At 44.3% G+C, this 72,089-nt stretch overlaps 2 protein-coding genes and 2 long non-coding RNA genes across 5 annotated transcripts in view; 3 read left to right on the plus strand and 1 right to left on the minus strand.

The window, feature by feature from the left end:
- Nucleotides 1-22,207: 22,207 nt before the first annotated feature.
- On the plus strand, nucleotides 22,208-25,463 carry LOC123111081 (uncharacterized). Its single transcript, XR_006454081.1, has 3 exons — nucleotides 22,208-22,428; nucleotides 22,514-22,724; nucleotides 24,096-25,463. It is a non-coding gene; the product is annotated as an uncharacterized lncRNA (long non-coding RNA).
- A 5,048-nt stretch (nucleotides 25,464-30,511) lies between these two features.
- LOC123111082 (uncharacterized) lies at nucleotides 30,512-37,772 on the plus strand. Its single transcript, XR_006454082.1, has 4 exons — nucleotides 30,512-30,959; nucleotides 31,133-31,208; nucleotides 32,326-32,452; nucleotides 36,251-37,772. It is a non-coding gene; the product is annotated as an uncharacterized lncRNA (long non-coding RNA).
- A 29,651-nt stretch (nucleotides 37,773-67,423) lies between these two features.
- Nucleotides 67,424-70,743, plus strand: LOC123111084 (2-oxoisovalerate dehydrogenase subunit alpha 2, mitochondrial). 2 transcript variants are annotated; one of them, XM_044531763.1, is made up of 10 exons: nucleotides 67,426-67,945; nucleotides 68,460-68,522; nucleotides 68,650-68,787; nucleotides 68,867-69,049; nucleotides 69,148-69,305; nucleotides 69,453-69,552; nucleotides 69,627-69,738; nucleotides 69,815-69,954; nucleotides 70,023-70,208; nucleotides 70,311-70,743. In XM_044531763.1, the coding sequence occupies exons 3-10, from the start codon at nucleotides 68,692-68,694 to the stop codon at nucleotides 70,476-70,478; spliced, it is 1,143 nt and encodes a 380-aa protein (XP_044387698.1). In that variant the 5' UTR covers nucleotides 67,426-67,945; nucleotides 68,460-68,522; nucleotides 68,650-68,691; the 3' UTR covers nucleotides 70,479-70,743. The 2 variants fall into 2 exon arrangements, with proteins under 2 accessions (XP_044387697.1, XP_044387698.1); XM_044531762.1 differs by lacking the exon at nucleotides 68,460-68,522 and having other exon boundaries at nucleotides 67,424-67,945.
- Nucleotides 70,708-72,089, minus strand: part of LOC123111085 (3'(2'),5'-bisphosphate nucleotidase) — a 6,284-nt gene continuing 4,902 nt past the window's right edge. Inside the window, exons 5-8 of the mRNA XM_044531764.1 lie at nucleotides 71,641-71,851; nucleotides 71,427-71,525; nucleotides 71,198-71,351; nucleotides 70,708-71,085 (exon numbers count right to left, since the gene is read on the minus strand). Coding sequence (XP_044387699.1) covers nucleotides 70,913-71,085; nucleotides 71,198-71,351; nucleotides 71,427-71,525; nucleotides 71,641-71,851 — 637 coding nt within the window. The 3' untranslated portion in view covers nucleotides 70,708-70,912. The remainder of the gene's footprint in view (nucleotides 71,086-71,197; nucleotides 71,352-71,426; nucleotides 71,526-71,640; nucleotides 71,852-72,089) is intronic.

Genomic DNA, 72,089 nt, shown 5'->3' on the forward strand with positions numbered 1-72,089 from the left:
TGCTTATGTATCTGGTGACGAACTGAACCGTGGTGCTCACATAGGAATCCACACTGGAGGACTTACCACTCCATACAACCAGGTACCAACATATTTTGTAGCCGTCACCAGGGTTCTCTCTTTGCATCTTTCCTCCGCAAGTTCTTTTTAATGCGAGATTTCCTTAACAATGTTTGTTCTCACTTCTTACAGATTGGCCAATCTCACAATGAAAAACATACCAGGACTCTTTGAACCACAGATCGTGAAGCTTATACAGAACTAACTACAAAAGGTAGAAGGGTACGTCCACATCCAATTCCGTTGATAATGATCACAAAATCTTCACTCCGAAAAGAAAAGAAGCCACTTCCTTCAACCAAATTACAACTGGTGTAAGCTGCCCTTCAAGTCCACAATTACCACATCGTGATTGCGTACTGACTAGAAATAACTTCTCATCTGCTTTTTAGGAGGCAAATAAGTAGAGATTCTATGGGGACACTGTACCCACCAGATACTACTTTTAAGTATCTTGACCTTTTGTTGATTAGTGGCTGCTTATATGAGTAGGCCGAAGTTGTTGATTTTAGCAGGTAAGGCCAAAACCAAAGTTGTTCCTGAAACTTACATCGGAGGGCTTTGGCTTTCTAGAGGAGAAAAAATGGCAGAGTTATAACTTTTCGTAATGTGCATGTTCTGAAACAAGAAGTGAGTGCTCCTGTGCAGGTTATTTTCTATGTTATTGCACAAAAGTTGGATGATGGAGACGAATCAGGCGGGTCTGTGCTTGTGCTTTAATGTACTTACTTATTTCCTCCACCAATATCTATTTCTAACCAATGCATCATGTACTGCAGATGGATTGGTGACTAAGGTGGCTAGAAAAAAGGGCTCACCATTGACAATATTCACCCAAGGAAAGAATCAAAATGGAGTCTAATTGACAATATAGGATTAGGACTCACGTGTACCTTCCCCAACACACTAAAAAACAATGCGTCACACGCACACCTAATTGTAACTATTTTGGAGATGGTGAAAATTTCTACACCCAATGAGGATATATATTTTCTTGGTAAAGAGTTAATGGTGGGTTTTCTAGACTGGGTATGGAATAGTCTATGTTAAGCATTAAATTTCTACACCCAACGAGGATATATATTTTCTTGGTAAAGAGTTAATGGTTATTTTCTAGACTGCGTATGGAACAGTCTTCGTTAAGCATTATTGTTTTTGTAAGAGTCCTACTTTGAATCTTGCTTTGCTTGGTGCTCTGAGTTGAGCACTTATCTTCTAATACATCTTCCAATCTTGAAAACTAAAACCTGTGTCAGTCCTGGCCCGCAAATCTATAACAGGTACCACTCTACTTTGCATACCAAATAAATCTCACCTTTTCTTTATTGATCAATATTGTGCTCCATTTTTGCATACTGATGAAAACGGGAATTGTTTCCTACTTTAATGACAAAATATTGCTATGTTTACACACTTACAAACAGTATTTACATGTGGTAATACCTATCATTCCATCGTAAAAATGGACGGGCGCGGCAACGCGTGCCATCAGTGATCTAGTTCCTATGATAATACTATGATCTTGCCTTGTGTTCGTGCTTGCAATATGTCATGGGCATTGTTTATGCCTATTATTTGTTCACATGACATGATTGCCATGATTTCCTCTAGTGTGTTGCATCTTCGCTCCACTAGTTTGCACGATATGATTGATCTGCTTGCTTATGTTGCATCACCCATGATTCATACTTGCTCATTTCATGCGGTTGATGACAACCATCTACATGCTTTGCACATGATTGTAATTGCTTCTTGTCATATCTCTCCATATGTTGCCTCTCTCATGATAGATTTGCTATGTCTTGAGTGCAACAATGATTCTAGTATTGCTAATGAGATTGCCCCCATAGCATTCTCACATATCTTTGGAGCTTTTGACATATTTCTTGTGAAGCATGCTTTTCTTATTTCTTTGCACCATATACCTAGTGCCATGAATATTGCCATTGTTGCATCATATTATTCGTGCACTTATGATTCTAGTGGTTATGTGCAAAAGATGAGAACGTGTTTATCTACCATGCGCATTGATAATCCCCAAGTGCAAGGAATCATCATAGCAATTTCTAAAAGTGGAAGTGATAAGTATGGCGGGTCGAACCCACAAGGAGCTAAAGGTAAGATCAATATTCTCGCAAGTCATATCTACCACTGATACGACTCTACGTACATCGAGCGTTTGCTTCCAACTAGAAACGAGAAATAAAACTATGTTGTGGGTATGAAGAGGATAATTTTGCAGGGTATCGGAGAGCTAAAATATAAAAGTAGGTTCTATTATCATAAAGTTAGAATATATTACTTAAGTATTATAAATAGCGAGTGTGGAATAATGATGGGTCGGTGTGCGGAATTGTCCTAGGCAATTATTAACAAGATCGGTAATCATCATTGCAATTTCATATGAGGGAGAGGCATAAGCCAACATACTTCCTATTCTTGGATCATATGCACTTATGATTGGAACTCTAGCAAGCATCCGCAACTAGTAAAGATCATTAAGGTAAAACCCAACCATAACATTAAAGTATCAAGTCCTCTTTCTTCCCATACGCCATGACCCACTTATCAGTGTTTGTGTTTCAGTCACTCACGCAACACAGACAATAAGCAAACCATGAACATATTGCAAACCCTACAGCAGGGATCCCTCATGCTTGCGTGTGGACAACACCAATAATAAAACATACAACTCAAACAAATCTAGATCATCAATCAACCCAAGGAAATCTACTCAAAACATCATCGGATGGCAACACATCATTGGATCATAATATGTGGCATAAAGCACCATGTTCAAGTAGGTGATTACAGTGTGGTGTGGGAGAGTGGACCGCGTAAAAGAGATGAGGATGGTGATGTTGATGAAGATGATCACCGCGGCGATGATTTCCCTCCCGATGGCACTCTGGCGCCACCGAGAGAGAGGAGGAGAGGTTCTCCCCCCTTGTGCTTCCTCCTCCATGGCCTCCCCCTGGATGGGGAGAGGTTCTCCCTTTGGTCCTTGGCCTTCATGGACATGATGGCCCCTCCAATCAGATCCTCCCCCATGGCCTCCGGTGATGATGGCCCCCTCCGGCAGGGTGCCGGAGAGGGCCTAGATTGATTTCTCGTGGTTCTGGAGGCTTGCGGCGGCGGAACTTCCGATCTCCCCTCTGTTCTGGGGTTTTTAGAATTTATAGGAGGGGTTGGCGTCGGTTTCACGTTAAGGGGGCCCACGGGGAGTCCACGAGGTAGGAGCACCCTACCGGGGGGTAGGGCGCGCCCTCCACCCTCGTGGTGGCCTTGGGACTCCCCTCCAGTAGCTTTTTGTTCTAGTATTTTTTATGTTTTCCAAAAATATTCTCCGTCGATTTTCAACGCATTCCGAGAACTTTTATTTCTGCACAAAAACAACACCACGGTAGTTCTGTTGAAAACAGCGTCAGTCCGGGTTAGTTCTAATCAAATGATACCAAAATCATGTAAAAATATTACAAACATGGCATGAATACTTCATAAATTATAGATACGTTGGAGACGTATCAGCATCCCCAAGCTTAATTCCTGCTCCTCCTCGAGTAGGTAAATGATAAAAGAAATAATTTATGAAGTGTAAATGCTAGCAAGTGCACAGGTTTGATCAATGATAATTTCAGTCACCTTTTCTAGCATCATTATATATCATAACAGTAGCTCAACTCATAGAACTTCTCATGATCAAGTAACAAGCACTTCACATGTTAACGTATAGATCATGAACTTTCTTGAAAACTAAAAAACTATGTTCTCGGTCATCAAACAATTTCAATTCATCTTATTTTCAAGAAGGGTCTATGTAAGAGCTTTGATTCAGCAAATTCCACATACTCAACTATCATTTAATATTTCACAATTGCTAACACTCACGTGATATTTATGGCTTCAAAGTTTTAATCGGACACAGAGAAAGATAGGGGCTTATAGTTTCGCCTCCCAACCTTTTACCTCAAGGGTAATGTCAACAATAATACTTTATGAAAACCTATATCCAAGTGGATATATATATCTGGATCGCTCCAACACAAAGTGCTTGCCAAAGGAAAAAGTGTAAAAAGGAAAGCTGATGATCACTGATACGTCTCCAACGTATCTATAATTTTTTATTGTTCCATGCTATTATATTACCCCTTTTGGATGTTTATGGGCTTTATTTTACACATTTATATCATTTTTGGGACTAACCTACTAACCGGAGGCCCAACCCGTATTGCTGTTTTTTTGCCTATTTCAGTATTTCGAAGAAAAGGAATATCAAACGGAGTCCAAACGGAATGAAACCTTCGGGAGCGTGATTTTTGGAAAGAACGTGATCCACAGGACTTGGAGTGCAAGTCAAGAAGCAGCCGAGGACTCCACGAGATAGGAGGGCGCCCCCCCCCTATAGGGCACGCCCCCCGTCTCGTGGACCCCTCAGGCGTCCACCGACGTACTTCTTCCTCCTATATAAGCCTACGTACCCCGAAAACATCCAGGGAGCCAATGAAACACAATTTCCACCACCGTAACCTTCTGTATCCGCGAGATCCAATCTTGGAGCCTTCGACGGCGCTCTGCCGGAGGGGGAATCGACCACGGAGGGCTTCTACATCAACACCATAGCCCCTCCGATGAGTTGTGAGTAGTTTACCACAGACCTACGGGTCCATAGTTATTAGCTAGCTGGCTTCTTCTCTCTTTTTGGATCTCAATACAATGTTCTCCCCCTCTCATGTGGAGATCTATTCGATGTAAACTCTTTCTGCGGTGTGTTTGTCGAGATCCGTTGAATTGTGGGGTTATGATCGAGTTTATCTATGAATAATATTTGAATCTTCTCTGAATTCTTTTATGTATGATTGAGTTATCTTTGCAAGTCTCTTCGAATTATCAATTTGGTTTGGCCTACTAGATTGATCTTTCTTGCCATGGGAGAAGTGCTTAGCTTTGGGTTCAATCTTGCGGTGTCCTTACCCAGTGACAGAAAGGATTGCAAGGCATGTATTGTATTGTTGCCATCGAGGATAACAAGATGGGGTTTTATATCATATTACTTGAGTTTATCCCCCAACATCATGTCATCTTGCTTAATGTGTTACTCTGTTCTTATGAACTTAATACTCTAGATGCATGCAGGAGTCGGTCGATGTGTGGAGTAATAGTAGTAGATGCAGGCAGGAGTCGGTCTACTTGTTGCGGACGTGATGCCTATATACATGATCATGCCTAGATAATCTCATAATTATTCGCTTTTCTATCAATTGCTCGACAGTAATTTGTTCACCCACCGTAATACTTATGCTATCTTGAGAGAAGCCTCTAGTGAAACCTATGGCCCCCGGGTCTATCTCTTATCATATTTGCTTCCAATCTACTTTTATTTGCATCTTTACTTTTTGCATCTATATTATAAAATACCAAAAATATATTTATCTTATCATACTATCTTTATTAGATCTCACTTTCGCAAGTGGTCGTGAAGGGATTGACAACCCCTTTATTGCGTTGGTTGTGAGTTCTTTGTTTGTTTGTGTAGGTGCGTGGGACTTTTGAGGAGCCTCCTACTGGATTGATACCTTGGATCTCAAAAACTGAGGGAAATACTTACGCTACTATTGCTGCATCACCCTTTCCTCTTCAAGGAAAACCAACGCAAGCTCAAGACGTAGCAAGAAGGATTTCTGGCGCCATTGCCGGGGAGGTCTTCGCTCAAGTCAAGACGTACCAAGTACCCATCACAAACTCATCTCCCTCACATTTACATTATTTGCCATTTGCCTCTTATTTTCCTCTCCCCACTTCACCCTTTCCTCTTCAAGGAAAACCAACGCAAGCTCAAGACGTAGCATTCACCAAGACTCTTGTATAAGGGTAGAAGATAAAAGTAAAAGATAGGCCCTCCGCAGAGGGAAGCAGAGGTTTTCATGCGCTTTTATGGTTGGATGTACAAAATCTTAATGCAAAAGAACGTCACTTTATATCGCCGCTTGTGATAAAGACCTTTATTATGTAGTCTATCGCTTTTATTTCCTCCATATCACAAGTTCATATAAAGCTTATTTGTTGGAAATATGCCCTAGAGGCAATAATAAAAGTATTATTATATTTCATTGTTCATGATAATTGTCTTTTATTCATGCTATAACTGTATTATCCGGAAATCGTAATACACGTGTGAATACATAGACCTCAATATGTCCCTAGTGAGCCTCTAGTTGACTAGCTCGTTGTGATCAACAGATAGTCATGATTTCCTGGCTATGGACATTGGATGTCGTTGATAACGGGATCACATCATTAGGAGAATGATGTGATGGACAAGACCCAATCCTAAGCATAGCACAAAGGTCGTTTAGTTCGTTTGCTAGAGCTTTGCCAATGTCAAGTATCTCTTCCTTAGACCATGAGATCGTGTAACTCCCGGATACCGTAGGAGTGCCTTGGGTGTATCGAACGTCACAACGTAACTGGGTGACTATAAAGGTGCATTACAGGTATCTCCGAAAGTAGCTGTTGGGTTGACACGGATCGAGACTGGGATTTGTCACTCCGTATGACGGAGAGGTATCTCTGGGCCCACTCGGTAATGCATCATCATAATGAGCTCAAGGTGACCAAAGTGTTGGCCACGAGATCATGCATTATGGTACGAGTAAAGTGACTGGCCGGTAACGAGACTGAACAAGGTATTGGGATACCGACGATCGAGTCTCGGGCAAGTAACGTACCGATTGACAAAGGGAATTGTATACAGGGTTTGATCGAATCCTCGACATCGTGGTTCATCCGATGACAACATCGAGAAGCATGTGGGAGACAACATGGGTATCCAAATCCCGCTGTTGGTTATTGACCGGAGAACGTCTCAGTCATGTCTACATGTCTCCCGAACCCGTAGGGTCTACACACTTAAGGTTCGATGACGCTAGGGTTATAAAGGAAGTTTGTATGTGGTTACCGAATGTTGTTCGGAGTCCCGGATGAGATCCCGGACGTCACGAGGAGTTCCGGAATGGTCCGGAGGTAAAGGTTTATATATGGGAAGTCCTATTTTGGCCACCGGAAAATGTTCGGGATTTTTCGGTATTGTACCGGGAAGGTTCTAGAAGGTTCCGGAGTGGGGCCCACCTGCATGGGGGGACCCACATGAACGTGAGTAGTGGGGGAAAGGCCCCACACCCCTGGTCAAGGCGCACCAAGATCCCCCCTTAGAAGGAATAAGATCATATCCCGAAGGGATAAGATCAAGATCCCTAAAAAGGGGGGATAACAATCGGTGGGGAAGGAAATGATGGGATTTCTTTCCTCCCACCTTGGCCAACGCCCCAATGGACTTGGAGGGCAAGAAACCAGCCCCTCCACCCCTATATATAGTGGGGAGGCGCATGGGAGCTTAACACAAGCCAAGGCGCAGCCCCTCCCCTCCCCAACACCTCTCCTCCTCCGCATATGCTTGGCGAAGCCCTGTCGGAGTACTGCTGCACCAACTACACCACGCCGTCGTGCTGCCGTTGGAGCAATCTTCCTCAACCTCTCCTTCCCCCTTGCTGGATCAAGAAGGAGGAGACGTCTCCCGTCCCGTACGTGTGTTGAACGCGGAGGTGCTGTCCGTTCAGCACTTGGACATCGGTGATCCGAATCACGTTCGAGTACGACTCCATCATCACCATCCCCTTGGCTAGCTTCCGCTCGTGATCTACAAGTGGTATGTAGATGCAAACTCTCTCCCTTGACTCGTTGCTTAGATGAACTCATAGATGGATCTTGGTGAAACCGTAGGAAAAATTTTAATTTTCTGCAATGTTCCCCAACAGTGGCATCATGAGCTAGGTCTATGCGTAGTTCTCTTTGCACGAGTAGAACACAATTTTGTTGTGGGCGTGGATTTTGTCATCTTACTTGCCTCTACTAGTCTTTTCTTGCTTCGGCGGTATTGTGGGATGAAGCGGTCCGGACCAACCTTACACGTACGCTTACGTGAGACCGGTTCCACCGACTGACATGCACTAGTTGCATAAGGTGGCTGGCGGGTGTCTGTCTCTCCTACTTTAGTTGGAGCGGATTCGATGAAAAGGGCCCTTATGAAGGGTAAATAGAAGTTGACAAAATCACGTTGTGGTTATTCGTAGGTAAGAAAACGTTCTTGCTAGAACCCAATTGCAGCCACGTAAAAGATGCAACAACAATTAGAGGACGTCTAACTTGTTTTTGCAGCGATTGATCATGTGATGTGATATGGCCAGAAGTTGTGATGAATGATGAATTGTGATGTATGAGATCATGTTCTTTGTAATAGGATTCACGACTTGCATGTCGATGAGTATGACAACCGGCAGGATCCATAGGAGTTGTCTTTATTTTTTGTATGACCTGCGTGTCATTGAAGAATGCCATGTAACTCACTTTACTTTATTGCTAAACGCGTTAGCCATAGAAGTAGAAGTAGTCGTTGGCGTGACAACTTCATGAAGACACGATGATGGAGATCATGATGATGGAGATCATGGTGTCAAGCCGGTGACAAGATGATCATGGAGCCCCGAAGATGAAGATCAATGGAGCTATATGATATTGGCCATATCATGTCACAACTATATAATTGCATGTGATGCTTATTATGTTTATGCATCTTGTTTACTTAGGACGACGGTAGTAAATAAGATGATCCCTTACAAAAATTTCAAGAAGTGTTCTCCCCTAACTGTGCACCGTTGCTACAGTTCGTCGCTTCTAAGCACCACGTGATGATCGGGTGTGATGGATTCTTACGTTCACATACAACGGATGTAAGACAGTTTTACACAGCGAAAACACTTAGGGTTAACTTGACGAGCCTAGCATGTGCAGACATGGCCTCGGAACACGGAGACCGAAAGGTCGAACACGAGTCGTATGAAAGATACGATCAACATGAGAATGTTCACCGACGATGACTAGTCCGTCTCACGTGATGATCGGACACGGCCTAGTCGACTCGGATCGTGTAACACTTAGATGACTAAAGGGATGTCTAATCTGAGTGGGAGTTTATAATTTGATTAGAACTTAATTATCATGAACTTAGTCTAAAACCTTTGCAAATATGTCTTGTAGATCAAATGGCCAACGCTCATGTCAACATGAACTTCAACGCGTTCCTAGAGAAAACCAAGCTGAAAGATGATGGCAGCAACTATACGGACTGGGTCCGGAACCTGAGGATCATCCTCATAGCTGCCAGGAAACAATATGTCCTAGAAGGACCGCTAGGTGACGCTCCCGTCCCAGAGAACCAAGACATTATGAATGCTTGGCAAACTCGCGCTGATGATTACTCCCTCGTTCAGTGCGGCATGCTTTACAGCTTAGAACCGGGGCTCCAAAAGCGTTTTGAGCATCACGGAGCATATGAGATGTTCGAAGAGCTGAAACTAGTTTTCCAAGCTCATGCCCGGGTCGAGAGATATGATGTCTCCGACAAGTTCTACAGTTGTAAGATGGAGGAAAACAGTTCTGTCAGTGAGCACATCCTAAAGATGTCTGGGTTGCACAACCGTATGACCCAGCTGAACATTAACCTCCCAGATGAGGCGGTCATTGACAGAATCCTCCAGTCGCTCCCACCAAGCTACAAGAGCTTTGTGATGAACTACAACATGCAGGGGATGGAAAAGACCATTCCTGAAGTGTTCTCGATGCTGAAGTCAGCAGAGGCTAAAATCAAGAAAGAACATCAAGTGTTGATGGTCAATAAGACCACTAAGTTCAAGAAGGGCAAGGGTAAGAAGAACTTCAAGAAGGACGGCAAGGAGGTTGCCGCGCCTGGTAAGCCAGTTACCGGGAAGAAGTCAAAGAATGGACCTAAGCCTGAGACTGAGTGCTTTTATTGCAAGGGGAAGGGTCACTGGAAGCGGAACTGCCCCAAATACTTAGCAGATAAGAAGGCCGGCAAAACCAAAGGTATATTTGATATACATGTAATTGATGTGTACCTTACCAGTACTCGTAGTAACTCCTGGGTATTTGATACCGGTGCCGTTGCTCATATTTGTAACTCACAGCAGGAGCTGCGGAATAAACGGAGACTGGCGAAGGACGAGGTGACGATGCGCGTCGGGAATGGTTCCAGAGTCGATGTGATCGCCGTCGGCACGCTGCCTCTACATTTACCTACGGGATTAGTTTTGAACCTTAATAATTGTTATTTAGTGCCAAGTTTGAGCATGAACATTGTATCTGGATCTCGTTTAATACGAGATGGCTACTCATTTAAGTCTGAGAATAATGGTTGTTCGATTTATATGAGAGATATGTTTTATGGTCATGCTCCGATGGTCAATGGTTTATTCTTAATGAATCTCGAGCGTAATATTACACATGTTCATAGTGTAGATGCCAAAAGATGTAAAGTTGATAACGATAGTCCCACATACTTGTGGCACTGCCGCCTTGGTCACATTGGTGTCAAGCGCATGAAGAAGCTCCATGCCGATGGACTTTTAGAGTCTCTTGATTATGAATCGTTTGACACGTGCGAACCATGCCTCATGGGCAAGATGACCAAGACTCCGTTCTCCGGAACAATGGAGCGAGCAACCAACTTATTGGAAATCATACATACCGATGTGTGCGGTCCAATGAGCGTTGAGGCTCGCGGAGGATATTGTTATGTTCTCACTCTCACTGATGACTTAAGTAGATATGGGTATGTCTACTTAATGAAACACAAGTCTGAGACCTTTGAAAAGTTCAAGGAATTTCAGAATGAGGTGGAGAGTCAACGTGACCGAAAGATAAAGTGCCTACGATCAGATCGTGGAGGAGAATATTTAAGTCACGAATTTGGCACACACTTAAGGAAATGTGGAATCGTTTCACAACTCACGCCGCCTGGAACACCTCAGCGAAACGGTGTGTCCGAACATCGTAATCGCACTCTATTGGATATGGTGCGGTCTATGATGTCTCTTACTGATTTACTGCTATCATTTTGGGGATACGCTCTAGAGATAGCTACATTCACTTTAAATAGGGCACCGTCTAAATCCGTTGAGACGACACCGTATGAATTATGGTTTGGGAAGAAACCTAAGCTGTCGTTTCTAAAAGTTTGGGGATGCGATGCTTGTGTCAAGAAACTTCAACCTGAAAAGCTCGAACCCAAGTCGGAAAAATGCGTCTTCATAGGATACCCTAAGAAAACTGTCGGGTATACCTTCTACTTAAGATTCGAGGGCAAACTCTTTGTTGCCAAGAACGGATGCTTTCTGGAAAAAGAGTTTCTCTCGAAAGAAGTAAGTGGGAGGAAAGTAGAACTCGATGAAGTACTACCTCTCGAACGGGAAAGTGGTGCAGCTCAGGAAAATGTTCCTGTGATGCCCACACCAACTGAAGAGGAAACCAATGATGATGATCAAGGTACTTCGGATCAAGTTGCTACTGAACTTCGTAGGTCCACAAGGACACGTTCCGCACCAGAGTGGTACGGCAACCCCGTCCTGGAAATCATGTTGTTAGACAACGGTGAACCTTCGAACTATGAAGAAGCGATGGCGGGCCCAGATTCCAACAAATGGCTTGAAGCCATGAAATCCGAGATAGAATCCATGTATGAAAACAAAGTATGGACTTTGACAGACTTGCCCGATGATCGGCGAGCGATAGAAAACAAATGGATCTTTAAGAAGAAGACAGACGCGGATGGTAATGTCACCATCTATAAAGCTCGACTTGTCGCTAAGGGTTATCGACAGGTTCAAGGGATTGACTACGACGAGACATTCTCTCCCGTAGCGAAGCTAAAGTCCGTCCGAATCATGTTAGCAATTGCCGCATACTATGATTATGAGATATGGCAGATGGACGTCAAAACAGCATTCTTTAACGGGCATCTTAAGGAAGAACTGTATATGATGCAGCCGGAAGGTTTTGTCGATCCTAAGAACGCTAACAAAGTATGCAAGCTCCAGCGATCCATTTATGGGCTGGTGCAAGCATCTCGGAGTTGGAATATTCGCTTTGATGAGATGATCAAAGCGTTTGGGTTTATGCAGACTTATGGAGAAGCCTGCGTTTACAAGAAAGTGAGTGGGAGCTCTGTAGCATTTCTCATATTATATGTAGATGACATACTCTTGATGGGAAATAATATATAATTTCTGGACAGCATTAAGGCCTACTTGAATAAGTGTTTTTCAATGAAGGACCTTGGAGAAGCTGCTTACATATTAGGCATCAAGATCTATAGAGATAGATCGAGACGCCTCATAGGTCTTTCACAAAGCACATACCTTGATAAGATTTTGAAGAGGTTCAAAATGGATCAGTCCAAGAAGGGGTTCTTGCCTATGTTACAAGGTGTGAGATTGAGCTCGGCTCAGTCACCGACCACGGCAAAAGATAAAGAAGAGATGAGTGTCATCCCCTATGCTTCAGCCATAGGATCTATTATGTATGCCATGCTGTGTATCAGACCTGATGTAAACCTTGCCGTGAGTTTGGTAGCTAGATACCAAAGTAATCCCGGCAAGGAACACTAGACAGCAGTCAAGAATATCCTGAAGTACCTGAAAAGGACAAAGGACATGTTTCTCGTTTATGGAGGAGACGAAGAGCTTGTCGTAAAGGGTTACGTCGACGCTAGCTTCGACTCAGATCCTGATGACTCTAAGTCACAAACTGGATACGTGTATATGTTGAATGGTGGAGCAGTAAGCTGGTGCAGCTGCAAGCAGAGCGTCGTGGCGGGATCTACGTGTGAAGCGGAGTACATGGCAGCCTCGGAGGCAGCGCATGAAGCGATTTGGGTGAAGGAGTTCATCACCGACCTAGGAGTCATACCCAATGCGTCGGGGCCAATCAAACTCTTCTGTGACAACACTGGAGCTATTGCCCTTGCGAAGGAGCCCAGGTTTCACAAGAAGACCAGGCACATCAAGCGTCGTTTCAACTCCATCCGTGAAAATGTTCAAGATGGAGACATAGAAATTTGCAAAGTACATACGGATCTGAATGTCGCAGATCCGTTGACTAAACCTCTCTCGCGAGCTAAACATGATCAACACCAGAACTCTATGGGTGTTCGATTCATCACAATGTAACTAGATTGGTGACTCTAGTGCAAGTGGGAGACTGTTGGAAATATGCCCTAGAGGCAATAATAAAAGTATTATTATATTTCATTGTTCATGATAATTGTCTTTTATTCATCCTATAACTGTATTATCCAGAAATCGTAATACACGTGTGAATACATAGACCTCAATATGTCCCTAGTGAGCCTCTAGTTGACTAGCTCGTTGTGATCAACAGATAGTCATGATTCCTGGCTATGGACATTGGATGTCGTTGATAACGGGATCACATCATTAGGAGAATGATGTGATGGACAAGACCCAATCCTAAGCATAGCACAAAGGTCGTTTAGTTCGTTTGCTAGAGCTTTGCCAATGTCAAGTATCTCTTCCTTAGACCATGAGATCGTGTAACTCCCGGATACCGTAGGAGTGCCTTTGGTGTATCAAACGTCACAACGTAACTGGGTGACTATAAAGGTGCATTACAGGTATCTCCGAAAGTAGCTGTTGGGTTGACACGGATCGAGACTGGGATTTGTCACTCCGTATGACGGAGAGGTATCTCTGGGCCCACTCGGTAATGCATCATCATAATGAGCTCAAGGTGACCAAAGTGTTGGCCACGAGATCATGCATTACGGTACGAGTAAAGTGACTAGCCGGTAACGAGACTGAACAAGGTATTGGGATACCGACGATCGAGTCTCGGGCAAGTAACGTACCGATTGACAAAGGGAATTGTATACAGGGTTTGATCGAATCCTCGACATCGTGGTTCATCCGATGACAACATCGAGAAGCATGTGGGAGCCAACATGGGTATCCAGATCCCGCTGTTGGTTATTGACCGGAGAACGTCTCGGTCATGTCTACATGTCTCCCGAACCCGTAGGGTCTACACACTTAAGGTTCGATGACGCTAGGGTTATAAAGGAAGTTTGTATGTGGTTACCGAATGTTGTTCGGAGTCCCGGATGAGATCCCGGACGTCACGAGGAGTTCCGGAATGGTCCGGAGGTAAAGATTTATATATGGGAAGTCCTATTTTGGCCACCGGAAAATGTTCGGGATTTTTCGGTATTGTACCGGGAAGGTTCTAGAAGGTTCCGGAGTGGGGCCCACCTGCATGGGGGGACCCACATGAACGTGAGTAGTGGGGGAAAGGCCCCACACCCCTGATCAAGGCGCACCAAGATCCTCCCTTAGAAGGAATAAGATCATATCCCGAAGGGATAAGATCAAGATCCCTAAAAAGGGGGGATAACAATCGGCGGGGAAGGAAATGATGGGATTTCTTTCCTCCCACCTTGGCCAACGCCCCAATGGACTTGGAGGGCAAGAAACCAGCCCCTCCACCCCTATATATAGTGGGGAGGCGCATGGGAGCTTAACACAAGCCAAGGCGCAGCCCCTCCCCTCCCCAACACCTCTCCTCCTCCGTATATGCTTGGCGAAGCCCTGTCGGAGTACTGCTACACCAACTACACCACGCCGTCGTGCTGCCGTTGGAGCAATCTTCCTCAACCTCTCCTTCCCCCTTGCTGGATCAAGAAGGAGGAGACGTCTCCCGTCCCGTACGTGTGTTGAACGCGGAGGTGCTGTCCGTTCAACACTTGGACATCGGTGATCCGAATCACGTTCGAGTACGACTCCATCATCACCATCCCCTTGGCTAGCTTCCGCTCGTGATCTACAAGTGGTATGTAGATGCAAACTCTCTCCCTTGACTCGTTGCTTAGATGAACTCATAGATGGATCTTGGTAAAACCGTAGGAAAATTTTTAATTTTCTGCAATGTTCCCCAACATTATTTTCTTCACACTAATAGATCATACATATTTAGAGAGCAACTTTTATTGCTTGCACCGATGACAACTTACTTGAAGGATCTTACTCAATCCATAGGTAGGTATGGTGGACTCTCATGGCAAAACTGGTTTAAGGGATGTTTGGAAGCACAAGTAGTATTTCTACTTGGTGCAAAGAATTTGGCTAGCATGAGACGGAAAGGCAAGCTCAACATGTTGGATGATCCAAGACAATATAACTTCTATTCGGATATAAGAAAACATAAACCATTAAGTTGTCTTCCTTGTCCAACATCAACTTTTTAGCATGTCATATTTTAAAATGAGTGCTCACAATTACAAAAGATATCCAAGATAGTATATTTATATTTGAAATCTCTCTTCCTTCAATATTCTTTCATGAATTGTTCAAGTGACCAATACTACGTTTGCTAAATTTCTATAAAATTTACCACCTACACTTATTATGTGTGGAGTCATTACTCCCCATGGTATAAGCATATGAAACATATATAAATTCAGATTTATAATATTTAATTCATTCAACCATTTACTCATAGGATATCAGTGAAGCACGCGAGTAAATGACAAACTACTCCAAAAAGATATAAGTGAAGGACAATGAGTAGTCAAATAATTAATTAGCCATGGTAGGACCCTCTCTCATTCAAGATTTCAGATACAATGATTTTATTCAAACAGCAAGTAAAATGAAAATACGCTCCAAGCAAAACACATATCATGTGACGAATAAAAATATAGCTCCGAGCAAGGTATACCGATGGTTTTGAAGACGAAAGAGAGGATGCCTTCTGGGGCATCGCCAAGCCTAGGCGCTTGAGTCTTCCTTGAATATTACCTTGGGGTGCCTTGGGCATCCCCAAGATTAGTGTCTTTCCACTCCTTATTCTCCTCATATCGATATCTCACCCAAAACTTGAAAACTTCAATCACACAAAACTTAATGGAACTTCGTGAGATGGGTTAGTATGATAAAGAGTAAATCATTCACTTTGGTAATGTCAAAGACAAGATTCATAATTGTTCTCACACAATTCCTACTGTACATATCATTTCTACAATTTATATTGAGCAATATAAGCCATAGAAACTAGAAAACAAGCCAACTATGCATTGAAAACAGAATCTGCTAGAAACAGAACAGTCTGTAATGATACCATACTTCTGCTACTCCAAAAATTCTGAAAAATTAGGACAACCTAAGCAATTTGTATATCAATCTTGTGTAAAAATTTCAGATCAAAAGCACGCTTCTGTGATTTTCTAAAATTCTAGCAATGAGTGCAAAAGTTTCTGTTTTTAGCAAGGTCAAATCAACTATCACCATAAGCCATCCCAAAGGTCTTACTTGGCACTTAATTGAAACAAAACCTATAAACATGATTACTGCAGTAGCTTAATCATGTGAATGCACAAAAACAGTAAGGGTAAATATTGGGTTGTCTCCCAACAAGCACTTTTCTTTAATGCCTTTCTAGCTAGGCATGATTATGTCAATGATGCTCACATGAAAGATAGGAATGAAAACATAACGGGAGCATCATGAAGCATATGACTAGCACATTTAAGTCTAACCCACTTCCTATGCATAGGGACTTTGTGAGCAAACAATTTATGGGAAAAAGAATCAACTAGAATAGGAAGGCAAAACAAGCATAACTTCAAAACTTTAAGCACATAGAGGGGAAACTTGATATTATTGCAATTCCAACAAGCATATATTCCTCCCCCATAATAATTTTCAGTAGCATCATGAATGAATTCAATAATATAATCATCACATAAAGCATTCTTTCCATGATATATAAGCATAGAAATTTTACTACTCCCCACATGAGCAAAATTCTTCTCATTCGGAATACTGGGAGCAAACTCAAAAAAATAAATATCATGTGATGCATAATCCAATTGAAAATTAAAATCATGATGACAAGTTTCATGGTTAACATTATCCTTTATAGCATACATGTCATCACAATAATCATCATAGATAGCAAATTTGTTCTCATAATCAATTGGAACCTCTTCCGAAATAGTGGAATCATTACTAACTAAAGTCAAGACCTCTCCAAATCCACTTTCATAAATATCACAATAAGTTTCAACACCCTCCAAAATAATGGGATCATTACTTCCTAAAGTTGACACTCTTCCAAACCCACTTTCGATGATAGTCTTATTCATACTACAAAAGATATAAGTGAAGTTCATGGAGAATTCTACAATTAATATAGATTAATCAATATCCTAGCTCAAAATATATAAGTGAAGCACATGAAGCATTCTATAAAACCATACTCAAAAGATTTAAGTGATGCACATGAAGCATTCTACAAGTCAATGAAGGTCTATCTCATACTCGCATGGTGCATAAAGAAAAAGAAAAACACAAAGGACACATATCATGTGAACAAAACAAAAACCGAGGTATACCGATAATTGATGAAGAAGAAAGATGGGATGCCAACTGGGGCATCCCCAAGCTTAGATGCTTGAGTATCCTTGAAATATTTACTTGGGGTGCCTTGGGCATCCCCAAGCTTGAACTCTTGCCTCTCTTTATTCTTCTCATATTGATAGCTCCTCGATCTTTGAACACTTCATCCACATAAAACTTAACAAAAACTTTGTGAGATCCGTTAGTATAATAAAGCAAATCACTACCTTTAGGTACTGGTGTAAACTCATTCCAATTTCATATTAGCATTATTTCTACTGTATTTCAACTTCACCATGGTTCATACCCCCCGATACAACCCATAGATTCATCGAAATAAGCGAACAACACACATGGAAAACAGAATCTGTCAAAAACCGGACAATTTGTAGTAATCTGGAAACTTCATATACTTCTGTAACTCCAAAAATTCTTTAAAATTAGGAAAAACTAAACAAATTGTATAGAATATTGTGCAAAAAGTTTCATAACCTTTTGACTTTCCAGTAAAAAATGTAAATTCACGCGCTACAGCTAAAGTTTCTGTTTTTGCACTGCACATAGTAAACAAGCAATCTAATCATCCTAAATGAAAACTTGGCACATTATTTTTATTATACAATGGATATATACAGGAGAATAATCATTTTTGAGAAACTTCCATGAAAAATTCTACATTTTTTTCTCATGTCTGCTAGAACTACGTCGGTATTTCCCCAAAGAGGAAGGGATGATGTTGTATAGCGACAATAGGTATTTCCCTCAGTGATGAGACCAAGGTTATCAAACCAGTAGGAGAACCTCCTAACACCATGTAAACATCCCCTGCACACTAATAACAAATACTCGCAACCCGACCTGTTAAAGGGGTTGTCAATCCCTTTTGGGTACGGCGCCTCAAGATAGGCAAATAACGTGAGATAAAAGTGGTAGATAGGATAAATAGATCGCGGAATAAATAAATTGCAGCAAGGTATTTTTGTATTTTTGGTTTAATAGATCTTACAATAAATGCAAAGGAAAATAGATCGCAACGACAAATATGATGAAAAGAGACCCGGGGGTCATAGGTTTCACTAGTGGCTTCTCTCGAGAAAAATAGCAAACGGTGGGAAAACAATTACTGTTGGGTAATTGATAGAACTTCGAGTAATCATGACGATATCCAGGCAATGATCATTATATAGGCATGACGTCCAAGATTAGTAGACCGACACTTGCCTTCATCTACTACTATTACTCCACACATCAACCGCTATCCAGCATGCATCTAGTGTATTAAGTTCATGGAGAAACGGAGCAATGCAATAAGAACGATGACATGATGTAGACAAGATCTATTTATGTAGAAATAGACCCCATCTTGTTATCCTTAATAGCAACGATACATACGTGTCATTTCCCTTTCTGTCACTGGGATCAAGCACCGTAATATTGAACCCATCACAAAGCACCTTTTCCCATTGCAAGATAAATAGATCGAGTTGGCCAAACAAAACCCAAATATCAGAGAAGAAATACGAGGCTATAATCAATCACGCATATAAGAGATCAAAGAAGACTCAAATAACTTTCATGGATAAAATACATAGATCTGATCATAAACTCAAAGTTCACCGGATCCCAACAAACACACTGCAAAAAGACTTACATCATATGGATCTCCAAGAGACCATTGTATTGATAATCAAGAGAGAGAGAGAGAGGGAGAGAGAGAGAGAGGAAACCATCTAGCTACTAACTATGGGCCCGTAGGTCTAGAAAAAACTACGCACGCATAATCGGAGAGGCACCAATGGACATGATGAACCCCTCCGAGATGGTGTCTAGATTGAATCTGGTGTTTCTGGACTTTGCAGTGGCTGGAATTGATTTTTGTTGACTCCCCTAGGGTTTCTGGAATATTGGGGTATTTATAGAGCAAAGAGGTTGTGCGGGAGGCCAACGAGGAGGGCACAACCCATAGGGGCGTGCCTGGGTCCCAGGCACGCCCTGGTGGGTTGTGCTCCCCTAGGAGCTCCTCTTAGGTGCTTTCCTGGCCATCTGGATGTCTACTGGCCCAAAAAAATCCATAAAAAGTTACGTTGCGTTTGGACTCCGTTTGGTATTGATTTCCTGCGATGTACAAAAATATAGAAAACAACAACTGACACTGGGCACTATGTCAATAGGTTAGTACCAAAAAATGATATAAAATGACTATAAAATGATTGTAAAACATCCAAAAATAATAATATAACAGCATGGAACAATTAAAAATTATAGATACGTTGGAGACGTATCAGCATCCCCAAGCTTAATTCCTGCTCGTCCTCGAGTAGGTAAATGATAAAAACAGAATTTTTGATGTGGAATGCTGCCTAACATGTTCATCACATTTTTTTCTTTATAACATGGACATTTGGACTTTATATGGTTCAAAGCTAGTCTAGTTTTGACATGAAGACTTTAATACTCAAGCATAGCAACAAGCAACCATGTCTTTCAAAATATCAACACTAAAGCAAGTTATATCTACCCCATTATGCTCAACCATTGATCCATTCATGAAACACACTCGAATATTAGCTACACCCAATGCTCAAATACGATCATAGTGCCCCTTAGTTGGTGCTTTATAAGAGAAGATGGAGACTCAAATTCTAAATAAAAATTGCATAAGTAAAAGAAAGGCCTGTGACATCCCAAAAATTTCCAAACTTTGGAATGTTAATAATAAGATATTATTGAGTGAATTGCTATGATTTTCATGGGAAATTAAAACCTTTTAATTCTTGTTTCAAATATTTCATCCAATTGCTTTTCTTTTGGACACCTATGAAATATTTTGAAACCACAAATATAAATGGAGGGGAATAAAATGACTTTCTCAAAATGTGGCGAATAAATATGTCATTTGAAGTTCTTTTGAATTTGGATTTCTATTTGAAGATGGATCTTATTTGGAGTTATAGTGTCATATAAATATTTCCAAATTACTAAATAAATATAAAAAGAGAGAGGAGATAATATGACTTCTCCAGAACTATGATTGGAAGTATTTAATATTTCTTTTTTGGAATTTTTGGCATTCATAAGATACTAAGAACTATGTTGGTAAAATTATGAAGCCCATAGTGCATTATCGAAACATGTACATACACAAAATTATTGCTTATTATTTATGAAACCACTTTTCCTAGGCTAGAAATAATCAATCAGAATATGTGAACATTTTTCTCAGATCTAAATAATAATTCTGAGAGAGCGAGCAATTTATTCATTGATTATCTAGCCTAATATTGTTATTAGTTATGCTTTCTCTCTATCAGCCCATCTAGCCCATCCATCTCTTCTATTGTTTTTTTTCTCTTTGCCTTGGGCCACCTTTCCCACTAAGGCCCATTTCTCTTTCACTTAGCGCAGGCCCATGCGCTGGTCTTCCTCTACCTTTCTGTTCGTTCAATCTTGAGGAACACAGAGACAGAGAACATGCATGGCACCTCCACCTTTTCCTCTCCTAACCACAGACATCCTTTCGACTTTCCACCAACACGAAAATTAAAGAGGAATGGAAGGAGAACCCATTCCGGGAAGGGCGCTGATAGGCGCCGGTGCGCCGGCCGAAACGTTTCGGCCGGTCCAGCGCCAGCCGTTCGATCTGACTAACACGGAGGCTGCGTAATCGCTCCATCTGGACTGGGTCATCGTCTTCCTCGCCCCTTGCGAATCCCCCACTCCTCCTCCCCCGCCCGACTCACTACCCACCCCCCCTGCGCGCCGCCGAACCTCCTCCCCTGCTGCCGGCTCGCTGCCTCGCCGTCGTCGCCGCCGGTCGCCGCCCTCGCCGTTGGTCGCCGCCCTCACCTATGCCGCCTTCGTGCGTTTCTCCCCTCTGTGGATGCAGCAGCGTGCGCCCATGGTTGCACCACCGTGGTTGCAGGCTTGCAGCTCCCGGGGAGATGGCCGCATCTCCGGTGGCGCCGGCCGCCGGCCGCAGCACTTGTCGTTGTGCTCGCTTGTACCTCGCCGTGTGCCCACTCGAGGCTCTTGCTAGTTCCAACAAAAAACGACACCGGTTTGTAGCAAAAAAGTTTATCGCTTCCAGCAAAAAAAAGCTTACCGCTGCAGCCCGCCGTCGTCATTGTAGCAAAATTGTTAACTGGATGTAGCTTCTGTGGTTGCCGATTGCAGCAAAAAAATGACGTGGTTGTAGCAAACACAAAAGAACGAAAAAAGTTTTTATCGTTTTCAAAAAAGCTTCCACTGTGGTTTGGAAAAGCTTCAATCGTGTATAAAAAGCTTCATCCGTTAAGAAAAAAAAAGCTTCAACCAGACCTGCGACCAGAGAAAAAGTTGCAAAACATGGACAAAAAAGCTTCAACCGTATATAGAAAAAGCTTCAACCGGCTACCGGCGGTAGAAAAGCTGTGGTTGCAGCCCACGGTCACCTCGGTCATCGCCGTCACACACCCCGGTCTCCCGCGGGGTTGCATCAGCGTCGCCGTGGTAGCACCCCGTCGCCCTGGTTGCAGCATCTCCCGTGGTCACCCCCTCCTCGGTCGCCGGCGAGATGGGATGGTCACCGCGCAGAGCCATGGACAAGCTTCGAGCGGGGAGAGGGGAGGCGTGGTGCGGCGACCGGGGGGCGGGCAGGGGGGAGGGAGGGGGAAGGGATGGGGAAGGGGTGGGGAGGAGGGGGCAGAAGAAGAGGGGCGGCGCGCGCCCGGGAAGCTGCGCGAGGAAGAGGGAGACCGGCCCAATCTTCAGTCGGTGCGCCGGTCCCAACCGTTTCCCTTCCGGGAATTAAAACCCAACATTGTTGCGTTATTTGGACGCACGGAGCCGTGAAACGTACACGTACAAAACAGCCATTAATGGCCACGTTGAACCCCTTGATCTACCTGTACCGACCTCCCCTGACCCTCTATAAAAGCTTAGGGCGTCGCCCATAATCTCCTCATTCGAAGCCCTCTCTTTCAGGAGCATATACCCCTGCCCATCGTCGTAAATTGCTCGCCGGAGTTGCTTGACACCGCGGCTGTTCGTGGAAGTTTCCGGCGAGTTCCAGGTGAAGCAGACATTCTAACTCTTCCATCCTTCATATCTCGATATTGCGCATCTTATGGACCCTGTTTTCTTTTGAAAACTCGCAGTCGGAGCACAAGTTCTTCGTTGTCCGCTTTCGGTCGGAGTTGCGCCCAACTCCGGCGACATCTAGCAGCCACCTGAAGGCGAACCAGGAGCCGACGTCGTGTCCTGGAGACTCACCCCGACTTCCTCTCCCTTGTCCACTTCTCTTACGTTGCCGGAGATCACCGCATCACCTCGCATCCGAGCCGCCGCTGCCGGCCATCTCCATCTCCGGTGAGGCCAGCCCTCTTTCTCTGTTAAAAAAACGAAACAATATTAGCCTATAGAATTCTGCCACGTGGCAACTCTTTTTCTTACCTTGTTTCTTTCCAGAAAATTAGCCCAACTTAGAAAAATCACATCTTTTAAACCGTTTATCCAAATTTGACAAATAAGATATCCCTGGATAGATGCAGACCTCTAGTTTATTATAAAAACTAGTAGAATGCTCGTGCGTTGCCACGGGCTTTTAAAGTATTTTGCTGAAATTAGTATAAACATGTATAGAAAAGATAAACTGTAATAATTGAAATTCATTTCCCGGTGCAATGTAAGTTGATTAAAAAGATAATTTAAGGGCATCTTCGATGCTGACCCGCAAACCGGACACCACATTCGTCCATGGATCGGGAACCAGTCCGTAGACAATGATGCGAGAGCCGGTCATCCAACCGTAGCCGCAAATGTCCGTAACAGTCTAACTTTAAACATGCTAAAAGAACGGTCAATTAAGAAAAGAAACAAAACGACACCTTCCGCCAACACAAAGCTAACATGTTACATGCACCTTCGGCCAACCAATGCAATGCATTGCAATCAGCTTCCGCCACACACTTCAGCAAAATCATTGCCTTTGGAGAGAAAACATAGATTAACATCAGTGCTTTTAGCGGAAGGTGTTCCAATATTTCGGACAAACCATGTATTTAATAATAATTAGAGCTTTGTACTAAGTAAATCATATTTGGCTAGCTGTGTCCCTTCCGCCAAATCAAGCTAGCTAGCTTGAAGTCTTCCGCCAAACATCATGCTAATCAGTTATTGATCACGTTCTTCTTTCGTCGAATAAGATCGGTCTTACGCCATCCTGCACGGACAAGGGCGCGTGGTGGCTTTTTGTCGGCCAGTCGGATGTCTGGGCTACGGCAAGCTCTCTTTGTTTGTCTCGAATTTGTGAGAAAAGTGTGTTCGGACCCGTCGGCGGACCGATGCAGGGTCGCGTTGGACGACAAACAGCGTTCGAACGGCGCGATCCGGATGCTTGCGGGATATTTGAGGGTCCGCTTTTGAAGATGCCCTAATGATGTATACAAAGAGAGCAGCGATCCGACTAAGAATATAAATTATAATTTTAAAGGCAATCCATAATTTTAATCCACTTCATGGCCCTCATTTCGTGGTGTTTCAGTCCAGTCTCTCGTCATTATGCCAGTGTTTATGTCAGTTGATATTTTCAAAGTATCACCCAAATCTATCAGCTGTTATCTCTGATGTACAAAAGTGAAACTTATAAAAATATAAATGATATTTTATATTACGGATCCTCTATATTAGAGTACATGCATATAAACAGAATTAACTAACAAAACTGTTTTTATTTGCCAGAAAAACCTTCATGGGACGCGAAGGTGGAGCCCACAGTGGAATTTACATGGAAATCCAAGGCCCCACTTCGATGCAGGTTCTTTCTGTGGCTCGCGATGCACAATAGGTGTTGGATCTCGGACAGGCTTGCTAGGCGTGGATTGGACCATCAGGACGGGTACCCTTCTACACTCAGCATGAGGAGACCATTGATCACCTTCTCATCGGTTGCGTATTCGCGAGATAGATTTGGTCTGTCATCTGTCGAACCTTAGATAGACCACAGTGGACGCCGAGTCACGACTCGAGACTGCGGGTTGGTGCGCCGTCACAAGTACAATAGGTTCCAGAGCAAAGGATACACGAGCAATCTTACTACTCGTATTGTGGAAGATATGGAAGCACCGGAACATGATGGTCTTTGACGGCGCCCCCTATCTTCACGGGCGCTCGTGAGTAGAATTGAAGCTGAGGGGCGCGCATGTAAACATGCCTGAATCCTAAAAGGTAATGTAGAGTCTCTCTTTGGAGGGCAAGCTAGGTGGGCAGATGCGAGAAGTTAGGCTAGAGTAGTTTGTTCCGGCTTGATCGGTGGAGTTGGTCCATATGTAACATGTACTTGTCAACGTGGAGGGGTTCCTTTTCCCATCCTCTTCTTGAATATATAGTACGCACATTCGAGAAAAAAAAAAGAAAAACCTACTCAGACAGTAATTGGTTTTTTGGCAAGGTGAGGCAAGTAGTAAAACTTCTTTTTTTTTCACCTACACAGACCGCACAGCGGGGCCTCTCACTTTCTTCCCTCACAGCCAGTGTGTTCCTCTAACTCATATAGATTTATCCTGTCACCGGTGCCTCCCTTTCCTCAACGGCGTAGCCCGTATTCTTCTCCCCTCCACGGTGGTGGCCGGTTCCCACCTCTCCCCGCCATCTCTCCTCCACGCCACTGGCGGAGCCCGTCCCCTTCTGTCCCCATAGCCTTCCTTGCCTCGACGGTGTCGCCCGCATCCTCCTCTCCCCGGTACGGTGTCGCTGTCCTCCTTCTCTGGCCGACAAACTCTGGCGCCGCCGCATCGAGACCGAGCCAGCGCGCCCGCCGGCTCTGGCATCTTGGTCAACCAAATCGGGGTGGTCGGTGCAGAGGGACTCGCTGGTCTACATCTGGCACAACGGTGTGGCGCGGCGAGGCGACGCCCTCGTCGTCGGGCAAAGTCTTCTACCGCAGCCGAGCCATGCCAAGGAGTACACACCGTCGCGCTGAGGGCGCCCACTATTAGACTATGTATAGCTTCTGTACCTATGTACGTATATGATACATATTGTAACACAACCATTATATATAATGAGATAAGCCACCCCTAGAGGGTTGTGCTGGTTCCCCAAAACTTATTGTCTTACATGGTATCACGCTAGGTTACGATCGCTTCCGCTTCTAAACCCTAATACCCGCACCGCCGCCGCAGCCGCCGCCGCCGCGCCACCGATCGCGCCGCCACCACCGGTTCCACTGCTGCGGGCTTCCTCCTGGCCTCTCTTGCGGCTCTGCTCAACCTCCCGCTCGATGCCGTCTCTGTTCCGGCTCCGATCGGAACAAGGAGCATCGGCTCCGTCTTCTCCACGCCGTCGGCGCCCTCGCTTGGGCGTGACCTCGTGGTCCACACCGCGGCGCCGCCGTCCGCTGCGGACTCCGCAGGCGTCGTCCCGCCGCTCCTGCCGCAAGCGGATCACACTGCCCCCGCTGGCGGGGTTGGCGGCGTCCGCCCCGGCCGCGGGCCTTGCGGCGTCCGCACCGGCCGCGAGCTTTGCGGCGCCCGCCCTGGCTGCGGTCCTGCCTCCTCCCGCATCGGCTTCGGTGCCTCCGGCTGCCTCCATGGTGTTTGCACCCCAGGCAGCCTCCTCGATGGGATTGTCTTCGCCGCCGCCGTTTCACTTCGGTCATCTCATCACCATCAAGCTCTCCGCCGACAACTACATCTTCTGGCGTGCGCAGGTTCTCCCGCTCTTGGGGAGTCACTACCTGCTAGGCTACGTCGACGGATCGCTTCCCTGCCCACCCGCGCTGGTAGACAGCGTGCACGGTCCGGTCTACAATCCGGCCCATCGCATTTGGACGGGGCAGGACCAGGCGAACCTCTCCTCCATCCAAGGGTCGCTCTCGCCGGCAGTTGCCGGCCTTGTTGTCTTCGCGAAGACGTCTCATGAGGCCTGGACCATCCTTGAGCGCACCTTTGCAGCGCAGTCCCAGGCTCGTGTCTCTGCACTCCGTCGTCAGCTTGGAGAGTGTCAGAAGCTTGACTCCACTGCCACTGAGTTCTACAACAAGGTCAAGGGCCTCGCCGACACATTGGCCTCCATTGGACAGCCCCTCACCGACTCCGAGTTCAACTTGTTTATTGTCAATGGTCTTGATGAGGAGTATGATGCTTTAGTCGAGATCATCAACGAGCGGGGCAACTCAACACCCATGCTGGCACACGAGGTTTTCTCTCGGCTCCTTCTCACTGAGCAACGGGTCGAGACTCGCCGCACCAGGGGCACTGGCTCCCTCTCGGCCAACGCCGCCACCAAGGGTGGCCGCTCTTCTTCATCACCCCGGTCTCCCTTGGGGCTGCCACCGTCGCCCGCCTCGGCCCCCCCACCTACTGCGACCTTACCGGGGGCTGGCGGTCCACGTGTGTGTCAGCTTTGTGGCCGCGATGGGCACTGGGCCTCCAAGTGTCATAAGCGCTTCCAGCGAAGCTTCCTTGGTCTTGGCAATGACGGCAAAGATACACACAACAATGCCCGTCAGGTCGCCATGGCTGATCGTCCCGCGCCGCAAAAGCAACAGGGACACACTCAGTCCTACTCCATCGATCCACACTGGTACATGGACTCTGGAGCGACAGAGCATCTAACCAGCGAGATGGGGAAGCTTCACACTCGTGAACCCTATCATGGCTCCAACAAGATCCACACCGCCAATGGAGCAGGTATGCACATCTCTCATATTGGTTAAGCATCTCTTCTCACTAGACATGCCAATAGGAGTCTTCAGCTTCGCAATGTTCTTCGAGTTCCATCTGTGACCCGTAATCTTCTTTCAGTTCCTAAACTCACACGTGATAATAATGTGCTTTGTGAATTTCACCCTTTTGATCTTTTTATTAAGGATCGGGGCACGAGGGACATTCTTCTTAGTGGGCGGTTGTGCCAGGGCCTCTACCGTCTGGAGCATCCCGGTGTCGCTCGTGTTTTCAGTGGAGTTCAGGTCTCTCCGTCATAGTGGCATGCTCGTCTTGGTCACCCGGCCACACCTATTGTCCGTCATATTTTGCGTCGTCATGAGCTTCCTAGTTTGTCTAGTCATAAAGATGTAGCAGTGTGTGATGCTTGTCAGCAGGGGAAGAGTCATCAACTTCCTTTTTCGGAGTCCAGTCGTGAGGTGAAACATCCTTTAGAACTTGTGTTTTCAGATGTATGGGGTCCTGCTCAGACTTCTGTCAGTGGTCATAATTACTATATCAGTTTCGTTGATGCTTATAGTCGCTTTACCTGGCTTTACCTTATTAAACGCAAATCTGATGTGTTTGATATTTTTGTTCAGTTTCAAAAACATGTTGAACGTCTTCTTAAGCACAAAATTGTTCATGTCCAGTCAGACTGGGGGGCGAGTATCGCAACCTCAACTCTTTCTTTCAGTCGCTTGGGATAGCTCATCGTTTAGCATGTCCACATACACATCAGCAGAATGGTTCAGTCGAACGTAAGCATCGTCATATTGTTGAAGCTGGTCTTACTCTTTTGGCCCATGCATCTGTTCCGTTTCGGTTTTGGAGTGATGCTTTCACCACTGCATGCTTTCTCATCAACCGTACTCCTACTCGTGTTTTAAACATGAAGACTCCCATTGAGGTTCTCCTTAATGAACAACCTGATTATACCTTTCTCAAGGTATTTGGGTGTGCTTGCTGGCCGCATCTTCGTCCATATAACAAGCGCAAGCTTGAGTTTCGTTCTAAGAAGTGTGTTTTTCTTGGCTATAACTCTCTTCATAAAGGTTACAAATGTCTTCATGTTCCCACTAATCGTGTCTATATATCTCGAGACGTCGTGTTTGATGAGCATGTTTTTCCCTTTGCCAACCTTCCTGTGTCCACTGTCGAACCACCATCCCTGCATTCATCCTCTGTTGCTTCTGACCAATTTGATGATGTTGCATACTCTCCTTTGCTGTTACCTAACCATGGTGCAGGAACCGGACGTGGAGCTCGTTTGGAGCTGTTGGAGGATTCACCATCATCATCGTCGTCTTCTGGTGGGCACGTCGATCGCCCTATGTTGCATGGCATCGATTCGCGTGCCCATGCATGGTCACCCGACGAGCCCGTCGCGCCGAGCATCTCCACTGCTCGGTCCGTTTCGCCAGCAGCCGCCGAGTCGCCCGCGGCTCGGCCCGTCACGCCGTCTTCGCCTGCGGCTCGGCCCGTCACGCCGTCTTCGCCCGCGGCTCGGGTCCTCACGTCGCCTTCATCAGCGGATCGGCCCGCGACACCGGCCGCGCCACGGCCCACTATGCCGAGCTCGCCATCGGCCCGGTCTGTGATGCCAGAGTCGCCAGCTGCTTCGTCTGCTCTGCCGGTTTCGCCGGTGGGTCGGCCTTCTTCGCCAACCGAGTCCGAGGCTACCGTGACTGGCTCCTCGTCACCGGCTGACTCGTCAACGTCGCCGTCCTCCAGCCCGTTGCAGGCTGCTCCGTCGACCTCGGTGGTTCCTGTGTCCCGACCACATACACGCAATCGCAGTGGCATTTCCAAACCTAAGGAACGTAAGGATGGTACGGTTGCTTGGTTGGCTGCTTGTTTGGCTGCTGCTGTTGCGGATCCATCTTCTGAGCCTCGCTCATATCAGGCTGCCCTGCGCATTCCACATTGGCGAGAGGCTATGGAGCAGGAGTTTCATGCTCTTCTTTGTAACAAGACATGGACTCTCGTTCCTCCACCACCACGGGTAAATGTTATTGACTCAAAATGGGTATTCAAAGTGAAGAAGCATTTGGATGGATCTATTGAGCGTTACAAAGCGCGACTTGTTGCTCGCGGTTTTCGGCAGTGTCATGGTCTTGACTATGAGGACACCTTCAGTCCTGTCGTCAAGCCTACCACTATTCGGCTTCTTCTCTCCATTGCTGTTTCTCGTGGTTGGTCACTTCGTCAACTTGATGTGCAGAATGCTTTTCTACATGGATTTTTGGAGGAAGAGGTTTATATGAAACAGCCGCCTGGTTTCTCTGATCCTGATCGTCCTGACTATATCTGTCGTCTTTCCAAAGCACTATATGGTTTGAAGCAAGCTCCTCGTGCCTGGCATGCCCGCCTTGCCTCTGCCCTTCGTGCTCATGGGTTTGTGCCGTCTACTGCTGACACTTTGTTATTTCTTCTACAGCCAGAAGTCACTATGTATCTTTTGGTATATGTCGATGATATTATCCTTGTCAGCTCTTCTCAGTATGCTGCTGATGCTCTTGTCTGCTCTCTTGGTGCTGATTTTGCGGTCAAAGATCTTGGGAAGCTTCACTACTTTCTTGGAGTTGAGGTCACTTCTCGTGCTACTGGTCTTGTCCTTACGCAGAAGAAGTACTCCTTGGAGTTGTTACAGAGAGCTGGCATGCTGAAGTGCAAACCGACCACCACACCCATGTCGTCTACCGACAAGATAACAGCTGTTGATGGTGAGCTTTTGTCTCCTGCGGATGCCACAGAGTACAGGAGCATTGTTGGTGGACTTCAGTACTTGACGATCACGAGACCAGATATCTCTTATGCTGTTAACAGGGTTTGTCAGTATCTTCAGGCTCCCAGAGATACTCATTGGGCTGCTGTTAAACGCATTCTTCGTTATGTTCAGTTCACCCTGACATTTGGTATGCATATTCGGCCGACTTCCTCTCGGGTCCTTTCGGCCTTCTCTGATGCAGATTGGGCTGGTAGCCCAGATGACAGGCGATCCACGGGGGGTTATGCAGTATTCTTTGGCTCTAATTTGATCGCCTGGAGTGCTCGGAAACAGGCTACTGTGTCACGTAGCAGTACTGAAGCTGAGTACAAGGTTGTGGCTAATGCTACTGCAGAGATTATTTGGGTGCAGTCTTTGCTTCAGGAGTTGGGTTTGTCTCAACCACAGCCTCCTATTCTTTGGTGTGATAACATCGGTGCTACATACCTTTCTGCAAATCCAGTATTTCATGCCCGAATGAAACACATTGAAGTTGACTATCACTTTGTATGGGAACGTGTATCACAGAAGCAACTCCAGATCAAGTTTATCTCATCTAAGGATCAACTTGCAGACATCTTCACTAAGCCTTTACCGCTGCCACAGTTTGAGGCTTGTAGGCGCAATCTTACCCTTCTCAGTTCTTTAGAAAGTGGCTAAGATTGAGGGAGGGTGTTAGACTATGTATAGCTTCTGTACCTATGTACGTATATGGTACATATTGTAACACAACCATTATATATAATGAGATAAGCCACCCCTAGAGGGTTGTGCTGGTTCCCCAAAACTTATTGTCTTACACCCACAAGGCCACAACGGCAATATGGGTTGCTGCTCACCGTCGCGCCGCCACCTTCTCTGACTGTGATGGCCACCAAAGGATTGACGCCAATGATCCTCAACAGCCACCTTCTACCCATTTGCCGCTGATATAGATGTTTTTTAATTGCTTGAAAAACTGCAACATAACCCACTATACATCAGTGTTTGCTTGCTCTAAACTTTTAGTTCTCCATCTGGTTCTTCAGTTATGTTGATTGCAGACAAACAGCTGTCAATTTCATGTGGCCCAAAAGGGCCCCTTCTCGTGCGGTTACATCACACGCAAGGAGGAGTAGAGGAAGTATGTAGGTATGTACGAGTAAGAATCTTTTCCCATGCATAATTAGTACTCCAAAGGTTATGGATATTTTCAGTGTACGCCATGTGCGATTTTATCAGTACACACCCTTAAAAAATTCATGTTGTGTATGTTTGTTCTTTTCAGTGTATTTGCAAGATAGTAAAAATAATTTATTGTGCAGGTTGCACTTCTATTAAGAAACTATCAGCGTGAACCGCTGGACTTAAACTGCCAAATATGTTCTTGATCACCAACAGGTATATTGCTCTCCTTATACACACATATGTTGCTGTTTTTTATTAAAAATAAAATCCATCGTCCTGATAGCAAACGGTATTTAGTTTTCTAGACACTTTATGTGTAATTTGTCCTAGGTATTTGATAGTTGTGATCTTCAAGCCATTTCAACAAAATCTAAAAAGTGGGAACTGGTGTTTTGGAAGCAAAATACAAAGCAACTAAGACGAAACAAAAGACTTAGCAACAAAATCTATAGTGGAAACTGATATTCAAGCCATTTCATCTGTTATTGGTTATTGATTGTTCAGTGACCAAACTGCCGTTAGTTAATTCTGATTTTGATTATAGCTCATAACAACTTAAAGACGTCGTAATATAAATATAGCAAATATTATGGTATATTTCCTACAGAGGTTAAGCAGAGCTGATCTAAAGAATTCAGATAACTCTGTGCAACAGTGTGAAACTATTTGAAGTACATTTTTCTCTTATATAAAACCAACCAAAGGAGGAGTGAGTCCATTAGGTTTTTCTGTGATAAAAAGACTGTAGACAACTTCATGAGAAAAAAATGGCAGCTTTATCTTGACGATTACAGTTTCCAGTCTAGCTCAGGTGTTTCATGGATTCTGAAATATCTATTCTTGAACCCTACTGAAGTGGCCTTCTTTCTGAGGAAAATAGTTCACGAATGGATTACTTGGAAGGCAAAACTTTACAGTTCCTTCCAAGTGAAATTACTTGCAAAATACAGAATTCAGGAGATATTATTCCAGATTCTGAAAACCATGCTTCAATCATGTAACCACTATCTATTTCCACCATTGAAACTTCTCTGCTATTTTCTTTAGAGGCATATGGGACCTCTGAAATCAATGAAACTTGACTATCATGATATATTTCTTCACTGATTCTTTTTTATCATGGAACTTAACTATCCAGTGTGTGTAGTGGCAAATAGATGCTTAATGGTACTGCTACATGATTAGGATAGCAACATAATTAGGCTTCTTACCTGCAGTAGATACATCCAAGAGTATACAACAACCAGGAGTACTTCAGACTCCTTTTCAGAACCATCTAATGCTTTTTGCTTGGTTGTAATGGATCGTCGTTTAACAAAAACACGTGCAGAAAATCTCTTGTCAACTGATAGATCCCTGAACTTGAGATATTGGGAAAACACTTGTAGAAACTCTTTAGATCTGGAGAAGAGAAATGAAGAGCTCTATAGCTGAACAAGGATCATCGTTTGGCACAGGTGAATAACTCTTACGCTGGGTCGTGTCCCTTCATATTTTGTTTCTTTTGGTGATCATGTTCCCCCTCCAGTACACACATTGTTTCATCTGTACATAACCATTGATCTTGTACTCATATGAACAAGGCAATGGTGCTGACCTGTGGCTTCAACCAAATGAAAGAATTAGTGGCAAAAGTACTCCAAAGTGCATATACTTATTACGGTGAAAATAACAAGTTTTACCAATTTTAATCCACCATATTAAACCACCATCAACATGGCACAGGTAAATTAAAACAATTAATAAGTAAACTGGCAAATTTCAAAGATATACTCCAAGTTAACAATGTCATAGCTTGCAATAGCTGCTTCTAAGAACTACAGTAGTTGCAATTTTAATCCACAGGAAAAAAGAGCCATCACTTATTATAATAACAAATGGATCTCTAGCATAACCATAAAGAACTTCACATTTTAAAGTTTAACCTATTCTAGAAAAATATACCTATTCAAACTGTTCACTGGAGAATAAGCAGATGATCTCCCATACTTAGAAGCAGCTAAAGCAGCATCGAGATCATCTGGTGTAGCCCATACTTTAATGTTGGTGTCATCTCAAAATTATATATGAAATAGTGTCAGTTTTTAAAACACTAAATCTTGTTCGATGATTCAGATTTTTTTTTGAAATGGAGGCAAAAGATTTGCCTCATCTATTAAATAAGGAGAGAATAGAGCTTAGAGTTTTACAACACACCCACAGGTACGGCATGACAATTACTCGCCCGCAAAAATATACCCTAATTTCTTTGCACCGGCGGTCACCCAAAGCTTGGCCTCGTCGACGATGGCGGCGAGTAGGATGGTCGGTGGCGCACTCTTATGACGAAACACCCAAGCGTTTCTTTCTTTCTAAGATGATTCAGATATCAATAATTCTGTTTTCGATCAACAAATTAAATATTTTTCCAAAAAAAAGAACTAAATAATAATAGAAAAGAGGTTACCCTTGATTATAGACCATCAATCCGAAATTAGTTGATCAATTCCGATCCAACCTAGGCAATTCCTTGTCTGCTATTGTCAGTATTCCCAGCGGCCGCTTGTGTGTGGCCGGAGGCGCTCGGCGAAGTCCATGTTCTTGTGTGCATCGAGCGCCTGGAGACGGGAGCGAAGCAGCATCGCATCTGTGGCTCGTAATCAGGGCCCGGGATTAACAAACTCAGAATTGAAATTAGGAAAAAGAAAAGGAGTACAAGGACGTGGGCTACATGCATGACGAACATGATCAACCCGATTAGGTATGCAGATTAGGCTGGTCATAGTGGGGAGTAACTTAGACTAGTAACATACATATGTTACTAGTCCATGTTACTACCTTCATCAGGCTAGCCATAGTGGGAGTAACTTAGGTAGTAACATAACACATCTCAAGAAACAATTGCTTATGTGGCATGGAGTTAATGAGGAAAGAGATGCTTGTGGTAACATAATATGTTACTGTAACATAACACACTTCAAGACAAAATGAGTCTATATCTCAATTAATGAAGGCTTGCATGTTATCATCCATATGTTACTACCCACTATGAAGGTAGTAACATAGACTAATAACATATGCATGTTTTTGGAGGGAGGGAAAAAATCGGTGGGAGGAAGATCGCCTGGTGGGGGGTAGATCGATGGAAGAGAAACGCACGATGCGAACGAACCACTTACGTATTGAGACATTAGGAGTAGGGATTTGAAATCTCACTTTTGCGCAAATTAAAATTTAGTTTTAATTTAAATACGAATTTGAGTAATTTTGCTATGTCTTTTATTCTGTAAATCATATAAAAATGTTTTATATATGGAAGTTGGACCTTAGCCGAAAAAGGCTTTCGCCCCGCTATATTGATATAGCAACCGCCCAATACAACAAAGAGTCCAATGCTGGGGCAAACAGCACAAGCATGCCCAAAAGAAACAAAAGAGAAAGAAGAGAGAAAATAATGTCCACAGCGTCGGATCGACGAAAACGATGATAACCCAAAACCGTTGCGCCCACCGGAGATGTACCACCTCGCTCCAGGCACCTCGAACCTCCGCATACCAAGCAGCACCTTCAGGAAGGAACACGACGACGACGACGACGCTGCTGCCCGGACAGGTCCTAGGGTTTCCCCCGGTACGCGGAGAGGCGTGGGGAAGGGGAAGACCCGACGCCCTTCAGGAAGGAACGATGGCGCCCACGGGCGTCACCGCGTCGGGGCCGGCAAGCCGGCCCGGATTTCTCCCATCCGCCAAACACCCACAACCCCGAACGGTCCGACGCGCACCACCAGACAAGCCACCCACGAACGTGCGCCACCACGGACTTGCCATCATCACCGCCGCTTCACCGTGGTCATCGAAGCGAGACCGACAAGGACGAAAGGGAGCAGCCGGGAACGAGGAACGGCAGCGAGAGCAGCCACGCCGGGGGACACAACCTCCACCGCCATCGGCGGTCACCGACCGGACGCGGCAAGGGGAGCGTACCAGGCCCTCGAGGCCCGGCCAAGCCCAAAAGGGGCTCGTGAAGCACCCGTCGCCGAGCTGCAGTAGACGTGCCGCCGTGTCCACCACCCCCTCGCACGAGCCGCACCACCACCGCCCCGGCCGGAGCCGCCGCAGGCGAGACCGAGTCAGGCCCGCCCAGATCCAGATGAGGCCCAAAAGGGCCCAGATCTGGGCCGGGCGGGCGCCGCCACCATCCACCGCGCCAGCGCGCCGCCAAGGGGCTGCGCCGCCGCCTCTAGGCCATCCGGAGCTGCGCCGCCTGGAGCAGCCGCCGCTGCCGGAATCACCATGGACCGAGGAGCACCGCCGCGGGACGCCACCACCCGAGCCGTGGCACCGCGCGCGGGGAAGGGACGGCCGCCGCCGCCGCCAACACCACGCGGGCAGGGCCCGGTGGCGCAGGCCGGCGGCGGCGGGAGGAGGGGAACGGGAGGGGGAGGCGCTCGAGGGCGGGGAGATGGGCCCCCGGTCGCCTCGCTCGGGGAGGCGACGCGGGGGGCGGGCCGGGAGGGAGAGGGAGGCGGGGCGCGGCGCGGCGCACGCGGCCGAAGGCGCGGGAGGGTGGGGGGAGGGGGCCGGCGGCGGCGGCGGAGCGGGGGGAACCCTAGGAGGAGCGGAGCGAGTTCCTCTGTTCACACCTCCTCCCACTTGTAATCGTACTCTGGCAGGGAGATTTGGATTGAAACCCAAGTTGGACCTTAGGACCTAACCTTTCTGTTGGAACTGATGGATTAGTTCTCCAACATAGTTTAGATGTTGTTTTATCATCAACATCTTAATTTGACCTTCTTTGGTCATCGTTTAAAAACTTCGTTGAACTAAAAATTTAATCTTAGGATAAATCTCTTAGATTGATCCCTAGAAAACCTCTCTGGTCATTTGAACCACGACAAAAATCTGGAGTTACAAGATTATGGATTTAATTCTTTTATCTCGAAACCTATGCCATACCATTGCCGTTTACCCAAGTCAAATATTCCGAATAGTCTTGTGATAAATTTGTTGTATGAACTTGGTCTCACAACCCTTCAGACCATAATCCTCACTTAGTATCAATATTATCCAACCCTAGAATATGACTATGTCATATTTTCTTCCAAGACCACACCTAATCCTATATCAACCCTAACAATGCCATAGAAATTATGATAGTGGCAACCGAATAATTTGTGTTGTTATTTGTATTTTTATTGTATGTTGAATGCTTGCTTGAACCATTGTTATGTAATGTGGATATGCCGAGTGTCTTACTTGAGTTATTTATCGCGTTAGATTACGACGAGTGCGAAGGTGAATTCTACGAGGAGGTAGAACCTTGTGACTGCAAAATCGAAGGCAAGTTGCAAATTGATCATGCTTTGACCTATGTTTTCATATTATGCATAATCTTTTGTATTTTAATGCTATGCATGTTTTACAAAAGTTTTACAAAGTATTATTACTAACTAGAGCCATAGGTTCAAGACTTGCAACAATGCTTGGCCACGCTTGCACAAAATGGGTGGGATGAAAACCAAAATTGTTTTGAACCTTTAAACTTGCCTATTTTGGGGCAACGTTTTGTGAAAACTATTGAGAAACAAAACTATATATTATTTTATCTTCTACTCCCTGGACGAAATGGTATTGACGGGAGCGTCTACCAGTGATTGCACCCATCAGGGTCTTGCAGTGAATGCGCCCGACTGGGGTCTTGCACACAGGTTTTTGGTGCGGACTGCCGTCCAGGGGAATGAGATCTTGCAAATACAGTTTGATGTAGCTTCTAGTACAGCCACATGCTACTATGGGCTTTGGCTTAGCTTAGTACTAACCGGAAACCCTTACCTCAGGACCGCCATCGGAGAGGGGCTTTCATTGCCTAAGTTGCGGGTGGCTTGGTCAGATATAGGGGCTTGTTACGGAAAGGCTTCGTCACAATCTCCTCCTAGTCGTACACCCAAGTGTGTAACGGTAAACGGGGTTGGTTGTGTCATGTGGGGAACGTGTACAGCCTCTGCAGAGGGTTAGACCTAATCGATTAGCCGTGCCCCCGGTTACGGAAAATTTTGAGCAACTGAAGACTTGGACTGAAGAAGAATCTCCCCTCTCTTTTCTAAAAGTTTGTTTTAAGGGAAGGGAAGGTTGAGGAACGAGCACAGTGAATGTGTTTCACTTCAACCATATTTATGTTTTACCAAAATTTGGAGAATAGGCACTGGTGCGTATATTCATGTGTCTCACTCCTACCTTTTATACTAAAAACATTTCTTTTTCAAAAGGAGTTTATAAAATTTAGTATAGGAGAAAATTGGCTTTATGCAAAGCAAACCTCCATCAATACTACCCTGCATATATATTCTGTTAAATTTCTTTTGCAATTTGCGAGTACATTCCACGTACTCACCTACACCTATCATGTGCAGATCTCAATAGATTAAGAGACGATAGGGTTATGGTCTACACTCAACGAGCCCAGTGGCGTTGATGGAGCCCTAACTTAGCGACTACGTATTATTCCGTTGTATTATGTGCCAGCATTGACTTGTGCCAATGGTATGTATTTGCTTAATTCTGGATCTTCCGTTGTAGAAAAATGATGTATGCTTTAATGATATTCATTCTTGTTACTGTGTGTGCTAACTATGATCCAGGGATAGCATAGTAAACACAGAGACTTGGATTCTACCAAATCCGGGTCGTGACAAGGCCCTTCATGGAGGGAAGTAGGGATTTGTAGAGGTACCAGAGATCAAAGCTTAAATTGAGAGATTAAAACAGTTTTGAGAGGCATACTTTTCCCACCAACAAAAATGACTTAGAGCTCCCAACACTTTTCATGCTAGATACATCATAGTCGGTTCCCAAACAGAAAATAAAGTTTATTCCTTTTTTCACCAATACTTTCACTTTTCATGGCTTGTCCGTATCCACGGGTGCCCTCCATACCAACACTTTCCAAAGAATTTATTTGACAACATAAAGTAAATTCATTTTTCATTTCGGGACTGGGTATCCCTAATTCCTTTGCCGTACTGTAAGTGCATCTAGTGCCCCTTAGTGATTTTGATGTATTGAAGACTTATAGGTTAAGGGACTGATGCGTTTGTGAGTGTACACAGGTCTATAAGTCTATGAGGAGTTTGATATTTACAGAGAAAGTCGACCCCTAAAAATGAAGTTCTTCAACTGAAGACTTTGGATTTTTGAAGACACTCTGAAGACTTTAAAAGTGAAGAAATTGGTGTGACCTTGAAGACTAGGCAATCATTCGAGGAACATGAAGCGTGAAGACTTTTGCTTTCGTAGTTTCATTTTCTCTTTATTGAGTCATAGAAAACACCGTACTGTTAAAGGGGGTCAAGGAAATACTAAGAAAAAATTTCCATCTGATGCTCAACTCAAAATCCTATACCTATCAATCCCTTCTAGTGAAGCCATTGGAAATCTCATACAGTTCGTCATATTCTTCAGTGACAGAGACGAAGTTCTTCTGGTCTCTGAGTAATTTGTTCTGACTGAGGAGTTAGGAATTCACCAGTGTGAATTGCCTACACAGTGAGGAACATGATAGCCTTGAGGATTTTGATAGTGAAAATTCCGACCGTTGCTGTGCTATGCGCCAGCGGTTTCAAAATATCTATCCACCTAACGGTCATATCAGACAAGGGAATTTATATCTTATCATGTCGGGCTGCTACCTAGGCTATAAATAGCCGCCCCCTTCAACCACTAGCTGGTTGGCTGCTCCGAGAGAAACTGACACTTGTCAATTGAGAGCATCCCATCCTCCAAGGACTTTGAGCGAAAATCATCAAGTGAGGAAAACCCAAAACCCAACACCTGCAAACCCAAAGTGATTGAGCATCACTGAAGAGATTGATCCTGCGTGGATCTGACGCTTGTTTTCTTTGAAGATTGTGCTTCTTCCAGACAGTTAGGCGTTAAGGTCTAGAGCATCCAAGAGGAATTGTGGATCACCGAGTGATCGAGTTTGTGAAGGTTCGGAAGTCACCTGAAGACTTACCACGAGTGATTGGGCGAGGTCTGTGTGACCTTAGCTCAAGGAGAATACGGTGAGGACCGTGTGTCCGGGACTGGGTGTCCTCGAGTTTAAGTACTCAGCCGCTCCAACCAGATGTACAACTGAGACAGCAGTTGGAACTGGTCTACCAAATCATTGTCTTCACCAAGCTTACTGGTTCTATTTCCTTAACTATTTCATTTCTTCATGCCTGTTCATATCTGTTTGAAAACTTTGACTGAAGACTTTCTCAATTTCCTCAGATCAATTTCTTCAGTCTGTCCGTCTTCTTTCTTGTGTTATCCTGTGTTTACGCTTTCTGTATTCTGTGCTTGTCTTCATTTCATCATGATGACTATGCTTGTGTTCTGTTATGTTTACTTCTGAGTACTTATTTCGCTGCTAGTAGTTCTTCATTTAGGAATTTCCTCACCAGCAAATTCCTCAGTGAAGAATTCATAAAAATCGCCTATTCACCCCCCTCTAGTCGATATAACGCACTTTCACGTACTCTCGTGCACTGAAAAGTGAATCGACACTCATCGTGAGAATAACACATCTAGCATGGAAAATATTGGCCACCCCTCACCGCCTCGCAAGCGGTAGAGCACACGAAAAAGAAATTTATTTTGAAAACTAGAGATGGCACATGCAAATTTGCCTAGAACGGCATGGACATACCGCATATAGGTAGGTATAGTGGACACATATGGCAAAACTGGTTTAAAGGGCTTTGGATGCACAAGAAGTGATCATACTTAGTGCAAAATGAAGGCTAGCAAAAAGATTGAGAAGCGATCAACCAAAAAGCGAAAAATCTCGTACCCAAGCATTAAGCATAAGTAACACCGAATAATGCACCACAAGTAGGATATAACTTTCATTGCATAACTATTGACTTTCATGCTTGCATAGGGAATCACAAACCTTAACATCAATATTCTTACTAAAGCACAATTACTCATCAACATGACTCACATATCATATCATCATATCTCAAAATCTTACTCAGAATCAAGTTTATTTTGTCCAATGATCTTCATGAAAGTTTTTATTATATCCTCCTTGGATATCTATCACTTTGGGACTATTTTCATATGTTGCTTTTGATAAGCTCAAACAAATTTAAGTGAAGAACATGAGTATAATATTTCTTTTCCTCAAAATAATCTAAGTGAAGCAAGAGAGAATTTCTTAAAATTTTATTAACTCCCACATAAATCTAAGTGAAGCATGAGAGCATTTCTTCAAAAATAACAAATCACACCATGCTCAAAAAAGATATAAGTGAAGCACTAGATCAAATCCATGGCTCTCAAAATTTAAGTGAAGCATAGGAGCAAGCATAGCATAATTTTTGACTCTCAAAAAGGTGTGTTAAGCAAGGATTCAACACTTAAAACACAAAGTAAAACAAGCAAAGACTCGTATCATATAAGACGCTCCAAGCAAAACTCATAATATGTGACGAATAAAAATATAGCTTCAAGTAAAATACTGATGGTTGTTAGAAAAAAGCGGGGATGCCATTGCTTGCTACTTCTTGAATATTATCTTGGGGTGTCTCGGGCATCCCCAACATTAGCCTTTTGCTAGTCCATATTCCTTCATCCATCGTAAGATCACCCAAAACTTGAAAACTTCAATCACACAAAACTCAACAAAACCTTCCTGAGATCCGTTAGTATAAGAAGGCAAACCACTACTATAAGTACTGTTGCAAACCTATTCATATTTTATTTTTGCATTATATCTACTGTATTCCAAATTTTCTATGGCAAAAACTCATCAAAGAAAACCATAGAATCATCAAAACAAGCATACAACGCAAAAGAAAACAGAATCTGTTAAAAACAGGACAGTCTGTAGCAATCTGGATATTTTGAATACTTCTTTAACTCCAAAAATCTTGAGAAATTAGGAAAACCTGAGCAATTTGTATATTAATATTCTGGAGAAAGAATCAACTCAAAGGCACGTTTCTGTGATTTATGAAAATTATTTTCTTGAGTGCATAAGTTTTTGTTTTTCAGCAAGATCAAATCAACTTCCATCCAAATCATCCCAAAGGCCTTGCTTGGCACGAACACAAACTTAAACCACTAAAACACATCTAACCAGAGGTATAACTGTGTATTTTATTGAAAACAGCAAGAAAACCAAAAGGCAAAAAGATACAAGTTGGGTTGCCTCCCAACGAGCGCTATCGTTTTACGCCCCTAGCTAGGCATAACTCGTAGGATCTAAGTTTTGGCATCCTTGGTTCTAGATCCATAAGATGCCCTTATGATTGATTCATATGGTGGCCTAATTCTTGTTTTAGGAAAGTGTTCCATTCATATCAATCACGGCACCAATAGTACGTAAAAACATTCTACCAAGAATAATTGGACAAGACGGATTGCAATCAATATCAAGAACAATAAAATCTATGGGAACATAATTCCTATTTGCAAGAATAAGAACATCATTAATTCTTCCCATAGGCTTTTTAATAGTAGAATCCGCCAAGTGCAAATTTAAAGAGCATTCTTCAATATCGGTAAGACCAAACACATCACATAAAGATTTAGGAATTGTAGAAACACTAGCACCCAAGTCACACAAAGCAAAACACTCATAATTTCTTATCTTGACTTTGATAGTAGGTTCCCACTCATCATGCAATTTTCTAGGAATTGGAACTTCTAATTCCAACATTTCTTCAAAAGTGGCATCAACAATATGTTCAGTAAAAGCTTTATTTAAGCATGGGGTTAATTTATCATGGATTGCAACAAAGAAATACAATCAACCAAAGAGTAACTATCATAGTTAAAAGTCTTTGTAATCCAAAATAGTGGGCACATCACGAGTTAAAGTCTTGACCTCTTCAAACCCACTTTTATCAATTTTCTCAATAAGATTTTCACCCTCCGAATCATAGGGATGCCTTCTAACTAAAGTTGACTCTTATTCAGTCTCCTTTTCATCAATCTTAACTTTACTAAACAAAGAATCAATAGAAAAAACACCAATCATTTTAAGATCTTGATGTCTGCTAGAACTATGTCGGTATTTTCCCAAAGAGGAAGGGATGATGCAGTATAGCGACGGTAGGTATTTCCCACAGTGATGAGACCAAGGTTATCGAACCAGTAGGAGAACCTCCTCACACCACGTAAATAGTCCCTGCACACAAATAACAAATACTCGCAACCCTATGTGTTAAAGGGGTTGTCAATCCCTTTCGGGTACGGCGCCTCAAGATAGGCAAATAACATGAGATAAAAGTGGTAGATAGGATAAATAGATCGCAGAAAAAATAAATTACAACAAGGTATTTTTGTATTTTGGTTTAATAGATCTAAACATAAATGCAAAGGAAAATAGATCACAACAGCAAATATGATGAAAAGAGACCCGGGGGCCGTAGGTTTCACTAGTGGCTTCTCTCGAGAAAATAAGCAAACAAAGGGAAAACAATTACTGTTGGGCGATTGATAGAACTTCAAATAATCATGACGATATCCAGGCAATGATCATTATATAGGCATCACGTCCAAGATTAGTATCCCGACTCCTGCCTGCATCTACTACTATTACTCCGCACATTGACTGCTATCCAGCATGCGTCTGGTTTATTAAGTTCATGGAGAAATGGAGTAATGCTATAAGAATGATGACATGATGTAGAAAAGATTTATTTATGTAGAAATAGACCCATCTTGTTATCCTTAATAGCAACGATACATACGTGTCGTTTCCCTTTCTGTCACTGGGATCAAGCAGCGTAAGATCGAACCTATCACAAAACACCTCTTCCCATTGCAAGATAAATAGATCAAGTTGGCCAAACAAAACCCAAATATCGTAGAAGAAATACGAGGCTATAATCAATCACGCATATAAGAGATCAAAGAAGACTCAAATAACTTTCATGGATAAAAACATAGATCTGATCATAAACTCAAAGTTCATCGGATCCCAACAAACACACTGCAAAAAGACTTACATCATATGGATCTCCAAGAGACCATAGTATTGATAATCAAGAGAGAGAGAGGAAGCCATCTAGCTACTAACTATGGACCCGTAGGTCTACAAAGAACTACTCACGCATCATCGGAGAGGCACCAACGGACATGAGGAACCCCTCCGAGCTGGTGTCTAGATTGGATCTGGTGTTTCTGGACTCTGCGGCTGTAATTGATTTTCGTTGACTCCCCTAGGGTTTTTGGAATATTGGGGTATTTATAGAGCAAAGACGCGGTGCGTGAGGCCAACGAGGAGGGCACAACCCACCGGGGCATGCATGGGCCCCTAGGCGCGCCTTGGTGGGTTCTGCTCCCCTTAGGTGCTTTTCTGGCCCAATGGATGTCTTCTGGCCTAAAAAAATCCACAAAAAGTTTCGCTGTGTTTGGACTTCGTTTGGTATTGATTTCCTACGATGTAAAAAACATGCAGAAAACAACAACTGGCACTCGGCACTATGTCAATAGGTTAGTACAAAAAATGATATAAAATGGCAATGATTGTAAAACATCCAAGAATGATAATATAACATCATGGAACAATAAAAAATTATAGATACGTTGGAGACGTATCAACATCCCCAAGCTTAATTCCTTCTTGTCCTCGAGTAGGTAAATGATAAAAATAGAATTTTTGATGTGGAATGTTGCCTAACATGTTCATCACATTTCTTTTCTTTATAGCATGGACATTTGGACTTTTATACGATTCAAAGCAATAGTCTAGTTTTGACATGAAGACTTTAATACTCAAGCATAGCAACAAGCAACCACGTCTTTCAAAATATCAACACTAAAGCAAGTTATCCCTAGCCCATCATGCTCAATCATTGATACATTCATGAAACACACTCGAATATTAACTACACCCAATGCTCAAATACGATCATAGTGCCCCTTAGTTGGTGCTTTATAAGAGAAGATGGAGACTCAAATTCAAAATAAAAATTGCATAAGTAAAAGAAAGGCCCTTCGTGGAGGGAAATAGGGATTTGTAGAGGTGCCAGAGCTCAATGCTTAAATTGAGAGATAAAAACATTTTTGAGAGGCATACTTTTCCCACCAACAAAAACGAATTAGAGATCCCAACACTTCCCATGCTAGATACATCATAGGCAGTTCCCAAACAGAAAATAAAGTTTATTCCCTTTTCCACCTTTACTTTCACTTTCCATGGCTAACCGTATCCACGGGTGCCCTCCATACCAACACTTTGCAAGGAATTTATTATTTGACAACATAAAGTAAATTCATTTTTTATTTCGGGACTGGGCATCCCTAATACCATTTTCGTACTCTCGTGCAATGACAAGTGAATAAACACTCATCGTGAGAGTAACACATCTAGCATGGAGAATATTGGCCACCCTTCACCGCCTCGCGAGCGGTAGAGCACACAAAAGAGAAAAATATTTTGAAAATTAGACATGGCACATGCAAATTTTCTTAGAACGACATGGAAATACCGCATATAGGTAGGTATAGTGGACTCACAAGGCAAAACTGGTTTAAAGGATTTTTGATGCACGAGTAGTGATCATACTTACTGCAAAATGAAGGCTAGCAAAAAGATTGAGAAGCGACCAACCCAAAAGCGAAAAATATTGTACCCAAGCATTAAGCATAAGTAACACCGAATAATGCACCATAAGTAGGATATAAATTTCATTGCATAACTATTGACTTTCGTGCTTGCATAGGGAATCACAAACCTTAACATCAATATTCTTACTAAAGCACAATTACTCATCAACATGACTCACAGATCATATCGTCATATCTCAAAACCATTACTAAGAATCAAGTTTATTTTGTCCAATGATCTTCATGAAAGTTTTTATTATATCCTCCTTGGATATCAATCACTTTGGGACTATTTTCATAAGTTGCTTTTGATAAGCTCGAACAAATGTAAGTGAAGAACATGAGCATAATTTTTTTTCTTTCTCTCAAAATAATCTAAGTGAAGCAAGAGAGAATTTATTAAAATTTTACTAACTCTCAAATAAATCTAAGTGAAGCATGAGAGCATTTCTTCAAAAATAACAAAGCACACTCTGCTCAAAAAGATATAAGTGAAGCACTAGAGCAAATCCATGGCTTTAAAAATTTAAGTGAAGCATAGGAGCAATCATAGTATAATTTTGGCTCTCTCAAAAAGGTGTGTTCAGCTAGGATTCAACACTTAAAACACCAAGCAAAACAAGCAAAGACTCATATCATACAAGATGCTCCAACCAAAACTCATAATATGTGACGAATAAAAATATAGCTTCAAGTAAAATACCGATGGTGGTAGAACCTAGAGCCCTACCGGGTCTGGGGCGTAGGTGGTATGGGAAGGAGGGAGATGGGCGTGGGCTGGAGCGCGGCGGCCGGCGGCGAGGCGTCGTCCTTGCGGCGGTGGCGGCGGCGGCGAAGGCAAGTGGCGGCTAGGGTTTAGGGTTTCCGGCTCCTCTGGGAGCCGGGCAATAAAATAGTCTTATTGCTTAAATCTCAAAATAATCTTACAATCTATTTATATAACCATAACGTGAAATAAAACTAAGATAACTTGCTCGCTAAGCTTGCTCGGTGGGCCTCCTACGACTGTAGGTCCGGCCAGTCATAACAGATGGTTGTTAGAAGAAAGGGGGTATGCCATTCGGGGGAATCCCCAAGCTTAGTTGCTTGCTACTTCTTTGAATATTATCTTGGGGTGCCTCGGGCATCCCCAAGCTTAACCTTTTGCTAATCCTTATTCCTTCATCCATCGTAAGATCACCCAAAACTTGAAAACTTCAATCACACAAAACTCAACAAAACCTTCGTGAGATCCGTTAGTATAAGAAAGCAAACCACTACTATAAGTACTGTCGCAAACCTATTCTTATTTTGTTTTTGCATTACATCTACTGTATTCCAACTCCTATTTGTCAAAAACTCATCAAAGAAAACCATAGAATCATCAAAACAAGCACACAACACAAAGAAAAACAGAATCTATCAAAAAAAGAACAGTCTGTAGAATCTGAATATTTCGAATACTTCTGTAACTCCAAAAATTCTGAAATAAATTGGTGGACGTGAGAAATTTGTCTATTAATCTTCTGCAAAAAATCAACTCAAAAGCACTCTTCTGTTAAAAATGACAAATAATCTTGTGAGCGCAAAAGTTTCTGTTTTTCAGCAAGATCAAATCAACTTTCACCCAAATCATTCCAAAGGCCTTGATTGGAACAAACACTTATTAAAACACAAAAAAAAACAATCCTAACAGTACCATAAATGTGCTAACACAGAAGAATAGAAAGCAAAAAGCAAAAATAAATTTTATTCATTGGGTTGCTTTCCAACAAGCCTTATCATTTTACGCCCCTAGCTAGGCATAACGCGTAGGATCTAAGTTTTGTCATCCTTGTCCAATTCTTTGATCGAACACTTAGGATTTTTCAAGGATTTTGCATATAAATTCTCAGCGATAATACTTCTAGGCATGAGATTGAAAATGTCAGGACCCCGACTCAATGCCACATCGATCTAGCATGTAACACCTCATATCACTTTGCGGCCTCACGCACGGTATTCCCACGGGTGTCGCCTTACCTTTGCCCGGGACCGTTTGCGCCTTTTGGCACATGTATATGACAGTGTCGCTAGCATCCATATGATAAGGAGCCCGGGCTGACATGGCTAGTCGTAAACCCAAAGTGGCACAGACTTACAGGGACAGGCATCCATGACCCAGCATCGAACGTGTCGGTCATCAGCGAGTGAATCCAGGCTGTAGCACTGGGCTAGCAGGACTCCGGTGAACCGGGCTGTAGCGGGCTAACAGGACTCCGGTATTCATCGCGTGACATTTCCCTGAAGGGACAGACACAGGAACGAAGAAGGACACATGCCGGCCAGCCTAAGTGTTCCGGAGCAGTAGCAAGCTACCATGGCTCGGTGGAAACACTAGGAGACATTTCCCCGTAAGAGAGGCTACTAAAGATAAACAACTAGATGGTCAGATCCCACACATACCAAGCATTTCAATAACATACACACAATATGCTCGATATGTGCAAATACAACATGGCATCACAACATGACTCTACGACTCAAGTAATTTGTTCAATAGGCTCCGAGGAGCGAGATATTACAAACATGGGTCTCATGACCCAACAATCAGAGCATACAAATCAAAGCACAAGCGAAAGCTATCATGTCTGGGTACAGACATCTATAACTGAAAAAGGCTGAGAAGCCTGACTATCTACCAGATCCTGCCGGGGCACAAGATCGTAGCTGAGGTAACAAGCTAAACGTCGAAGTCCACGCGAAACTACTAGTGAGACCGAAGTCTCTCTGCAAAAACATAAAATAGGCAAACGTGAGTACAAATGTACCCAGCAAGACTTACATCAGAACTAACTACATATGCATCATTATCAACAAAGGGGATGGTGGGGTTTAACTGCAGCAAGCCAGCTTTGACTCGGTGGCTATCCTGAACTACGACTGCAATGTAACTCTTTTGAGGTGGCGCACACGAGTGCACATATTCCCCATATCAATACACCACTATGGATCCGCTCCCGTCTCCCTACGAGAGCGCCATCCATAGCACTCACGCTTATCTTGCGTATTTTAGAGTATCCACTTTCACTTGTCTATGAACTGATATAAGCAACCCAGAAGTCCTTTACCGTGGACACGGCTATTCGAATAGATGATGTTAACCCTGCAGGGGTGTACTTCTTCATACATGTTTCCACCACTTAGCGTCTGCACACGACATGTGCTCGGCAGACTTCAAGCGAAAGCCGACGTGGGTGTAGACCACGACCTACCTAAACACTCAAGTCTCTAGTCCAGGTTTATCGCCTATTCGGGTTCCATCCATGAGGAGATCCGGCCGGAGTTTCGCTCACAGCCCCAAACGATGTGAACAGGGTTCCGTGACACCAAACGGGCGCCCGGTATACCCGGCCACGTGCCTACCGCATCACAGCCCACCCCTCCGGTCAGCGCTGTCCACAGCCTCCAGCATACTACAAACACCAGAAACTACTTGCAACTCCTGGACAGAGGACGAGGGTGAATAAGAAGTCGAGCGGGGTCATATTTCAGGGCCCAATGTCTGGTAGTAGCTGAATCATGGATCACAAACACAGAACTCAGTTCCTAAGGACGGCTTCAATGAGACAACCCACCATGTACTCCTACATGGCCTCTCACCGACACCTTTTACCAAATCGTGTTCACACACTTAGCTCACACATAGTAGGACATGTTCACACACCTCTCATTCATCCCGGATAAATCAGACCTGACACAACTCTAAGCAGTAGCAGGCATGACAAACAAGCAAGAATGAGTAGGCACAACAGGGCTCAAACAACTCCTACTCATGCTAGTGGGTTTCATCTATTTACTGTGGAATGACAGGTCATGCAGAGGATAAAGGGGTTCAGCTACCGCAGCAAGTAACAGTTGAATCGTTGTTGTCCTAATGCAGTAAAAGAGAGCAGGGGCGAGAGAGTAGGATTGTATCGGAATGAACAAGGGGGTTTTGCTTGCCTGGCACTTCTGAAGATAACATTGAGTCTTCATCAGTGTCAACGATCACAACGTCGGAACATCGTCTACCGGGAGGGAACAGATACCGGCAACAAGAAGAAATACAATCAATGCAATGCACAATATGATGCATGCTCATGACATGGCAATATGAATGTGTTTTGAGCTAATGCAACTAGCAACAGATTAAATGAAGTTGGTTTGAATACAAGATTCAAATTCAAACTCCATATGTGATTATTCAGATGCCATTTATATGATTTGTGCTAAACAGCAGCTATAATTTGTTCTAACATTCATGAAAATGGTATAGATGGATTCCTTGAATTTTTCTAATAATTTTTCATATATAAATTATTTAATTTGGAGTTACGGTTGAATTTCTATGATTTTTTAGAGGTTTTTACAATTTTCTGGAATTTCCTGAATAAAAAAAATAAATCCAGAAAATACTTATTGCGTCAGCATTGCGTCACTATGACGTCAGCAGGTCAACAGACGCTGCTGCTGGTCAAACCTGACCAGTGGGGCCCACTGGTCAGTGACTCAGGTCTGGATTGAGTGAATGACAGGTGGGACCGGTCAACGATGACTGGGCCAGAGTCAAAGCTGACACGTGGGGTCCACGGCACTAACACTAATTTAATAGAATAGTTATATTAACCTAATTAAGCGCAGGGGCCCACATGGCAGTGGCTCTGGGGGTGTTTAGCGGGGTTATTAGCACTAATTAACCGGCGCCACGTCAGCAGGTGACGCCGGCGGCCACAACAGCGGCGGGAACTCGCCGGAGTTGGTCGGGGCGGCGCTATAGGCTGCGGTTGGGCACCCTGAGGGCACCAGGAGGGAGCCCGTGCTCCCGCGCGTCTAGGGGCGCACGCAGCTGGGCACAGGGAGGCCGGGGTCGACGGCGGCGACCAGAACGGCGGCGGCCAGAGCTACGGGTTCGGGCGGCGTAGCGCTATGGTGCACAAGAGGACGAGCTGGTGGCGGCGTTAGCTTGCTGGCGCTTGCGCGCATCCATTGGTAGCATCGGGAGGGTGAGACGTGGCCTGAGTCGAGCGCAGCGTCGACTTCGGCGGCGGCCGGAGTTCGGCTGCGACGGAGCTATGGCCTAGAGCTCGCAAACGCGAGGGGAAAGAGAGGGGTTCTGCACGGAGGCTCACAGCGAGGTCGATGAGCAGCTCGGTGGTCTCGGGGAGGCGTCGGAGGCGGCGAATCGACCGCGGCGATCGCCGGACAGATGCGGTGATGAAGGCGGCAGGGACGACGCTGCGGTGCACCCGGCGTCACGTGAGTTGGTGGAGACGAAGAGGAAGGCGCGGCGGTTCTTCTGGAAGCATCGGCGAGGCGGGTGGTGGACTTTGGCCGCGGTGGAGCTCGTCGGTGCTCTCGGGTGCTCGTGGTCGATCGCGCGAGAGAGAGAGAGCAGAGGAGCGAGGGGGGAGGGAGGTCCAGAGAGCGAGGGAGAAGTGAGAGGGGGGGGGGTCGGGGAGGCGCGTGGCGTCACCGGGGCGTCGAGGAGGAAGCAGGAGGTGGCCAGGGGAAGCAGGAGGTGGCCGAGGCCTCTCGGGCGCGCGCCACGCCTCGCCTCTGCCTACTGGCAGAGGAAGACCACAGGGGGGAGGGTGGAGATGGGCTGGGCCGTGCTGGGCCAGGTAAGTGGGCGCCAGGTAAGCCCAGGTAAGTTTCTGTTCTTTTATTTCTGTTCTGTTTTATTTTGTTAAATTTGTTTTGCCACTGTTTGAATTTTAAAATAATTCAAACAATGCCAGAAACTCCTCTGAATATTTTTATGTTGCTTAATGGACTTTTCCAAAAGCACATAAAATGTTTCAGGGTATTTGGAAATATATTCTATACAAGTTATGAATATAATTCCAAATGCAAATAAAATAATGATTTAAATTCAGTGCCCAAAATATTCCTCAAAATGCTCATTATTTTTGGTTTGGTGCAAGAACCTTTGCCAAATATAACCAACATTATTAAGGCCATTTTGGAAACACTGAATGCAATTTCCAGGGTTCTTTTGCCCTGCTTTTAATTAAAGTTTTGAGGCTTCAACAATCCTCAATTCATGTTTCAGAAATTTAAATATGATGCCTGGATGAAGATGCAACTATTTACAAACAATATTCTAGGGCTGTGACAGAAAAACTTATTTTCGCGAAAAGGGTCTCTTATGACTTCAATAAAGTTGGGATGGATACTAATCATCTTATGATCTCCTTTATCATTGCTAGAAGTTGCACCTTTGTTTTTAGTGACTTGAGTAGTCTTGCTAATTTTCACAGGAGTTTTAGCGGAAGCAAAAGCCGTACCTAGATTAGAAAAAAAATCTTCCAATTTAACAATCCTAGACGGGCTCTCTTCGGTTCTTTCATGAATTATAGTTCCCTTTTCTTTTAGCGACTTAAAAATGTCTCCCGCTTTTAACCCAACTTTAGTAGCATAACTTTGTATTTTTCTATCCAAGTTTTCAATATGTTCTATGGTAAGCATTTTCTTTTCAATAGCATCTAATCTTTCCATAACATGCTCGAGAGTCAATATTGTTTTATTGATTACGAGTGGTGGTGAACCCACTAAATTTCCTAAAGCATTGAAAGCATCAAGAGAAGGACACATCAAGAAATTCCAGCCGGTAATCGTATCAAGGAAGAATCTATACCAAGTGGTAATGCCCACATAAAAACAACAAAGAAGAACAACGGTAGATTGCTTACGGATAGATCTATTATGAGCATTGCAAATCCTATACCATGCATCTTTTAAATTTTCTCCTCCCCTTTGTTTAAAGTTGAGAACCTCATTCTTGAGGGTGCACGCAATAGAATAAGAAAAATCCATTACAACAAAAAGTGATAAACAAGATTGCACACGAAAAACAGATCTGACGAGAAAACAACAGACGAAAAAGAGGGCGAATAAAACGGCAAATTTTTGTGAAGTGGAGGAGAGGAAAACGGGAGAAAAATGGCAAATAATGTAAATTGCAAGGAGATGAGATTTGTGATTAAGAACCTGGTTGATGTTGGAGATCCTCCTCGGCAATGGCGCCAGAAATTCATTTTGATGTCTGCTAGAACTACGTCGGTATTTTCCCAGAGAGGAAGGGATGATGCAGTACAGCGATGGTAGGTATTTCCCTCAGTGATGAGATCAAGGTTATCGAACGAGTAGGAGAACCTCCTCACACCACGTAAACAGTCCCTGCACACAAATAACAAATACTCGTAACCCGACGTGTTAAAGGGTTGTCAATCCCTTTCGGGTATGGCGCCTCAAGATAGGCAAATAACGTGAGATAAAAGTGGTAGATAGGATAAATAGATCGCGGAACAAATAAATTGCAGCAAGGTATTCTTGTATTTTTGGTTTAATAGATCTGAAAATAAATGCAAAGGAAAATAGATCGCAACGGCAAATATGATGAAAAGAGACCCGGTGGCCATAGGTTTCACTAGTGGCTTCTCTCGAGAAAAATAGCAAATGGTGGGAAAACAATTACTGTTGGGCAATTGATAGAACTTTAAATAATCATGACGATATCTAGGCAATGATCATTATATAGGCATCACGTCCAAGATTAGTAGACCGACTCTTGCCTCCATCCACTATGTTACTCCACACATCGACCGCTATCCAGCATGCATCTAGTGTATTATGTTCATGGAGAAACGGAGTAATGCAATAAGAACGATGACATGATGTAGACAAGATCTATTTATGTAGAAATAGACCCCATCTTGTTATCCTTAATAGCAACTCTTCCTCATGTCGTTTCCCTTTTTGTCACTAGGATCAAGCACCGTAAGATCGAACCCATCACAAAGCACCTCTTCTCATTGCAAGATAAATAGATCAAGTTGGCCAAACAAAACCCAAATATCTGAGAAGAAATACGAGGCTATAATCAATTACGCATATAAGAGATCAAAGAAGACTCAAATAACTTTCATGGATAAAAACATAGATCTGATCATAAACTCAAAGTTCATCGGATCCCAACAAACACACCGCAAAAAGACTTACATCATATGGATCTCCAAGAGACCATTGTATTGATAATTAAGAGAGAGAGTGGAAGCCATCTAGCTACTAACTACGGACCCGTAGGTCTACAAAGAACTACTCACGCACCATCGGAGAGGCACCAATGGACATGATGAACCCCTCCGAGATGGTGTCTAGATTGGATCTGGTGTTTCTGGACTCTGCAGCAGCTGTAATTGATTTTTATTGAGTCCCTAGGGTTCTTGGAATATTGGGGTATTTAGAGAGCAAAGAGGCGGGGGCACAACCCACCGGGGCGCGCTTGGGCCCCCAGGCGCGCTTTGGTGGGTTGTGCTCCCCTCGGAGCTCCCCTCAGGTGCTTTCCTGGCCCACTGGATGTCTTCTTGCCCAAAAAAATCCACAAAAAGTTTCACTTCGTTTGGTATTGATTTCCTGTGATGTAAAAAACATGCAGAAAACAACAACTGGCACTAGGCACTATGTCAATAGGTTAGTACCAAAAATGATATAAAATGATTGTAAAACATCTAAGAATGATAATATAAAATCATGGAACAATCAGAAATTATAGATACATTGGAGACGTATCATTTCCATGAGCATGAACACAAGTGTTCAAGGTCGACCCTCACTTCTCCAATGCATAACTTTCCAATCACTTCTCTTTTTGAAAAAGTTTTTAGGTATAAGAGGCAAGATTTTTTTTGTATTTTGCTTTTTTTTAATTTTTTTGCTTGTTTCACCCACAACTAAACAAAATGAAAAGGGAAAAGAAAAACTACTTAGTGAAGAAAGCAAACAAGCATACACGAAAATATCAATCCCACACTATTGCTCCCCCGCAACGGCGCCAGAAAAGAGCTTGATAATCACCAAGTGCAGGGAATCATCGTAGCAATTTCCAAAGGTGGAAGTGATAAGCATGGAGTTTCGAACCCACAAGGAGCTAAAGGTAAGATCAATATTCTCTCAAGTCCTATCTGCCACTGATACGACTCTACGTACACCGAACATTTGCTTCCAACTAGAAACGAGAAATAAAACTATGTTGTGGGTATGAAGAGGATAACTTTGCATGGTATCGGAGAGCTAAAATATAAAAGTAGGTGTTGTGATCATAAAGTTAGAATATATTACTTAAGTATTATAAATAGCGAGTGTGGAATAATATGGGTCGGTGTGCGGAATTGTCCTAGGCAATTGTTAACAAGATCGGTAATCATTATTGCAATTGCATATGAGGGAGAGGCATAAGCTAACATACTTCCTCTTCTTGGATCATATGCACTTATGATTGGAACTCTAGCAAGCATCCGTAACTACTAAAGATCATTAAGGTAAAACAAAGCCATAGTATTAAAGTATCAAGTCCTCTTTATTCCCATACGCCATGACCCACTTGGCCGTGTTTGTGTTTCAGTCACTCACGCAACGCAGACAATAAGCAAACCATGAACATATTGCAAACCCTACATCGGGGAACCCTCACGCTTGCGTGACATGGAGGGCACCATAGGACAGCACCAATAATAAAACCTACAACTCAAACCAATCTAGATCATCAATCAACCCAAAAACAAAGGAAATCTACTCAAAACATCATAGGATGGCAACACATCATTGGATCATAATATGTGGCATAAAGCACCATGTTCAAGTAGGTGATTACAGCGGGGTGCGGGAGAGTGGACCGCGTAAAAGAGATGAGGATGGTGATGTTGATGAAGACGATCACCGCGACGATGATTCCCCTCCCGGTGGCACTCCGGCGCCACCGAGAGAGAGGAGGAGAGGTTCTCCCCCTTGTGCTTCCTCCTCCATGGCCTCCCCCTGGATGGGGAGAGGTTTTTCCTCTGGTCCTTGGCCTTCATGGCAATGATGGCCCCTCAGAGATCCTCCCCAATGGCCGTCGGTGATGATGGCCCCCTCCGACAGGGTGTCGGAGAGGGCCTAGATTGATTTCTCGTGGTTCTGGAGGCTTGCGGCGGTGGAACTTCCGATCTCCCCTCTGTTCTGGGGTTTTTAGGATTTATAGGAGGGTCTTCACGTCGAGGGGGCCCACGGGGAGTCCGCGAGGTAGGAGCACCCTCCCGGGGGGTAGGGCGCGCCCTCCACCCTCGTGGTGGCCCTGGGACTCCCCTCCGGTAGCTTTTTGTTCCAGTATTTCTATGTTTTCCAAAAATATTCTCCGTTGATTTTCAGTGCATTCCGAGAACTTTTATTTCTGCACAAAAACACCACCACGGTAGTTCTGTTGAAAACAGCGTCAGTCCAGGTTAGTTCTAATCAAATGATACCAAAATCATGTAAAAATATTATAAACATGGCATGAATTCTTCATAAATTATAGATACGTTGAAGACATATCATGCATACGTTCTTTGTTTTGTTGTGTGCATGTGTAGGATACTTGGACTTTGTGTCGACTTCCACTTCACGTGAGTTAACCATTCGAGCTCTTGAGAGCGAACCACCTTCGATCACGACGCTTCTACATCGCACTTGCTTGTGTTTTGGCATTGTGAAGGACGCACAAGTACATGTTTCAAGGTGATATCCTTCTCTTTTGAGAACCCCCAAACAATGAGCGTGGATATTATGGATCATACAACTTGTGTTGCTTGCTCCATTAGACTTCTTGGTCATCTTGGACCACTTGATTGCGCACATGTTAGAGATCTTTCTTGGACTTGTCATTTCCACATTGCCAATGCCTCATGACATATATGCCTTGTGTGTTGCATCCAATTCTTGGATTACTTGCTCCTATCACATGTTTGGTTGCAACAATGTCATTTCTTCACATATGCCATGTCCCATTGATTTCCACATGCTTGCCTTGATTGCCTCACACATGTTGAACAATTGCTCTTTCTATTGTGTTGAGTGCCACACGATTTTCACTACACTCTTTGGACGTTATGCTTGGATTGTCTTGCACTTGACCCATGTGTTTAGACACTTTATTTTCTTTGGTGTTGTGAATGGTTCATATGCATATCATAGACCATTTGTTGAGCGTCTTATGCATGCTTGCTATGAACTTGAGGTAGATGATTATTCTCTTGTCACACATATTTGCATCACTACCTCACCTTTTGCGTGCTTGTTTCCATGATGACCTTGATTGTGCTCAATTCATATGCTTACATGTCATGCAACAATCCTTTGTTACACCATATGCTATGCTTGATGATGACACTTGTTGGGTGAATCAGCACTTGAATGCTTGGTTTTGCACTAATGCTAACCACATTTGGTTTTTCGAGTGTTTGTTGTCCTTGCTCCTTTTGAAGGAATCCCAAGATGGTGCGAGATGGGAGAGTGCCCGTTTCGATCTTCAAGATGACGAGTACTTGGTGATCGTCCACTTCTACACGGCGACGCCATCTCTTTCCTATGGTGATTTGGTTTTTGATCCGAGGTAGGATCTTTCACAAGGGGGAGGGGATGATGCGGAGCATCCTACAGACATCACCATGTCAAGAGTTCATTCGGCAAGTGACACGTGCGACATTCAATTCACATACATAAAGGTGAATCATCTCCTTTACACGTGTTCACTTGACCCCTTCGAGGATGGTATACTACTTGACACCCCTCTCGTGTGCATGCATAGGTATTATCGGAGCTTCACGTGCGACAAGGAGGAGTGCAAGCGCCAAGGATCACCTACACCATCCGCGAGGGAATCGTGGAAGAGAAGGAAGAAGAAGCATGTACAAGCTTCTAGAGAGCCTGGAACTTCTGGCCGTTGCCCAGAACTTCCGGCCCCCATAACCTCCGCCCTGCTGCATCGAAGCCGTCCAAGAGTGTGCCAATCTCTGGATAGCCCGGACCCTGCCCGGAACCTCCGGCGCCCGGACCTTCCGGCCGTCCCCGGAACTTCTGGTCGTGCCTACGTGCAGACACTCGGGCCGAACCATGTACCCTTTCGCCCCTCACTTACCCCTTCGTGTCTACCACTATATATACTCATCCCCCCTCCATTATAGGGTGAGCAAATATGATAGCTCATTTGTATGTGAGCCTTGCTCCTACCTTCTCCTCCCAAGAGAGAGAGAGAGAGACTACTCCATTGGAGGCCAAGACCTCCATGTAGGAGAAGATCCTGAGGGATTCAAGACCTCCTCACGGAGAACATCCTTCTAGGATTCAAGCCCCCATCTCCTTTGGATTTGGGATGAACTTTACCTTGTATCTTTCCCTTTGTTGTTCATGTACCCATGTGGATCTTGTGTGTTTGATTGTCTAGTGGATGTGTGATTGGACTTGTTCTTGAGTGTTTCCCCTTATGATTTCTCTCCGTTCTTCCCCGTGTTCTTCGTGTACTTCGAGGGAATCCACTCCAATCGTGAAAGATCGGCCTACACCAGGTTAGCCTCGTATCAAATTGTGAGGAGGTTTAATTGGCAGTGCCCGAGTAGGGAGGCATGGATGCATAGGAGTGGAGGGCGCAAAATTAGAGGAGGATTGCGTGGGGTCCGGGACAGAACTAGAAGGTGCATGATTCGAGTGAGATCCGCGGGCAGGTAGAGCTGACGTGATGGGTACGCGGTCCAAGGGGGGCACGGCAGACTCGGTGGTGGCGCATCCCAAGAGAGTGCATGGAGACGGGGGAGAACCGGTGGACAGGTGCGAGCTAGTGGGCGAGCTGCACGTGGAAGGTGGGCGAGGGTTGTGGGGCAGCTGGCATCGGCGGGATGGGCGTGCATGGGGCGTCCCTTCATGGCGGGTGGACCGGTGCGAGTACGAGGTTTGGGGGGAATCTGACAGTTGGAGGAGTGGGAATTGCGTCGGATTTGTTGTGGGAGGCTGCTGTCAGGGCGAAGGTGTGGGAGGCTCGTATGTAAAAGTGCTCTCATCGAAAATTACGTGATGTGAGACTATGATGCGTCTAGTGGCGAGATCGTAATAGCGACAACCCTTGTGCTCGAGGGGATAGCCGAGAAAAACACAACGAGTGGAGCGAGGAGAGTGTTTTTGGGCACTTGTGGCATAGAGGTTGGGATAGCAAAGACACCCAAAGACGCGAAGGTGATCGTAGGTGGGGTGAATGTTGTGCAACATGTAGTAGGGAGTATGACCGTGAACCGTGCGAGATGGACGTCGGTTTAGGTGGTAGGTGGCAGTATGCAATGCTTCGACCCAGAAGGGCGGGGTGAGATTAGCTTGAAGAAGGAGAGTGCGGACAACGTCGTTAGTAGTGTGAAGGAGACACTCGGCCTTACCGTTTTGAGGAGAGGTGTGAGGGCATGAAAGCCGGTAGGAAATACCGTTGGTGGAGAAGAAAGTGCGCAAGGTGGAGTTGATGAACTCACCGATGTTGTCACATTGTAATGCTTTAATGATGACATTGTATAGGGTACGAACGAAGGAGAAAAAGCATTGCAGCGTGGAGGAAGTGTCTGATTTGTGACGTAGTGGAAAGGATCAAGAAAAATGTGTGTAATCATCAAGCACAATCAAATAGTATTGATATCTGGAAAAACTTACAATGTGATGAGGACATGGCTACCACATTTACACCCATAACCCATACTTTACCTCTTGGAGCAATTGCTAGAGCTCATATACGCCAATTAAATTATCAGGTACTTTCGTTTCTTGGTAATGTTTCTAGTGTTCATGAGAATATGATGCTGCCTAATTTAGATACATTTGTGTTGTTTGCAATTGAAGGGCCTAACACAGACAAGAAGGATGAACATTGGAGCATGGTGAAGCACGGAGATGAAGGTGTGTGCGAAGAGAACAAGAACAGAGGTTCAAGTGGAGATTTCAGGACTTTGAAGCCGCCATGATGACATACAAGAAGATGGACGAACTATACAAGATGGACTTTCATAAATTTCGTCCATAGCTTATTATTGGTGTTGCGCCACCTTATTTTGGGCCAGACCCATGTAATCTATTTTTAGAGTCCATATTGTAGGGAAAACGACTTAGGAGGTGTTTTAGTCCCACCTTGCCAAGGGTGGACAAAATCCCCTCTCTTTTCCCTATAAATATAGCCCTTAAGGCATCGTTTAGACTTGGGTTTTATTTAGTTAAAAGTTAGCCATCGCTGCAACTTCGTGTATTTCATTTGTGTCCAACGACCAGACTAAGACCGCTTATGAAACCCCACTTTTATCAATACTTCATCCATACTCGCAATATTCAGATTGCTTAATCATATTCTTCCTTGTTCTTCGATTGCTTGCAGGAATAGACCTTTGTGGTCAGGTTGATCGTGCTCCAGCGTGGTCAATAACCTCTCGGAGTTGGTTTAGCGATTGCTAAGGCGCAACGTCGTGCACGTTTGTAGTCGGATCGTCAAAGTCGTCTCCATCAAATCGATAGTTATCATCTCATCGAAAGATCGGGACCCTCGCCTCTATCAAGTGGTATCAGTTTTCAGGTTGTTCGGTGAGATTTTACAGTTTTTCTTAGTTTATATCGAGTCTATTCTTCATACCTTCAGTCCACGAAAAAGCCAAAAAAAGTTAGATTAGTCCATCATATCCTAGACAGTCTGAGCCTTTTCGCCATTGCCACTTAGTTTTTGCATTGTTGAATTTTCGGTTGCATCGTGTGTCGAGTTGCTGGTTTTGGTGTCTAGTCTTTCTAGAGTTTCGAGTTCTAGTCACGTTTTATTCACACCACATCCGTATACACCATCATCCACTTCATTGTCATATTCCACTGCCACTTATTTTCTTCGTCACCGTCACCACCATTCATCCATTGTTGTCACAAGTCACGATCTTTTTATATGTTTTGCAATCATCTCTTCACCGTTCATTGCGGCCTGATCCATCTTGGAGAGAGATAAAAAAAAGGAAATTTGTGAAAAAGAGAGAAGAAGTCAAGTTCGGTTTGGTCTGATCCATACTAGTACATCTGTTCCATAAAATCAGCACCACATTGTTTGTTTGGAAAGACTAGTTGGCCACGTTGGGATTTGAAGAGAGAATAAGAATAAAAAAGTTCCTGATCGGGTGTGCATGCATATTTGGAAGTTGAGATCGCAGTAGAAAAAGAGAAATAACAAGAAAGGAAGGAGGGAGTCGAGTACGCTTTAGAGAGAGAGAGCAGATCGTCCTTTGCACGTGGGCTGATCCAAAAAAAAGAGAAAGAAATACTTGGGAAGAAGAAAGAAACAGGAAGAGGTGACGTGGTGTGCTTTATTTGGAAGGTTTGGATTGGCGCATAAAAAAAAAGCAGAAAAAGTTCAAGTGTGGTGCGGCCAAAGGAGAAGGGCACTAAATCTGATTGCTTCGTTTTCCCAAAAATCTGCTCTTATTCGCCACAAAAGGAAACTGGTCTGTTTGGAAAGTTTGATGGACGGAAAAGAAACATACTACTCCCACCTTAGTTTGGAAAGAAGTAAAGGAGGAAAGAGATCTCTTGTATTGTTTGGAAAGAAGTAGACAATTTAGGGAGCGAGATCAATCTGGTGGGATTTGGGGCGTGATCCCCCCACCTTAGTTGTTTGGATTTGAAAGGAAATCAAAGCGATTGAAAAAAAGGCAATTCTGACCGGCCAAAAAAAACAGAATAAGGAAAGAAGTAAAGTAAAAGGAAAGTGCCAATCCGATTGGTTGGTGCCTGATTTGGTGTCCTTGTGTGGCACGTTTGTTGTTAAAACAAAAGAGAGCAGATTGCATTACGGGAGGGGTGGAGATCGCAGCAAGGAAAAAAAAAAGGTGTCCAGATTCGTTTGTTTCTCTTGAAAAAAACAATCGGTTGGTGGTTTCCAACTTGAATTTCCTTGTCTAAAATAAAGGAGAAAAAGAGCAGCCATCTTGGAGAAAAAAAAGACAAGTCGGATCAGATCCGGGCACATTTATTAAAAAAAAAGAGAGAAAGAATTACAAGAAAGAGTAGAGGAGAATAAGGAAGGAGATTGGGAAAAAGGAAAGTCCAGCATTGATCTGTTTCCTAGTTGGGCGAAAATTTGTGTTTGTTGCAGAACGTTTGGTACATATCACAAGGAAACAAGTGGAAAAAAAAGACAAGTGTTAATCGGTTTGGTTGGTGGCCGTTTTGTTGGGCATTTTCTTAAGAAAAAGGAAAGGAGGAAATAAATCTGCGCGTAAACAAGCAATTGGCGTTTGGCATCTAGCTGATTTTGTGGGACGGTTGCCGGGGCGTTTTGACTGAAAAAAAAGTCACAAGAGAAGGGAAGTGCACGTGCTTTTGCCTAGGTCCTCATGATAAAAATATTCTCTTGGCTGATTCGGATGTCTTTCCCAAGAAGAAAAAAAAGAAAACAGCCCGTGCAGTTTTTCTTTGGAGAGAGAGAAAAGTGCAGCGTTTGACTTGATCCCTTTGTGGTGTTGGTTTCCAAACAAAAAAAAAGACCAGCTTCTTGAAGGAGTGGTTTGTCACTAGTATACTTGTGCCTAAGAGTTAACTTGATTCAGGGAGAGGGCCACAAGATTCTTTGCAGCCCCGTTGGTTTTTTTTTTGTCAGGCACATTTTTGATTGCTCTAGTTCTGAGGATCTTTATTTTCAGCCACATCCATCATCGTGTCTACCATTGTAAACACATCTTTTGTCAGTGGAGCATCGTGAATTCCTTTGTGTCATAGGCTCGCGTCTCTAGTTGTCTAGCCTAGGACCAGCATTCAACCACTTTGAACGAATTTTCAGCTTGCATTAATTAACGTGGTTGTAGCATTTTTCCCCATATATACAGCCAACCCAGCTCCACATATTTTTACATCGTGCATACATATGTTCATCTGGCAATCGTTTTACCCAATCTTTGGAGTTATTTGACACCGCCGGTTGCTGATCACCACCTGCTGCATGGTAAGAACTTGCAAGACTTTGATATTTGACTTACTGTGAGAGTTTTTACCACCACATACTAGTAGTTATAGAAACATTATTTTTGGATTTTGTTTCTTGTTTCTACTAATCATGACAGGATCCAGAGTCAATTCATGGGCTTTGTCGATCGCGGGAGACATGCTACCACCTATGCAAATACCACAACCGTCGCGAGAGGTGCACAAACATCCAGATGCACATGATCCGGTTAATGTTTCTATACCACCATTTAATGGCCGTTTTAGACCTGCTTTATATATTGAATGGGAGTTTGACATAAATAATATATTTCCTTCCAATAATTTTGATGAACGTAAAAAGGTTAAGGTTGCGGTTGGTTCTTTCACTGGTTATGCTATAGTTTGGTGGACTGAATATTGTTGGTTACACCCTAATGAAATACCTACTACTTGGGATGTTTTAAAACTTGCCATGCGACATACATTCATTCCCGCTTATTATACTCGTGACATGATTAAAAAGTTGCAACATTTAAAACAAGGTAGTGACACCGTAATGACATATTATGATACTTTACAAACTACCTTGCTGCATTCCTCTTTAGTAGAAAGTGAAGAAGATTTTATGGATAGATTTTGGGGAGGATTAAATCGTGACATTCGGGAGATACTAATTCATGAAGAGTGTTATCCTATGGACCATTTGTTTCATCTTGCTTGCAAAGCTGAACAGGAAATAAAACGATGTGTTGCCCACAAGGAGAACAAGCGCGAGATGCACATTCCAAGAGTTGATACGGTTGTCCCTTCAACTATTAGGCATACTATGACAACCACATCTGTTGTTGTCAGGACTACATCACCTTCACCATGCGACACATCATCACCGATAGTGCCTACATCATCTAAGTTGATCATAAGAGGTAATGACAAAGGTACTAATCTTCCACCTCGACATGAGTATGATGAATGTCTTATCAATTTAAATGCACCATGCGGTGAGCTACTCACTACTTTGATCACACCAGCTATTTTAGAGGACTATGTTGCTGATTTGACTTTGCCATGTGATCAAACAATTTTGAGTGAATCCATTGAATTAATTATCGATGCAAAAGAATCAAGTGAATCAGGAAATAAATCAGATTTGGATCAAATAAGTTTGAAAATAATTATGCCAATGTTTAATCATTTTGATATGACCTCTAATCTTGGTGATGGTTCATCAATGTTGGGATGGTTTAATGATAAGCATGGTCAAACTTTTCATATGAATAAGAGCTTCACTTATATATGCAAACTGAGTTGCAATATTTTCATGCCTTTGAATTCTAGTGATAATATATTGGCTTTATATTTCACGACTTTTGAAGGGTGCTCTTGTATAACTATGTCACATGTGCCCCAACTGATATCAGTAAAAATAGATGACATATATATATACAACATGTACACCTTGTCTCTTTTGTTAGCCACATTTCAGATTAAGCAACACCGAGGACGACTTTGTTTTCAAGAAGGGGAGGATGATGAGGACATGGCTACCACATTTACACCCATAACCCATACTTTACCTCTTGGAGCAATTGCTAGAGCTCATATACGCCAATTAAATTATCAGGTACTTTCGTTTCTTGGTAATGTTTCTAGTGTTCATGAGAATATGATGCTGCCTAATTTAGATACATTTGTGTTGTTTGCAATTGAAGGGCCTAGCACGGACAAGAAGGATGAACATTGGAGCATGGTGAAGCACGGAGATGAAGGTGTGTGCGAAGAGAACAAGAACAGAGGTTCAAGTGGAGATTTCAGGACTTTGAAGCCGCCATGATGACATACAAGAAGATGGACGAAATATACAAGATGGACTTTCATAAATTTCGTCCATAGCTTATTATTGGTGTTGCGCCACCTTATTTTGGGCCAGACCCATGTAATCTATTTTTAGAGTCCATATTGTAGGGAAAACGACTTAGGAGGTGTTTTAGTCCCACCTTGCCAAGGGTGGACAAAATCCCCTCTCTTTTCCCTATAAATATAGCCCTTAAGGCATCGTTTAGACTTGGGTTTTATTTAGTTAAAAGTTAGCCATCGCTGCAACTTCGTGTACTTCGTTTGTGTCCAACGACCAGACTAAGACCGCTTATGAAACCCCACTTTTATCAATACTTCATCCATACTCGCAATATTCAGATTGCTTAATCATATTCTTCCTTGTTCTTCGATTGCTTGCAGGAATAGACCTTTGTGGTCAGGTTGATCGTGCTCCAGCGTGATCAATAACCTCTCGGAGTTGGTTTAGCGATTGCTAAGGCGCAACGTCGTGCGTGTTTGTAGTCGGATCGTCAAAGTCGTCTCCACCAAATCGATAGTTATCATCTCATCGAAAGATCGGGACCCTCGCCTCTATCACAATGGGGCTGGTCCATAAATCACAGTGGATCAACTGAAAAGGAGCAAACGTGCAACTACTAGATGAAGAAAAAGGGAGATGAGGTTTGGTGTCCTAGTTGATAAGCATTACATGGAGTGTGCACAAGTTTATTACAGGAAGAAAGAAAATCATGAGCGGCTAATGACGAAATGGCTTGAGGGCTTGGGTAGCCGAGCCGACGGTGCCACACATCCGTGGTGGAGACGGTGGCGGAGAGGGAAGTGCTCCAAGACTTGTTATTGCCGAAGAAAGGATAGAGGTTGCCAGAGCTAGCGGAGATCATGCTTACCCTCCTGGTGCGAAGATCCTTCACAAGAAAGCCATAGGGAAAAAATTCAATTGAGCAAGAATTATCTTTGGTGAACTGACGAACGGAAATGAGACTAATAACAACATGAAATGAAAATAAGACATCTCTAAGGTGAAAGTTGTGAGAAGGGAGGGTGGTGGATACGGAAGAGTGGATGGGAAGATGAGTGCCATTGCCAACAACAATGCTAGAGAAGCGACGCTTTAAAGAAGAATTAGAGTGGTCGAGGTTACCAGGGTTGCCGGTGACGTGGGACGTGGCACTGCCGTCGAGGTACCATTCATTTGGCGCAGAGCCAGTGTTGGGGAAGCCGTGAGCGTTGTAGGCGGCCTGTAGCATCGCGAGGTGATCCCACGACGGCTGTTGTGGAGGAGGCGGCCTAGGGTAGCCCGAGAACTGCATCTGGTAGGCCTGAGCATGCGAGCCGGGCCACGTACCGAGCACGCCAGCAGAGTTCGGAGGAACCCAGTTGGGGCGCGGATTGGGCAGTGCCATCTCGTAGGGGGCGAAGAAGTCCATGTAGGGATTGGGCAGGGGCGCAGAGAAGTTGTTGAAGCCGCGCTGCCCCTGATCACCACGGTCGCGTCCACGGCCATGGCCACGCCCGCGCCCGCGTCCACGGTCACTGCCCTCCTGGAGAGTGCCGGAGCAGGGGCCTTGCTGGTGTCCATGCCGCCGTGATCGGGACCGCGCTCGACGGAGCAGTCACCGCGATCACCGGTGCGGGTGCCCGACGGGCCGGCCTGGCCGGACGAGCTCCCAGGAGGAGCGGAACCGTCGGTGACGGAGAGGATGGTGACGGGCTCGTTGGCGGTGCGCTAGGCCAGGTTCTCCTCCGCAAGCTTAAGGCGGGAGAACACCGTCTCGAACGGCGACAAGGGAACGGTGTCGCCCAAAACAATGCGGATGGTGTCGAGGCGTTTGTCGATGTTGTGGAGGAACTGGGTGGTGAGATCCACCTCAGTGACCGCGTGATCGATATCCGCAAGTCCGGCGGTGAGAAGCTTCATGCGGCGAGCGTACTCCGCGACGGAGAGATCCCCCTGCTTGAGATTGTGGTACTGCCGGTTGAGTGTCATGTACCGGGCTGCCCGATTGGCGAGGAAGTAGTCACGAATCCGAGCCTAGAGCTCGTACGTGGAGGCGGCATCGACGACGTGGTCAATAAGGGGATCGGCGAGTGTGGCGTAGATCCAGAGAACGAGATTGGCATCAAGTTCGTGGGTGGCGGCGTCAAAGTTGGGCGGGAGTGGGTGCTCAATGAAGTGGGCGACGCCGTACCAGATCAAGACCATGAGGAAGGACTTCCACTTATGATAGTTGTGGTCGTCGGGGTTGAGGAGAAATTTGATATGGTTTTGGATGTTGTCTCTGAAAATGGGATGTTGGGACGAAGTGGCCGAAGAAGGCGGCAGAGGTGCAGTAGAGGAGAAGAGGGGGCGAATTGGGAGGAGGTGGGAGTCGAGGTGCTGCCGAAGACGAACGGCGAGGATCCAGCAGCAGTGGAGGGGGTGGTGGCGGCGGAGGTGCCCGTGCCGAAGAGGGAGCCCGGCGAGGTTGCTACGCTGGTGGGGAGGTGGCGGCGCCGGTGGCCAAGGAGGAAGGAGAGTCGACGGCCATGGGAGAACACGGAGTCTGATACCAAGTTGAGTGATGAAAATGCACTCTATCAATTATAGCCGATACAACTTATACACAGAGGAGTCGTAACTGAGTGCCCGAGAGAAGTGGCACGCAGGCCTGGGCGTGAGTCACGATCCTAAATACATGGAAACAGTATGTGTACATATACAACAGGATACACAGGTATATTGCATGCTAACAATAAACTTGGTCAAATTTTACAAAGTTTAATTTAAAAAAATATTTATATGCACTACATTATGGAAAAGGAGGGATTACTTAAAAGGAGAATTGTTGGAGCCGATGCGATGATATTTTAAAAAGAAAACACCGTCACACCATTCTCATGACAGATAGCTTTTGGGTGTCATTTTCCGAAGTGTCCCGGTCCATCGTTCGTCTGCATTCTAGTACTACGGTCTATGGAGCACAATGGGCTGAGCTGAGCATGCCCTGTCACCGGCCTAAGAGCATCTCCAACAGCTCGTCTAAATGATCGTCTAAAGCCCATATACACGACGAAGGCCCGATAACGGCCTCCCAGCAGCTCGTGCATCGCGTCGTCTATCCATCCACATCGTCCAAATTCACCTCCACATTGTCTACGCATGGACATCGTCGAGACGTCATGGATAGAGGAACCGCTCCATCCCAGAGCGGTTGGCGCCACCATCCGGAGTCGTTGGAGCTGCGCCTGCAACGTCGCGAGGTCGCCCTTGTTCCCTCGAGGTATGGCTCCTTTCTTCCTCGACAGGTAGAGAGGGAGGGTTGGGGCACCGGAGCCAGGGCGGGTTGGAGATGGATCCAGCGGCCGCTGCGGCGCTCGAGGGCCACCTCGCGCCTCTCTATTGAGGTAGCCGTGCAGGGTATCCAGTAGTAGTTTAATTGAATATGTTCAGTGCAGGTTAACTGAATATGTGGCAATGCATTGGCCTTGCAGGTTAACTGAATACTTCCTCCGTCCTAAAATAAGTGTCTAAAGCTTAATACAACTTTATATTAAGTACTCCCTCCGTCTCATAATTCTTGTCTTACATTTGTTTAGATATGGATGTATCTAATACCAAAACGATACTTGTTACATCCGTATTTGGACAAATCTAAGACAAGAATTTTGGGACGGAGGGAGTACAAAGTTGAGACACTTATTTTGGGACGGAGGAAGTATGTGGCAATGCATTGACGTGCAGGTTAACTGAATATGTTCAGTGCTACTGGACTGAAAATTTTAATTAGATACTCTGCGTGTACTACTAAGTATGTTCAGTGATACTAATATTGCTACTCCCACTTATATAGAGAATTTTTTTTCATATTGATGGTACTTTTTTTTTTGGCGAATTGATATTGATGGTACTAGGTAGGCTATATGATGTAGTTAGAAACCAATGCAGTTATAAATTGTTTGAATTACCATTGAAATGGTAGTTGAGTTGGTAGTTAGAAAATAATATTATAATATAGGAGAGAGAATATAGACGTTCTATATATAGACATTCTGCTGTAAAACTGAACGTGTATATCAAAGAATCTTTATAGACCATTGTCTATATGAATATATAGACACCCAAATTTACACATGCCGTTGGAGATGCTGTGAGCTCCCATCCTTCGGCACCCACCCACCCACCCCGGCACCGGGCCACAGCTTCCACGTGCAACCTCCTGCCCCACGCGCCATCCTTCACCCCCTGCAGCTGCAATCAATCAGTCGTCACTCTCCGGACACCAGTGAGCCGTGCCCGTCTTCTCCTACCTCCAAACTCCTCGCGCTCCTCGCTGCACACACACTTATCTTTCCAGCTCACACTTTCTCCCTCTTTGCTTCGCTCGCTGCTTCTTCTCTTGTTTCCTTTTCTCCTCTCTATCCAACTCCCACTCTGCCACCTATAAATTCCAGCCACCACCATTGAATTGAGTCGATTGCGCAGAATTCTTGCAGCTGATCGCGCCGGAAGCTCGCATCGTACGAGATAGTGTGTGTGCCTAGATAATCACGTACATATACATGGCTGCATGGCTGGCGCGCCGGGCCGCCAGGAGGCTCGCTAGCGAGCTGCGCAGCCGTGGACCAGGGCCATGGCCCTTGAGCTCGTCGACGGTGCTGGTTCTCGGGGTGCCATCAGGGGACCAAAGCAGGGGGTTTTGCTCCGTCCGGCGCTTCGCAGGAGATAGCGCCGCCGCCGCTGCCGTCGAGGAGCCGGAGAATGGACTTGCCGCAGGCGATCTGCAGGTATCTGTGCACTCGTATGTTGTGGTACATACAGTAGGACGGCTGCTTCTAGACATGTGTGTTCTACAGAATCGTCTAGTAGTGGTACGTAGTACCACGAATATTTAGGATGCTATGGTTTTGAAGATTACATTATATTTCCCGCAGAAAAAGAAAAGAAAATTACATTATATATATGCAACAGGGAAGGTAAGCAGATAACAAACATTCAGGATGCTGCGCCTACAATCATGTGATCTTTCTCCTTGATTAAAGAAAATTTAGTGTGGGTATCATCGTGATTCTCACTTGGAAAGAGCATCCTGTATACACGTGATTACTATATATGCTTCTAATATTCCTAAGAAACAAGAGAACTTTAACACATGACAATTGTGGATAGAATTGACAACAAGTAGTAAAGTAAGCAGATAAGGAAGGACGTGTCATTGAGTCAATGGGCTGGTGGGACTTCACTTCAGGTTTAGTAAGCTCACACGGCTTCTTTTCTCTTGCGTGTTTTATTTATTTATAGTTCCTGTGATGCCATGGTCAATCGTTGTCAACGAATAAAATAGTCCATTGCCTTGCCTCCAAGGTCAGTTAGACTAACCCGGTTGTGCTTCCAAATTTATTTCGAGGAGATTTTATACATTCATTCTTCTGGGGCCACCAATGGTTTTCCCTGTGCACAACTAACTTAATTTTGATTGTTACCGACGCAGTTTGTAGATTTCCCTGGAGGAAAGCTTTCCTTTGTTGGTGAAATGAATTTCCTGCCAGAGTCGCAAAGGGAAAGGATCAATTGTTACCGTGTTCTTGACGACGATGGTGGGACTATATACAGCAGTAGATTCCAAGAGGTGTAGTACCGCCATTGCCATTGCCATTGCTCCACGAGTGAATAATTTTGTTCTGAAGCATGTCTCTCATTCTTGTCAGGTCAGTAAGGAGTTGGCTCTGAAAATGTACAGTAACATGGTCACCCTCCAGATTATGGACACAATCTTCTATGAAGCTCAGAGGCAGGGAAGAATTTCCTTTTATCTAACTTCCAATGGTGAAGAAGCAATCAACATAGCCTCTGCTGCTGCGCTTAGTGCTCAAGACATTGTACTACCTCAGGTGCATATCATCTGCTCCAAAAAAGAATGTTAGTGCTGAATAGTATTGATTTTACTTGCTTTTCTTTTCTTGGCCGGAAATTTTGGAGCCAAATGAAGTACAGGGAGCCCGGTGTTCTTCTATGGCGTGGCTTCACACTGCAAGAATTTGCAAACCAGTTGTTTGGGAACAAGCTGGATTACGGTAAAGGCAGGCAGATGCCAATACATTACGGATCAAACCGTCTGAATTATTTCACAGTCTCATCGCCTATCGCGTAAGTATGAAATACTTCCTTCTCCTTCCTTTTCGGAAAACAAAAAAAAAATGAAATACTTCCTCCTTCCTTTCTGAAAAAAGAAAAGGAAAAAGAAAAATGTTGTGCAAGTGAAGCAGAGATTTATCCTTGTTGGCAATTGATCAGCACTCAGCTCCCTCAAGCTGTTGGTGCTGCCTATTCTCTCAAGATGGACAAGAAGAAGGCATGTGCCATCACGTATTTCGGCGATGGTGGCACGAGCGAGGTAGATGGACAATCATTGATTGCTTACTTACAACTTGTGGTAACCAGATCTCTCTGACAGCTGAAAAACGTCAGGGAGACTTCCATGCCGCGCTCAACTTCGCTGCTGTCACGGAAGCGCCAGTGATCTTCTTCTGCCGCAACAATGGCTGGGCAATCAGCACCCCAACCGCAGAACAGTTCAGAAGTATGAATTGTGCCTCTGCTCAATCATACAAGGGAATATTGGCACGGCACTGTATAAAACCCAACTACTCTTGCAGGTGATGGAGTTGTTACCCGCGGTCAGGCCTACGGAATACGCAGTATCAGGGTAGACGGCAACGATACTCTTGCTGTGTACAGTGCAGTCCACACCGCCCGGGAAATGGCTATAACTGAAGGAAGGCCTATTTTAATCGAGGTGCAGAATAGTAAAATTTCAGAATATACCATTTGCTGAGAGTACTTTACTGAGTAGAAAACTTCCAGGCGATGACCTACCGAGTCGGCCATCACTCGACATCCGACGATTCAACCAAGTACAGGCCGGCTGATGAGATGGAGCATTGGCGAACAGCGAGGGATCCCGTCTCCAGGTACAGAAAATGGGTTCAGGGGAATGGATGGTGGTGCGACACTCAAGAGTCTGAACTCAGGAACAATGTGCGGCAAGAGGTAATGTAATATTGGTGTTGCAGAAAGGTGGATCTGGATCTCTGTAATGCATTTATTTTTTCATACATGACCAACTGAAACTGTTAGCTCATTTCTGTGCAGCTCCTGCAAGCCATTCAGGTGGCCGAGAGGATGCCAAAACACGGGCTTGCGGAGCTCTTCACTGATGTTTATGATCAAATGCCTTCCAACCTTCGCGAGCAAGAGCGGTCGCTGCTGGATACCATCAAAAAGCATCCTGCAGAGTATCCAGCTGATGTGCCTGCTTAGTCCTATTAGCCTTAGCTCTGCAATGTTGAGTCTGCAAGTACCCATGAATGATGATTTAGCTGGTACCGTAAGAGTTAATATTGATTATAGCTTGAATAGTATGTAATTTAAGAAGGGGGAATAAACTGCCCATCAAAAATCTCTGAAAGAAATAATAGAAGAGATTGGCTGTTACTCACACAAGGAATAGTTGTTGCTGATATTTATGTTGAACAAAGCTATGCTAAGATATTTATAACTGCAGGCAAATGCCTCTTTTATTTAAGACATGGCTGTCACCACTCCTTAGATGTACAAATGTGATACAACAAGGATTGCATTTGTCCCAACAAAAAGGTCATTTACACACAGAAAGTGTGAATAAGGTGTGGCATTGCGATCATTGTTTTGGATCAATCCAACTACAACAGGGAAGGTTCAAACCAAAAAGGCTTCTACAATGGGGAAGGGGCCTGGCTTTTCTCCTTGATGGCCTCCTGGACAGACTTCAGCAGTGATGGCATCAACTGCTTATTTGTGGCAATGATGCCTGTGTCAACATCAAGAAATCTTCCTTTCGAGAAATCAAGATCGTTTCCTGAGGCATCTGTTACTACACCTCCAGCTTCTGGGGAACACACGAAAACGTAAAGTAAGGAAATATGTATCCTTCAGCCGAGTTCCTTGTTTAAAAATAAATAAAGAGAAATGTATTACAAAAATAAAGAGAAATGTATTACCTGTGACGACAATTGCGCCAGCTGCATGATCCCATACCTTTTCCTTATAACCCTTGTGTGGAAAACGCAAGTAAATGGCACCATCGCCACGGGCCAGAGCACCATATTTTGCTTGGCTATCTATTCTGACTGGAGGAGCTTGGACACCAAGTTTCTGGTAGCACTCAAACACGGAATTAGTTTCTACTAAAACGGATATAGCCTAAGCAAAGACTAGTCAAGATCAAACCTCCGCTATAGAGCCAGTTAAATCATGCATTGTGTGTGCTCCTTCATAGGATTCAAAGAACGAGGCATTCACTGGATTGTCAATGGTACAAACACTAATCTATAATGAAAGTTAACCAGAAGCGAGTCAATAATAAAAACAAAATATCTCACATAGGTAGAAATGGGCTTAACTATTTCAAATCAAAATAAAAGAGCTAGAAAATGGTAATAACCTTTTGTGGTGGAGAGCCCTCTAATGACTCTACTTCAGCACCACAACCAATTGTAGCTGAAAAGAGGGCCCCTGTTTGATCTCCTGATGAGCTACCATTGAGGTTGCTTATTGATGTCAAAGGAAGATTTGGACATCCCAACACGCCCAAAACAACTTTGCCCTCATCAAGCAGTGCCAGTGCGATTGCATATTGGCCTCCTCTCAAGAAACTGAATCAAGTTATTAAAACAAAACAAAAATGGTCAAAATGTATTATAGGCAAAGATAATAACAAGAGGTGCTGCATTGCATATCATTGTTTTTCAGCAGGAAAAATCCATCATCAAATGGCCGGAATGTCTTTCTTTTCAAACAATGGTAAGTACTGTCCACAATGGATCAGGTTAGAATGTTTTAGCTAAAATATGGGACATGAAAGAAAGGGCATTCAATCGGACGCGGCTAATC

Source organism: Triticum aestivum, chromosome 5B, assembly GCF_018294505.1.
Source record: "Triticum aestivum cultivar Chinese Spring chromosome 5B, IWGSC CS RefSeq v2.1, whole genome shotgun sequence".
Lineage (NCBI taxonomy): Eukaryota > Viridiplantae > Streptophyta > Magnoliopsida > Poales > Poaceae > Triticum > Triticum aestivum.

Bases quoted from the DNA above. Each gene is read 5' to 3' on its own strand.
- LOC123111084 (XM_044531762.1), top strand. From the start codon at position 67,721: ATGGCTGCATGGCTGGCGCGCCGGGCCGCCAGGAGGCTCGCTAGCGAG. The intron at 69,306-69,452 runs GTAAGTATGAAA...GCAATTGATCAG, and splicing joins ACAGTCTCATCGCCTATCGC to CACTCAGCTCCCTCAAGCTG. The intron at 69,955-70,022 runs GTGCAGAATAGT...GAAAACTTCCAG, and splicing joins GAAGGCCTATTTTAATCGAG to GCGATGACCTACCGAGTCGG.